At 38.2% G+C, this 72,089-nt stretch overlaps 2 protein-coding genes and 1 pseudogene across 5 annotated transcripts; 1 reads left to right on the top strand and 2 right to left on the bottom strand.

The window, feature by feature from the left end:
* The first annotated feature begins 1,016 nt into the window (after window positions 1-1,016).
* LOC149835799 (ornithine decarboxylase pseudogene) lies at window positions 1,017-2,513 on the top strand (annotated as a pseudogene). The gene has a single exon (XR_016432451.1). The product of XR_016432451.1 is annotated as an ornithine decarboxylase pseudogene (transcript).
* A 9,082-nt stretch (window positions 2,514-11,595) lies between these two features.
* LOC149835800 (putative RNA-binding protein C25G10.01) lies at window positions 11,596-34,070 on the bottom strand. Its single transcript, XM_090008755.1, has 6 exons — window positions 33,958-34,070; window positions 13,066-13,188; window positions 12,871-12,985; window positions 12,648-12,797; window positions 12,014-12,083; window positions 11,596-11,927 (listed from the first exon to the last, which is right to left on the bottom strand). The coding sequence occupies exons 1-6, from the start codon at window positions 33,993-33,995 to the stop codon at window positions 11,704-11,706; spliced, it is 720 nt and encodes a 239-aa protein (XP_089864881.1). The 5' UTR covers window positions 33,996-34,070; the 3' UTR covers window positions 11,596-11,703.
* A 10,183-nt stretch (window positions 34,071-44,253) lies between these two features.
* On the bottom strand, window positions 44,254-67,801 carry LOC149835801 (uncharacterized). Of its 3 annotated transcripts, none has more exons than XM_090008756.1 (6): window positions 67,654-67,801; window positions 67,357-67,489; window positions 47,498-47,749; window positions 47,230-47,373; window positions 46,469-47,158; window positions 44,254-46,225 (listed from the first exon to the last, which is right to left on the bottom strand). In XM_090008756.1, the coding sequence occupies exons 2-6, from the start codon at window positions 67,462-67,464 to the stop codon at window positions 46,016-46,018; spliced, it is 1,404 nt and encodes a 467-aa protein (XP_089864882.1). In that variant the 5' UTR covers window positions 67,465-67,489; window positions 67,654-67,801; the 3' UTR covers window positions 44,254-46,015. The 3 variants fall into 3 exon arrangements, with proteins under 3 accessions (XP_089864882.1, XP_089864883.1, XP_089864884.1); XM_090008757.1 differs by having other exon boundaries at window positions 67,693-67,798; XM_090008758.1 differs by lacking the exon at window positions 47,498-47,749 and having other exon boundaries at window positions 67,357-67,801.
* Window positions 67,802-72,089: the final 4,288 nt, after the last annotated feature.

Below are 72,089 nucleotides of genomic sequence, written 5' to 3' on the forward strand. Positions count from 1 at the left end.
ATGTCCCAACCTCTATTAACAGCCAATAGAGCTCCCATAGTCTGATCGAACCCTCTTACCACCTGAAAAAGTGACGGAAAAGCTTCTCTCAGGCATACATCCAAACACCATAAATCCCTAAAAAAACTGGTGTTGCCATCACGATCGCAAAACACTTGGGTCAGATGGGTTTTTGATAAATATTTGATTGAATTGGATCCAAATTTTGTTGTAGAAGATGCGGGCCCTCCGCTTGCAAGTTAAGTAACTTTCTTTCTTCGGTAAGAAGGGATCAACCTTTTCAGGAATGTTGGCCCCCCCTTTATGCAAGCTTTATCTTGCAAATTGATGCACCGTATGCAAATCTTAAAAGAAAAATGAGCTTGATGGTGTTGAGACACCACCAAAGCTTGAAAAGATCCGGAACAAAAGATATATGAACCGTCGCTGAATTAAATGAAATAAACAAATAAAAGCAAAACAAGTGTGAAAATAGAGTCTCACATCAAGCTTACCTAGTCTTTTCTGTAGTGACGATGATGGAGCTTTGGCTAAAATTGGGGCTCTAGAAACAGGTGAGGCTAGGAACAGATCGATGGCTTATGAGTGTAGACTCCAACAAGATATGAGTATTAATGCATTAAGCTAGGGGAAGTGCTTAGAGCATGAGGAATCTTGAGATATAGATCATAAATGGCCTGAAATGGGGGACAGGACTCCTACCTACTGGTGTAGGATTGGATCATGGATTTAGATCTAGAGGATTCAAAGTTGAAAGATGGATTTGCTCCCGAGAGCACTGGACCACACCTCAAACAAAGAAATCGTACGTTTTTTTTTTTTTTTTGTAAATGCGCCATCTCAAACTTGGCCCACATTATAAGGACGGTTATGAAAAAAACAAAAAACCATAAATTGGGTGGGGTCGTAGTGCTGTGGATCTCCAAGCTCGTTTTAACCCATTGGCGTGTGTCTCGAGCTTATTCCCCGTTTTAATCTCTCTTCCCCCCTCCTCCCTTGCTCTTTGGCGCCTTCCAATGGCCACCTTGATGAGGCAGCCGGTGATCAGTGTCAATGGGGCGAGCAGCAAGCTGAGCTTGCAGGCCATCCTGAGCTCACCAGCGGTGAAAGGAAGGAGGTGGACCAGCCTCATCCAAAGCCATGACAGCCGTGAATCCATGCTCGAGCTGATCCAATCCATTGCCAAGAAGCAGGAGCTCAGTGACTCGTTCTACGTACTCGACATGGGTGTGGTCTTGAACCTCTGGGAGAAGTGGCATGAGTGTCTCCCCATGGTTCCGCCCTACTATGCGGTCAAGTGCAACCCGGAACCTGCCTTTCTGAGCGCGCTTGCGGCCCTCGGTGCCAACTTCGACTGTGCGAGCCGAGCTGAGATCGAAGCCGTGTTCTCACTTGGTGTCTCGGCTGACCGGATCATCTATGCCAACCCCTGCAAGTCCGAGTCACAAATCCGGTACGCTGCCAGCGTGGGCGTCAACCTGACCACCTACGACTCCAAGGAGGAGGTGGAGAAGCTGAGGAAGTTGCACCCAAAGTGCTCCCTCTTGCTCCGAATCAAGGCCCACGACGATGGTACAGCGCACTGGCTTCTCGGATCGAAGTACGGTGCCCTTTCGGAGGAAGTGTTGCCACTCCTTCAGGCCGCGCATGCAACCGGACTCCCCGTCGTCGGCGTCTCCTTTCACGTCGGCAGTGGTGCCACAGAGTCTCAAGCCTACGCATCCGCAATCGCGCTTGCCAGGTCGGTCTTTGACTCAGCCACCCGGCTTGGCATGCCTAGAATGCGTATGCTCAACATAGGCGGTGGTTTCACCTCCGGCCTGCAGTTTGAGGATGCCTCCAGCGTCATCCGCGCTGCACTCAAGCTGCATTTCCCGAGCGACTCGGACGTCTCATTAATGGCCGAGCCGGGACGATACTTCGCCGAGACGGCGTTCACGCTCGTGGCTAACATCATAGGGAAGCGGGTGCGAGGCGAGCTGAGGGAATACTGGATCAACGAAGGGATCTACGGGTCCATGAACTTCCTGCTGCATGACTATGCCACCCTCACGGTAGAGCCGCTGGCCTGCTGGTCCAACCAAGCCGACCCGAGGTGTACCGGAATGAAGTAGCACCCCTCGACGGTGTTCGGCCAAACGTTCGACTCGATCGACACCGTCCAAGCCGGCATTCGCTTGCCCGAGCTCCACGTCAACAATTGGCTGGTCTTCCCTAACATGGGCGCCTACACCGCAGCGGTAGGGAGCCGCTTCAATGGGTTCGACACATCGGCTATCATCACCTACCTCGCCTACTCTCGAACCAGCTGACCAAGTTTAGTTCAATGCTTCAATCCTTCCCACTTTGGATGAGTCTCTCTCTCTCTCTCTCTCTCTCTCTCTCTCTCTCTCTCTCTGTGTGTGTGTGTGTGGGGAGGGGGGGGAGAGATGATTGTAATACTAAACCTACTTCTGGCTTTGTGTATCAGGGGTTAAATTTCACATAAAGCTAAAGCACTTGGCTTTGAATATGGAAATTAACCAACTCGTGCATCAGACATTCAGACATACAGACGATGATGAACAAGTTGATAACTACCCTGTCATGCTTCTTGGAGCTGTGAATGAGGCTGGAAAACGAGCCTAGAGAATAGAACAGGGTATGTTCTGGTTCAGCTTGTTTATGAGTGGTGAAAGAAGACTTGGATTGAGAGCATGAGAAATTAACTTTATTCAGACTTAATTAAAGTAGGAGATGATAAAGTTATCTTGACATAAAAAAGAAAAATGTTAGTTCTTAAACCGGTCCTCTTTCCTTGATATTATTAACCGTATGCCCTTGATCTCATTTCCTTGATAATAGTAACCATATACCCAGTTGATCTAATTCCTTGATTATTGTTGATCTACTTTCCGTGATAATAGTAATGGTATGCCCAACCTACCTTATTTCCTTGAATATCGATCTCATTTCCTTGATGATAGTAACCGAATACAACAAGATCAGTTTATCTTCTTTCTTTGATCATAGACCCTTTCCTTGATCATAGACCTTGATATTCATCCCTTGATTATAGTAGTCGAGTACAACAAAAATAGCAGGATAAGAGTACTATACACGGTAAGTATTCTTTTATCCATCAGAATGATTTTTAATTTTGTACACTCATTTGCAACCAACATGGTGTTTGTCCACAGATAGATCCATAATCGACCAAGTATGGTTCTCTTTCAACGCCCTAATTTCTAAAGTCGTAGCATCACACCAACATTGAGACTTCATGGCATGAGAAAAGGTTTTGGGTTCTGAGTGTTGAGAAATGACACTTAGAAAAAAATGTTCTTTTGAAAAGTGATCATAACCTATGACTTGGGATAACTCATGATCTGTGTTGTGAACATTCTCTCTCATGTTAGTTGATTGTAGTATGGAGGAAATCGTGTAACAGCTATAGTCTTTGAGATGGAGTGGTGGTTGACAGATTCTTTCGGATCTTCGGATATGGACCTGAGTGGGTTCAAGGGTTCCATGATTGAGAGGTTCAGGATTATGGATCTCATGGTCTCGAACAACAATGGGTTCTTGAATCTCATAAGGTTGGGGCTAGAATATGGATATGGGTAGGATGTGTCCTTCCTCTTTATCTGAAATGTTATGATCTTGAAATGAAAACACATTTTCATAAAACTTTACATCCCTAATAACAAAGATTTTTTTTTCAAGATCATACACACGCTAACAGACTTGACCATATGGATAACCTATGAAAACTCATTTGCATGCTCGATTATCAAATTTATGAGAATAATGTATGTTGTAAGCATAGCACAGACATCTAAAAACATGAAAGTTATCATAAACATGGTTCTTCCCATGAAGTAACTCAAAGGGTGTCTTGCCCATTAAAAGTTTGGAAAGAATGTGATTAATGATATATGCAACTGTTAGAACGCATTTTCCAAAAAACTTAATGGGTAAAGAGGCTTGAAATCTCAAGGCTCTCGCAACATTAAGTAAATCTCTATGCTTGCGTTCAACCACTCCGTTTTGTTGAGGGGTCGCAATGCAGTTATGTTGGTGTTCAATCTCATTTTCCTTAAAAAAATTTGCATGTCATTTAAAAAAAATCCAGTACCATTGTCAGATCTGAGACTTAAATTGTGCTATTGAATTGATTTTCAACTAGCAAGAAAAATTTTTTGATCTGGACTATGGTTTCTGATTTATGCCACATGAGATAAACCCTTGTAGTTCTAGAATAGTCGTCCACTATGGTCAAAAAGTATTGTGCCCCAAATAGCGAGGTGGTTTAATATCTGCCACATATATCACAATAGATTAATTGAAAAGGTTTTGATGAAGAAATCAGCCTCTAGAAAAAGGAAGGCGAGCTTGCTTGGCCATATAACAAATATCACAATGATTATGAGGGAAACAACCACATAATTTATTATAATTTATTATAATTTATGAGAGTTTGTAATCTAGAATCTGAAAGATGTTCAAGCCTCAAGTGCCATATATTAGAATCAAAGGATGAACTACTCAAATAAAAGTTGTCACCGATTTTAAAAACATAGAGTCCACCATGTCGCTTACTCACCCCAATCTTCTTCGAGAGAGATGGTCCTAAAAAACACAATGATCATTATAAAAAAAATGTCACATTTTAGATCTTGAATTAATTTACTCACAGAAATAAGACTGAATCTAAATTTTGGAACAAAAAGAACACTCGAAAGAAGAAAGTTGGCACCAATCGAACACTACCCATGTGAGTCACATGTGTAGAAGATCTGTTTGATAATCTAATAGGGAAAGAAATGGTGGGTGTTGGAAGCATCAGGTTTGACAAAGAATTTGTAATGTGGTCTATTGCACCCACGTCTATGATCCGAATTTCGAACGATATCAAACTGACAAAAGGAGTATCAAGATTGCCTGTTAGATTGACCGCAGGTGCTGGTTTGGAATTATCTAAATTTATCGCAACAACTATTTGGTCAAGTTGTTCCTAGGTAAGTTGTTGGGAGGTTTGGATGGGATAAGACTTGTTGTCTTTGTTAGACATAGAGTTGGCACTTGCTTGACTCCATTGACGGGCATTAGAGGGTGTACCAGATCGATTTGAAAACCTATGAAGATAAAAACATATGGCATTTACATGACCAAGTTTTTCGCAGTGATTGCATTTTGGATGAATGTGATTTTGTCGATTTCTGCTTGGATCCATGTTGATTTGAGTATTAGATCCATTTGTGATTGTTGCCACTGGTTCTTTATTAGTTGTGACCCAAAGATCACATTGTTGTTCTTCCTGCACTAGTAGTGCGAAAGCTTTGGATATATTCGGTAACGGTGTCATCAAGAATGTTGGCTCCTTATGGCACTATAGATTTCATTTAATTTCATTACGAATTGCATTAGTCTTTTCAGGTTCTGTTGCTCATAAATGGCCTTCCTTAATCTGCATGTACACGGCAGACTAGTCATGTATGTGGACAACTCATCCCATAGGCCCTTCATTTTTGTATAGTAAGCTGCCACAAAGGTCTGAATCTTTTTTAGATTTATGATCGTTTGTTGGATCTGATATATGTGTGGGGCATTCGATTAAGAGAATCAGTCATGGAGTTCGACCCATACTTCAACAACGATTCCAGCATAGATGACGCTTGAGGACAAATCTGGATGCAACGAGTTGAAGAGCCATGATAGGATCATGTTGTTGCATCATTCTCAAGCAGCAACAGATTTGACGAGGTCAGTTTTTTTATGGATCCATCTATGAATCCAAACTTGTTTTTTGCGGAGAGTGCCATAGTCATAGCACGACACCATTTGGTGTAGTTGTCGCCGACTAATGGTTGCGATACTAGCGACATGCGAAGGTTGTCTGAGTGATGGAGGAAGAACGAGCTATCTATTTCTTCAGGATTCTGGCTTGATGCACTTTCATTTTCACTATCCAGCATATCGGGACATCACCTAAGTGCTTTGATACCATGAAAGAAGGCTTTGATCGAGAATATGAGAAATTAACTTTATTCTGATTTAATTAAAGAAGTAGGAGACAATACATATATAATGTTACAAAAGTTATCCTGATGTAAAAAGAAAAATGTTAGTCCTTGAGTCGATCCTCTTTCCTTGATATAATTAATTGTATGCCCTTGATTTTATTTCCTTGATAATAGTAATTGTATGCCCAATCTATCTTATTCCTTGATTATCGTTGATCTCATTTTCATGATAATAGTAACTGTATGCCCAACCTACCTTATTTTCATGATTATCGATCTCATTTCCTTGATGATAGTAACCGAATACAACAAGATCAGCTTATCTCTTTTCCTTGATCTTAGTCCTTCATATCGGCTGATTTCATCCCTTGATTATAGTAGTTGAGTAGAACATGAATAGCAGAATAAGGATACTATACATGGTAAGTATTCTTTTAAGTGGATTGAGCTCATGACTTGGCACGTGTTCATTTTTAGCCGAGCCGAGCTTTCCTTGAATGAGACGTGTGAAACACTGACTCATATAAAAACATTCCATATTATTTGTTCATGGAATATATATATATATATATATTATGCATTATTGTTTTTATATATTACACAAAATTATATATTTTTTAACTATGCAAGCTCTATCGAGCCAAGCCGAGTTGAACACCGTATGTTCGAGCTCAACTCGTTTAAGCTAAACGAGCTGCTAGTGGCTCGGCTCACCAACTATATGAATCAATCATGAACGAGTTTGTGACGAGCCAAGTGGCAAGCTGCTCAATTCATTTACTAGCTCTAGGTGTGAGGTGGTGATGGAATACAACATCATACACAACATGACAGCAAGTTTTTGTTTTTTTAGATGATCAGAAACCCTGGCCAAGAACCGGCTTACTTAATGAGCTTGCCCTCCTGGGAGGTAAACCGCAAGTGGAGTCACCGATACCCGAGCTCTTATAGAGCCCACCAATTAAAGACACCCGCATACCCGATAATAGGAGTAATATGGCTAATAGTTAGTTACTGCTCATTGAATCTTTGATCTTGAAACTATTGTTTTTTCTGAGTCACTATAACACAACTGAATAACAATGGTGCGTAAAAAGTTCTACAACTGATGCAAGTACTGACAAAAGTTTACAGCGTCAAAAATGGTGTATAGAGGTCGCTTGCACATGGTGGATCGTGATATGCACCATTCGGGTAGTGTCAGTTAGGCATAGCTGCATAGCATGTGCAGTCGGTCAGCCAGCACACACGATGATAGTGAGGCCAGTTCAGCCAGCGCAGCATTCGATCTCAATAGCACCGTCAGCAGAGTGCGTGACAGGGTAGCCAGCAGTTTATATTCAGAGGGCGCAAGTCGGATGTCCAGATTCAGTGCATTGGCGCGTCTCCTTGGGGACAAGTTGCATAAGTGGGCTTGGCAGTTGGGAAACTGACTGGCTTCCAACCGAATTGGCAGGCTTCTATTTTGCTGGTTTGTAGTTTTGTAAAGCCTATAAATAGAAGGCTTCAGCTCATAGTTGTAATCTTTGAGAATTGAATAAGACTTTGGTCTTTGGGGAGAGGAATTTCCTCTTTGTGCCTACACGCATCTCCTTTGGAGATATTGGAGGTGTTTGCTTACGCAAATACCTTTGGGCCAATGCCAGCTAGCTTAAGGCTAACCGACTTGGATTTGAGCATAGATCAGGCGAATTGCCTAGATTGAGCTCCATCGCACGTCTGGCGATCAACCACGAATTCCTTGCATCTTCAATACACCTGCAAAGACGTCAAGAGCACAGTGCTAACCATGTAGAACTGGTGAGTACTTGAATTTTTTGCCGTTTGTCTAATTCCAACTGACGCACATCCTTACTAATACAATCTACCATGTGTCCGGTTGGATTGAGCATCGGCTCTCGCACTCCAGTAAGCGACACTGAATTAACAGTGAGACCTTTCTCAATTTCCACTAGGCAAAGGGAGGTTTTTCGCCCATCGAGGAGACTTGGCCGCTTAGTGAGGGAAGTCGGTGTGTCTTCTACATCTACAAGCACAGACTATGTGGAATAAGTTCCACAGGCCCAGGATTGAGCTAGATCTTAGCATAAGCCTTGCCACACTATGCTCGTGTGCAAGTCCTACCATGTCGCATCCCTGATGTCACGCATCTACCTTGCACAGTCCATCATAGCCTCAATGCTGCACCTCAACACTGTGTGCTACCGCGCACCACAGCTTTCATCGCAGCACGTGCAACACGCACGCAACCTCCCTATGCAAGACATGTATTTCTGCAAGCGCAATCTATCGTTCATGTAGCAGAACGATGTAGACATCTCAGCAGCGCAGTCATGTGCACCAGTGCATTTGTGCACTCCTGTGTGCCACAGCAACTATGCAGTCAGTGCGAGCCTTTCCTGCAGAGCACCTTCCTATGTGCTTGAGCATTATGCATCTCAGTGAGCCTCTTTTCAGTACAGTGTTGAGGCTATTGCAAGGTTAGAGGAGAGTGCCCTTAGGTAGTATTCATGCTATGAAGTCATGTATGAAAAACCGGATTGGAATACCTTCTAACAAGCTCTTATGGACAGATTTGGGCCAACTATGATGGTCAATCATAATGTCACTCTCTTAAGCAACTTAAGCAAAGAGGCAGTCTTGATGATTATCAAAGTGAATTTGAAGAGATATGCTCTATGCTCTTACCAATGAATTAAGACTCTTTTTGGCTCATATATGGGAGGTCTTAAAGATGAGTAATGAATTGCTTGATTCAAATGTGCATACAACTAAAGAAGCTTACAAAGTAGCTAAAATATTTGAAGAGAAACTAAGGCTAAGTAGCTCACTACAAAAATGAAAGGGAAAGGAGGTTCCCGAGCATGTCAAGCCTTCTCCAAGAGAGGAGAAGAAAGTAGGTTTTCAAAAGCCAAGAACCGAGTTTGTGACCCTAGCATAACTCAAACAAAAAAAAAGGTGAGTGTTTCCGATGTGGTGATCCTTGAAATCCAAGCCACAAGTATAAGAGTCTCAAAATTCTCAATATCCGTAAAGAAGAGGACGGTGAACTTGAAAATGAGGAGATACTAAAAGAATGTAATGAAGCTAATGAAGAATATCATGCTCTCTTCGGGATATTGAGTCCCCATTCCATGAAGCTTAAAGGCAAGTTAAGTAGACACCAAGTATGCATTCTTGTGGACACCAGAGCAACCCATAAATTCATAAAAAAAAAGGTGACCAAGTCACTTAACTTGAAGACCACCAAATTACGTAAATTTGAGGTAATTATTGAGAATGGTGCAAAGCTTGAGTGCAACCAAAAGAGCAAGGCCCAATGCCTAATCATATAAGAAAATGAATTTGTGATAGATCTTCACTTGTTAGCTATCAAGGGGGCCGGCTTAGTGTTGAGAATTGATTAGCTAAGGACTCTTGGCACGATGACTTGGGATTTTCAAAATATGTGCATGTATTTCAAAGGATGCCAACATCAAATTATTCTAAAGGGAGGAAAAGCACCATCCAAACAAGTAAAGAAAATGTGAGTTTAAGAGTCCTCACCACACTCACATGTATTGGGGTAGACAAATTTTGGAAGAGCATAAAGGAGACGAAGAAGTTCAAGGTATCTTGAAAGACATTCTCCATGATTCAACAACTCATCCCAATTATGAAGAAAAAAGAGGAATTCTATACTTCAATGGGCGTTTAGTTGTTCCAAATGGGAGCCACATCATTAAGGAGCTTCTTGAAGACAACCATGATTCTTTGGAAGGCAGACATATGAGTGTGCCAAAAACTTTCCAATGATTGAAAAAAAAAATTATTGGAAGAGAATGAAAAGATCGATTCAAGAATATGTAGGAGTGTGTCAAAAGTGTCAAGAAAATAAGTATGAGGGATTGAAGATCCCGGGACACCTAAACCCCTTACCCATTCCCGAAGGAGTTTGGCATGACATTAGTATGGATTTTATAAAGTTCATGCCTCCATCTCATGGAATGGAAGCCATCTTTGTTGTTGTGGACCGACTCTCCAAGTATGTCCATTTAATGCCCTTACCTAAAAACTATACCACAAAACATGTAGTCCAAACTTTTCAGGACAATGTAGGAAAACTACATGGTTTGCCTAAAACAATTGTATGTGTATGAGATTTCATTCTCCTAAGTGTCTTTTGAAAAGAATACTTTCAACTTAGTAGAACCAAAATTCAATATAGTTTTACTTACCATCCTCAAACCACCGATCAAACTGTAGTAAATTGATCTATCGAAACATATCTAAGATGTTTCACTAATTCCAAACCTAATAGTTTGATCACTTACCTATCTTGGGCCGAGTACTCTTATAACACAAACCATCACTCAACCATTGACATGACCACATTTGATACATTGTATAGATATCCCACCTCCCAAACCAATCACCTATGAACATGGTAGTTCACAAGTGGTAGAGATAGATCATGCCTTAAGGAGTCAAGATGAGATCTTGAGGATGCTAAAACACAACATTTTATGAGCTCAAGAAAGAACGAAGATTTAATTCAATAGAGGAAGAAAAGATCATGAGTTTGAAGTGAATGACTGGGTATGGTTAAACAAAAATTGGGCACATAAACAAAAGAGTATGCATTAACAAGCTCATGCCAATTTGGTACCTCGATACTATGGACCCTTTCAAGTGGAAGCATGAATTGAAAAAGCAACCAATCGCTTTAAGTTGCCTCAAGATTCCAAAATACATCTGATATTCTATGTTTCACAATTGAAACCTCATTATGGAGAACCTCCACAAGAGATCATACCCATAGAAGAATGGGTTCAACCAATGTGAATCATTTGAAGCATGTTAAGAAAGAAAGAAAACCAAAGAATAAGGAGATTAAAAGTTGGATAGAACAAAAATGATGAGAAAAGCATTTCATGGATTAAAGAGGAAGAATTCTTCAAACGGTGGGACAACCAGACAGGTGGCAGTAATCCTTCGCCAGCAACATCGGTGGGTGATGATCGACGTCCAACTCTGGTGATGGTTCATCTGATGTTCACTATTCAATGGGTTCAATGGGAGAGAGAGAGAGGGAATGGGGGCGAACCTTGAGAGGGAGAACTGAGGAGACAAGGTAGAGTTAGAGAGAATGAGAGTAGGCATAAAGGGATCGCCTGATTAAGACATAAATCAGAGGGTGGAAAAGATGCTGCCATGAACAAATTGAAGCCGGCATCCACAAGAAACTATTATAAAATAAAAGGACAGCCACACAACCTATGAATTAAGCCTAATGAAAGAGGCTTCATCGCCCCCCTAATTTACGGACTTGAAGCAAGACTTGAAGCAAGCCCGCATCTCTAAACCTCTTTGCATCTCCACTAAAACCAATCATGATCTCATCAAATGTTACAGAAACTGGGAGAAGCTTTCATCGTGATGACAGGTGAATGTAGTTACAAAATTAATGAAATACGGAAGTGGTTCTGAACCACAACTTTGAGCAATACCTTTAAGGAAACAAATATTTTGATTGGTATCATGACCATCATCCAGACGCAGTTAGCACTCTAGCATCAAATGATACCAACAGGAATATAGGAAATGCATATAGCAAATGACCAACCTTAGTTAAAATGTACGAGCAAACAAGCAAATGACAGCAGTACAAACAAAATCATCACAGCAGATCTCTATATTGTGTCTCAAGATAATGCTCTCACTTTACATAACGTCGTCCATAATTTCGGTCAGGACTTTCATAAGGAGAATAAGGAAGTGACCTTGAGCGTTCCCTTCTTGATCTACCGGCATAAGGTGAACGACGAGGAGAGTAATCACGTCCCCCTCGGGGAGGGGATCGCCTTGGTGAGCGCCTGTACCCACCTCTATAGTCATCACGGCCATAGCCTCCACGGGTCCTCCCGCGGTCATATCGATAACCTGCCCAGACAAAATACAGAAATCACTGAGCCAAGATGTTGATAGCAAAAGTATATCAGAATGATACAAACGCTTAATGAACTTACTAGATTCTCGTGTGCTTTTCACGCCAAGGTAATTCCCAGGTGTTGGTGTCCGTGGTCGCCGCCGCCTCGACTGAAAGGCAACAAAAGAAAATTGGAGTGTTACAGGCTTTCTCCTAAAACTCTCTCCTTCACATAAGGCATTGATACCAAGAAAGGATGTAGAGAAAGCACACATGATGTCTGCAAATGATGAGAATAACGGGCTGTAAGAGATTAATGGATCCGTTGAAAAAAAAAAAGAACATGCAAAGTAAACATAAAGACTACAAGTATCCTCGCACAACTAGTAGCACCATCAGATGAATGCCAATTCCGGGAGTGAGATACCATAGATGCCTGATTAGTGAGTTGTAGAGAATGTCCGTTGATTAGTTGAGAGAGTTGATGGTGAATGCTGAGGTTGTTTAGTTGGACAATAATTGCTATGTTTAGTTGATGAGATGCATGGAAAAAAACCATTAGGCTGGCCATTCATCAAGCTGTTTGAGACTAAGTTGAGATGGATGACTGAACACATCATCTTGATTGCTGCCAACATAGCTGACGCAATATCTTCTGAATATAACCACAAAACCTCAACGTCAAAAGACGGATAATTAAATGAAAACCCTGTTTCCACTGAAGCAGAGGTTACCTTTTCTACAGTAATGTAACGACCTTCCAAAATTGACTGGTTCAGATGCTTGACACATCTCTCAGCATCATCAACGTGATCCATAGTCACAAAGGCAAACCCTCGAGAAATGCGGGTACGAGGCTCAACAACCAGACGACAGCTTATTACCTACCAAAAAACACATCAATTACCACCAAGCATGATCAAGCAACAATGCCAAGGACATGAGGGCACTGCCAACCTTTCCCTCTTTAGAGAAGTGAGCTTCAAGATCCCTTTCTGTAACTCTAGTAGACAAACCAGTCACATAAAGGGTATTCCCAGGATTTTCTGCATCACTCCTGCTACTCTTTCCCCTACAGTAAATAGCCACGAGAAAAAAGAGATAAACAAAAAAACTCCAATTTATTTAAATTGGGACTATTTGGTTCCCTACCTTTCAAAACTTTCTGATCTGGATCTAGATCTTGACCTTGATCTTGACCTGGATCTCAACCTTGACCTGGACCTCGATCTTGACCTAGCCCTAGCATTCCCAGGTGAAGGAGATGGCGAGTATCTGCACATCAAGTTAAAGCAAACATAAACAAAAAGAATGTTAAGATTAAAAAGAAACGGAACCAATATGCAAAAGCACCAATATTATAAACAGAAAAAAAGGTAGCAGATAACCAAAAAATAGACACCAAAAAAAATTGTGCACAACCAGATATGGTACCAAATTAACTGACCTTCTCATGAGTTCAAACTAGAAGGCATAGAGTAAAATGACCAATAATAGATCGGTCAAGCAGAAATTGCCAACTAAAATACAAGAAAGCATACACTGTTGGTCAATATAAAACTAACCTACTTAAATCCCATATACACTACTGCCAACTAGTTCTGGCAGCTTAAGCAAACCATATCCAGATCTTGACTTGCCCAAAATAAAGTACCTAAAAGCAAGGATAAACTTTTTCAACACGAATTCCATAACAGCAGATCACAATCTCCAACAGTTATGGTTTATAACAAAACTTAAATATCATCTCAGAACTTCGATAATCCTTCTCAGGAAAAGCACAAAAAATGTAATGGGACATTTTTTCACAGGAAAGCTCAGACTCTCTCAGCAAAGAGAAAGAGTAAACGAGAAAGGGAAGCGAGGCTGTTTTCAATGGACCAAACCGCAGTCCTCTACGGGGAAGAGTTTCAGAAGTACCTCTCTCTCTCTCTCTCTCTCTCTCTCTCTCTCTCTCTCTCTCTCTCTCTCTCTCTCTCTCTCTCTCTCTCTCTCTATTGAGAATTTGAGAAATGACAATTGGAGGGGCCCCACTCCACTGATTCCCTCCCTCTCAAGTCTGTAAATAAATATCTGACGTCTCAGAAGCTGTAGCATAGATATTAGAAACTGGAGAGAAGGAAGGATGGATGCCGCCCATCATCAAGATGAAGGGAAACCCAAAAGCCTGTAAAAAAGAGGATAGTCCCCATCAAGATGGTCAGGCCAGGCCCATAAAAATTTTGCATGACATTCACCATTAATGAAATGGTTGAAAAAATAGGTCGCTGAAATTTGTCCAACACAATAAAAGCTTTGGGTATTCATTTCTTATGATGGACGGCATCCAAGGTACCTGGAACAGTTCTGTCCAAGGTACTTTGAACCTGATCAGATCTCAGGTCATACATCCAATCCCCCCAAGCGCTCTTTGATAGTTGAGAGTTGGGGGAACAGGTGATGAGGCACTTCAGATCCTGGCGCATGCCCAGTCCACTTGTTCCAACTTCATCCAGATTGAGAGACTTGCCCAACCCAAGGAAACAGCAACAAAAGCGCCCCTGACTTGGTTATCAGCTTATGCCTTTAAACGTAAAGGATACCAAGAAAAAAAGGAAGATCACCAATGGTTGTGCCGAGTTCTATTGCATTTGTTTTTCATTTTTTGTTCTTTAGAGTCATTTTTTATTACCCAACCAAAATGTAACATGACACTCTAATGGTATAGATCACTTGGATTCAACTCCGATACCTAACATGAAAATAAAAAAGACTTCTGACTGAAAAAAGATCATTCAGGGTACAGTTATTCATGTATGAGAAAGTGTAATACTTTAATAGTCCACGTTAAAACAGAGTGATCATATAAATTTAATAAGTAAATAAGTAAATACAAAGGTTTCCAAACAGTGAAACATAACCAGAATCCAGTTTTTTACCATATTCACAAAGAGACAGTTTCAAAATCTCCTCAATTTTAATGCACCAGATGTCTTGTATGAATCCAAAAACTAAAATAGTACATAAAAACAAGGAGAATCCCATCAGTTATTATTCCTTGTATACTCTTGCTTACTCCTGCCTACTTTCTCTTCTTCCTTGAAATTTATGAAATAGTCATGATATCTGAACAAGTTGGATTTGAGGTTGGGCTCTTCAAACCATGGACCATCCTATCAGTTACTATACACAATTTCACCAATTTTGTTTATCTGAAATTATGGTTCCATTATCTCCATTCTGAAAACAAATGCTAGAAATGGCGTTGTTGTCTGCACAAAACCACCAAAAGTCACATACAAGATCAAGTCCATGATAAACTAGAAACTGACTTGTGCAATCAAATTATAATCAAGGCCTGAGAACCAGATTAGACAGACGGAACTGAAGCTATTCTCATACGCAAGAACATTAGTCCATGTACAGCTAGTGCTCATAAGCATCCCTCGCATTGACTCCTTACATGAAAATTCCTACACCAATCATTCACCAACTTGAAAACCGCTTTTAAAATTTTTTTTCTCCAATGGTGCATACATTAAGGGTATGTTTGGCTGCTCCTTTCAAAAATGAAAACATGAGAATTGAAATCTCATGAGACTCAAAATCACATGATTCCAATTTCCATGTGATTCCATTTTTCATATTTTTTTATGTGAGGAAAGAAATCCCATTTGCATTGGTTTTCAGAAAACAAAATGGTGGGCTCGTATTTGGCCCAGCAAGGAGCGGGGAGTAGCTCACCGTTTTCCGGTGAGCTTCACCTCGCCTCATTTCAGCCTAAAACCAGGCCAGACCACGTGCTCTACCCCACTGAAAAAAAAACAAAAAAGAGAGAAAGGGGCCCCTTTTTGCCGTAACAGGGAGAGGAGAGTAGCTCGCCAGTTTCCAACGAGCTTTACCTCGCCTCATTCCAGCCTAAAAGTTGAGGCCGTGAGAGGAGTGGAGCTCGCCAGACGGCATGCTCTACCTCACAGACAAAAAAATGAAACCAAAAAGAAGGGCCCCCTTTTTTTTGCCCCAGCAAGGAGGGGGCTGGTGGAGCTTGCCAGTGGTGTTTTTCGGCGAGCTCCACCTTCCCTCATTTCAGCACAACAAATAGGGCTGTCAGAGGAGTAGATCTGGCCAGTCAAGCTCCTCTTGGACTCAAAGAAAAATCACTGCATACCTGGGTGACTATTCCAGCCATGTGGAACTTCTGGCAGGGCGGGTTCAGCATCCAACTGTGAGTTGCTCAGGTATGCTGTAGTTGAACCCCAAAACCCCTTCTCATGGTGGTAGTAGATATTGGGGCACAACCCCAACGTCTCTATTTTACAGGAGGGAGGAGGAGCATTATGTGATTTCGAATCAAATCACATTAAAAATCTCACTGGTTGGAGATCTCACATCATCCACCTTTTTTTGTTTGGTTAACGGTCAAATGAGATTTGGAATCTCATTTAAATGAGAATACAAATCTCATGAGGCCCAACCAAACATACCCTACATGTATATACTTGGTTAAATGAGACTCAATTTCTAGACCTACATTTGAAGGTGGTGTTGAGTTGAGAAAGCTTGAAGATATCAATATGTCTTGCCTTGTAAACTAGGATGCAATTTAATGCACTCGAAGTGAGCCAGAAAGAAAGAGCTTAGATTGCTTGATGAGTGGTTCATGGGGTTGGAAAGGAGTTATATTTGGCTGGAACTATGTTAAAGACTGTGTATCATGAAGAATACACAATAGACATTAGGAAAGATTCTGGATGAATTTATGGAATGGCCCCCTTTTGTTTCACTCCCAAATGATGTAGGGAAACATGACTAGAAACCAGTTAGAATGGAAAGTTAAAAAATAGTTCATTCTTTATATGGGATTATTGCCCATTCTCCTTGCTTCATGAGGCATGAGTCGAAGCAATCTCTGATACATTCAGAGATCAAGACCAAATTAAATGGAAGGATGATAAGAGACTTTAACCAAACCGAAAAACAATTAGGATTGGGACTAGATGACACTTCAGTCGTTGACAACCAACATAAGAAAAAAAAAATATCCACCGACCTCCAAGCTTCATAAATTCTATACTTATAGCAACTCAGTTGTGAAAAGCATGCCTCAAGGCGCAAAAAGCGCACCTCCCTGCAAGGTGAGAGCCCTTGAGCCTTGAGGCACGCTGAAAAAGAGAAAATACCATAAGGTGTGCTCCTCATAGGCTATGAGGCATACACCTTAGGCCGAGGCGTGCACCTCAGAGTGTTTGCTTAAGGGAGGCCCCAAGGCTTTGGGGCACTCCCCTCGTCCCTCACTTTGTCCCTCTCTTTGTCTCTCTTGTCTTTCCCTCTCGCTGTGTCTCTCGCTTTCCCTCTCTCTGCCGAAAGGAAGAAAAAGAAGAGACAGGTACTCTCTCGTACACACATGGCTTCAACTCAGTTTATATTACTTGCTAGTTCTACAGTTGAGAGTTTGTTTGTTATGTAATAAGTCGCATTTTGTTCATAGTTATGAATGGCCTTGCTGATTTTTGTGATAAAGGTATCTTCATGAAGTTTGTCAACCACCTTTGGTGCATCGGAATTTCAAATATGGAAATGTTCTTTGATGATTTTTCTACACATCTTGCTGATTGTGGGTTGACTTCCCTATTTTCTTCTTTTTATTTATCTGGTGAACTTTTTTTAGGGTTTCTTGAGAAAGAACCAATTTATAAAAATTTCCTAATATATTCATTTTCTTAAATATTATGGATAATTGTGTTTGTGACGTAGAGTAGGATGGCATTTGCAGCATACCATGACAAGCACATTATGTCTCGAGTTAGCTTGGGCTCTGTAAATGTATTAGAAATTGGAATTTGATTTGTGAATGTTAAAAAAGTGTGAAACAACATAAGCTTTCTTTTCTTGTAAAGGAATTTTCAAATGCCTGTAAATACTTCAAATGGAGCATGTGATCTAATGAAGGTAGTTAGTTTTGTACGGACGTGATCTAATCACTTGCCTGTGTAATATATGTTGGCTCTTATTGAGTATGAATCTGAATTCAATGGATTATATAAAGAATTAACTCAAGTTTTTTTCATGTCATTTATTAAGAATGGCTGCTTGAGGATTTAGTAATACATTGATTTGTTTATCTAGGTCCTTATTTGTACTTTATATGTAATTGTAATTGATTGATTGCTTTTATAACTCTTTATTTATGCTTTTTATGTAAATTGTAATTGATTCTTTGTTTCTAGAACTCTGAGTTTTTATTGTCTTTTTATGAGTTATGATAACTATATATAATTTTCATTTGCATTGTTGCAGTTGAACAATGTGAAGAGATGTTGGATGGGATTAATAAACTAAAGTTTTAAACCCCACTAAGGATAAGAACCTCATAGAGCATGTAATATACAACTACTGTCAGAGAGAGAGAGAGAGAGAGAGAGAGACTGCATGTGACATTTCAAGATTGAAACATCATTTAGCTGGCACGAGACAGTCTAATTCCATGAGATGGTTCCAGGTGATGTGCAAAGGCTTTTTCAACATTATCTAAGGAACCATAAGGAAAGAAAATAAGACGAGCAAAGTTAGAAATTAGTAGGAGTGTTTATTTTGGTTCAACATCATCAGCAGCTGATACTGAATGCTAGTGGATCAAGTAGTATGGCAAAAACAAGCACTGCTGGTCCCATGAACCAATTTGTGCACAAAAAAGTATGACAAACCACAATTAATAGTACATTCAAAAGGATGAGAAAAAGATGTGTCTTGCAATTAAGAGGGTTTTTTATGTCAATGCCCTATCATTTAAACTTTGTAATAATTTATATTTTAGTCTAATGCCAGAAGCTATTGTGAATTATGGGCGAGAATTCAAAACATTGTCATACCACGAGATCATGTCATGGATTTTGAAGGATGAGGTAGAGTCTATTCAAGAAATGTTAAAAGAGTAAAGAATGGCCCAAAGTTGGATGCAGCATTATGGCGAATGGTTGAACAAATGACAAAGGAAGAAATTTAATTAATTTTTATTCAGGGACAGTATTTTTGAAGTCTATTGACATAAGTGACATAAAAAAAACTGTGTGCAAGTAAAGAAGTCTATTGAAAATTTGTACAAGTAAAGAAGTTCGTGAAGATAACGTAGTGCAATTCATTATAAATAATGCACCAAATTATGTGGTTGTTGTGCATTACTTGATTTGATGTTAGAAGATATTGGAAAGATACCAATTTTTAAACATAAATAGAAAAATCAAAGAAGATCACACGATACATATATAGTCATGCACGGATATCAAATTTGATGAGAAAGTTTACAAAGAAGAGTGAACTTATATATCCAACCATCACTCGTTTTGTCACATCATATCTCTAGCACTTCATAGTATTATATGATAAAAGAAAAAGTTGAAGTCGATGTTTTTGTCTTCAAATTTTAAATCATCAAATTACTATAAAAAGCCTGATGCTAAGAATATTGTGTATACTAATAATAATTATCATAATTTTTTAGTTGCCAGATACGATGTCTCTCGTGAAACTGCTGCAATTAGTGGATGCTGCTATGAGATTTTTGTACAAAACAATAGATAGAGCAAAGGAAGAAATTGCTTTGACTCTTGGTAATGTTGAAAGAAAATTATAAACCTAATTGGGACATCAATAACAAATGATGAGACTTGCAACTCAATAAGCCTTTGTATTCAACTATCTATTATTTAAATCCCTAATTTAGTTATATTGAAAACTCCATCCCATATAGAGAAGTTATGAGTGGTTTTTATGATTTTGTTGAAAAATTGGTTTCTGATGCAAATGCTTGATTGAAAGTTACAACACAAAGATGCATTTAAAAAGACAAAGGGGTTGTTTGGTAGAGACACAGTCATTACAACAAGAAAACTAAAAAATCCTAATAATTTTGCAGATGTTATTTGTTAATAAATATAAGTATTTTTTTTAATTGTGAGATTCTTATTGTTTTATCATTTTTTCATTGTTTTATTTGAACGTAGTTCATTCATGGAATTCATTTGAACATGAAAATCCTAAACAGGTGAATTTGCAATTCGAATTCTAAGTTTGACTTGTAGTGCATCGGGTTGTAAGCAAAATTGGAGGCCCTTGTCATTTGTATGTGACACTATCTTTTGTTTTTAAATACACTTATATAAGTTTAATTATTTTATAATTGGTTATCAATGATTCGAAATTATCTGTGCATTCAAAACGAAGGAATAGACTTGAATAAGAAAAGATGAATGCATTGGTTTTTGTCGTGTACAATATTAAGTTGAGAGAAATATGAGGATAAAGGTGTTAAGATATTGTATTGATTTATATTTATATTTATTTTTGTGTATATAAACTGAAATACCCATCACGAGTATTTCAATCATTTCACATTATAATAGGGGTCATCCCATTAGGGGCTGAATATAGTTTTTTTATTCTTTGTTTTTATTTTATTTTATTTGAAATATGGTTGTTGGGACAGCCCAACTAAACGTTAACCTCTAGTTGGGCTGCCCCCTTTGCTCTCCTTTGTTGCTTGTAAATAGGGTTCTTCCTCACTTTGTAAAAGAGTTTTTCTAAGCATTTTGTTAATGTGAAACATATTAGATTTTTTACTTGTGACTATTTTGTGAGTTGGTAGTGTGTTTCTCCCGTGTGAGAGTGTGTTGGTCCATAAGTAACCACTTTGCTTTTGTGATCCATTGTACCCTTTCTTTCCTTTTTCGACAGAGAAAGCTAGGGTTAGGCAAACCCCAACCAATTATACAACTATACCATTGGGATTCGAACTTGCAACGTCCCAACACAAGGTGACATGCACTAACTGCTCCTGCCAGACAAGCGGAGCCCCCGTTGGTTGATCCATTGTAGCCTTAATAGCACTCTATTGTGATTTTGTTGGTTTCATTACATGGTATCAAAGCCATCAATATTGAAATCTTCGTGAAACTAGTTTGAGTGGACGTGAGATTGTGGGCAAGCGGTGTTCCAAAAGAACTTTGCTTTCATTCTTTCTGTCTCTCTCTATCTCCTATCTTCTTTTGTATCTATGGACGACAAACGAGAAATCATCGTTTTCATTCTCAAGAAACTCAACGACAACAACTATGTGATGTGTGCATCCATAGTAAAGCACAAAACTTGGGAAAAGGGTCTATGGGGTTTGATGGATGGCATCGAGAAAGAACCAAAGCTTGAATTTACCAAGAATGAAAATGACAATAAAGTAGCGCTTCAAGGAGATGATATGAACAAATCTAGTGACGACTACAAAAGGAGATGGAAATAGTAGAAGATAGGTCACTCCAAAATCATGGGGTGGTTAATCGATAGTGTGGATATAAAAAAAGTATTCTAGTTTGGCAAAACTTGAATTTGCTAGTGATGCTTGCAAGTATTCTAAGCAGTGTTGTTAAAAGTGTGCCTCACCATAAGGCAAGGGCCCTTTGGCCTTGAGGCGCACATAAAAAATGCAAACAATACGAGGCACACGCCTTATGGTGAGGCGTGCCTCAACTTTAGGTGTGCGCCTCATTTTGTTTGGCTAAAATGGGGTTAAAGGCCCCATTTGATCCAAAAAATGGGGGAGTCCCAACCGATTAGGGTCTCCCATTTCTCGACTCTCACTCACATCTCTCGCCCTCTCCCTCTCTCAATAAATCTCTCTCTCTCTCGCCCTCCTTCTTGGTGTCTCCCACTCTCTATTTCTCGCTCTCCCTCTCTCCCATTGTCCCCCTCTCTCTTTGTTTCTCCCTCCCACTCTCTATGTCTCCCTCTCTTTGTCTCTTTGTGTCTCGCACCCTCTCGTTGTCTCCCTCTCTCTCTCTTTGTCTCTCCCTCTCTAGCTGCACACAAGTGCAACACAAACACATGCTTTGTCCTTCTTGTTAGTCGACCATCCTTATTATTGTTTAAGTTGAAAATTAACATTGTTTTGACAGCTAACCTTTCAAAAAGTTAGCATTGCTCTATCACTAACTTTTTTCCCACTCAAAGGAAGAACCATGTAACCAGCTAACCTTTCTAAAGGTCAGAACTTTTCTCTTTCTGGTGCGAGTGTTTCTACTTGCATGGATCTCGATAAGACTTCTTGGATTCTTGATTTCAGTGTTTTTTTCATATGACTCCTAATGAGTTTGTACTATTTGAATGTCATGAACCCAAATGATTTGAATGTTTCAACTACAGATGGAACATCTTTAAAAGTCCAAAGTTTTGGCACTTTGAATTTTTCTAAAAAAAAAAAAGCCCAAATTTTCACATTCTAAACAACATAGTAGTACATAAACTAAATTTAAATCTCTTATCCGTTTATCAAATTGAAGACCATGGGTGTAGGGTCACCTTTTAATCTAGTGGTTGCTTGGTGCAAGATCTACGATTCGAGAAGCCAATTGGGCAAGGTCATAGAAGAGGGGATTTCTACTACATGAACTTAGAACCAATCAAGTTTTTTGTAATTTTGTTGGAAATGACATTGAAAATTGGCATAGGATATTGGGACATCCAAGCATGTCAAAAATGTATTTGTTCTCCTTTCTTGAAAATTATAATGAAAAAGAATTAGTTTGTGAGGATAGTATTATTGGAAAGATGAAATCTTTAACTTGGACCTAGTCACTTTGTTTCTAAAGAACCATTATGAGTATATTATGTTATTTTTGTGGATGACTAAAGTTGTTCCCTTGCGACTTACAGTGTACAGTTGCGCTAGAGTCTGTTTTGCTTTTGTTGAGTCTGATGTAAGCTGCCCGGTTCAGGTGAATTAATACCCCGAAGGGGCAGCCCGTATACTTGAACTGTAATAGCCTGCGGGCAAAATTGTGAATGAATTAAATGCGTTGAGCTTTCTTTTGTTCACCCTCGTTGTGATTGCTTCTTGTGATTGCAATTTCTCTCCCTCTATTCTCTCTTGCTCTCTTGCACTCTGATCATAAGCTTCCGCGACCGGCAAGCGAGCTGACGAGTAGGCTTGCGGCGGTAAGGAAGGACCGTCGCGCCGCGCTGGCCCATTGAAGAAAATAGGCCCGTGACAAGTGGTACCAGAGCCCGTTCTCGTGCTGGGGAAGGGACTCCGGAGTCGGTGTCGACAGACACGCCGACAGGCTGCGATTTGTGAGCAAGACATCGTGGCGCCTTATCAACACTTGCGCAACACCAGAGGCAAGGCAGTTGCCGAAGCTGAGGAGATGGGTTCACCTCGGGGCCAAGAAGAGTTGGCTGCAACTGTTAACAAGTTGGTGGAAGATGTGACTTCGCATGATGAAGCGATTTCACGCGCATGTGAATCATTCAATGGATTGAATGATGTGGTGGCGAGCCTGCAAGAGCAGGTGAACTTACTAATGGGGCAGGTCACTTCGTTGACGACTACAGTGACCGATCTTGAGTTGAGGAACCGTACGTTGCAGCGGACGGTGACCCTGAATGGTGGAAATGGTGAGAGACCATCAAGGATTGATGTACCTAGACCCGCAAAATTCAATGGTTCTCGCGACAGCAAGGCCATTGAGAACTTCTTGTTCCAAGTAGAAGACTACTTGGATATCCAAAATGTGACCCTTGAAGATCTGAGGATCAAGGCTGCAGCGGCCTTACTTGATGGTGATGCTATCGCTTAGTGGAGGCGGAAGCGCAATGACATGGAGAGGGGTCAATGTGTGATAGACACCTTCGACGACTTCAAAGTAGAGTTGCGCAACTACTTCATGCCAAGAAATGCGCAGAGACAGGCTTACCGAATGGTTCGTGAACTCAAACATACTGGTTCGTTGCAGGACTATGTCCGAACGTTCCAGAAGCTTATGTTGAAGATACCTAACATGCCAGAAGACGACATGCTCAACTGGTTCATTGTGGGACTTCAACCATGGGCACAGTCCGAAGTGGAAAGGAGCAACCCCCGTATTTTGGAAGATGCATACGTGGCGGCTGAGCGCTTAGTTGATACTCAGCGCAAACCTTTCACCCCATCAACCAAAGTTGGGAAGAAGCCTGACCACGGAGGCAAGAAGGATGAGCAGCGCAACGATAAAGGTGAGGCGTCGACACGCCATCAATCCGAAAAGAAACAGAACTACACAAAGCATAACAACAGCAACAAGGGTGCGGTTGTGACATATTGATTCTGTGGTGATAGACATATCGCCCGGCAATGCCCAAAGCGCCTTGTAAAGGACGACGGGCAAGCCAATGCTGCACAGGAAGAATGCAGCGATACTGAAGGCAGTGACACTGAGACCATGCAACCGATGATGGGCGTCATGCGATCGATTAACGCAGCTAGAAATTGCGCAGCTAAGAACATGCAGGTCAGTAAGGAACTTATGTACGTAGAAGTCATTATGAATGGAAAGTCTACTTCGGCAATGGTAGACTCCAGGGCCACACACAACTTTGTCTCGCGGGAAGAGGCAGAGCGGTTGGGCTTGAAAACAGGGCCAAAGCAGAGGACTATCAAAACAGTAAACTCTGAGGCCAAGCCCATTCTTGTTGAAGCAAGAGATGTGGCTACTCAAGTGGGGAGTTGGGTCGGCAAAGTCAACTTCTCTGTGGTGCCCCTGGACGATTTCAAGGTGATTCTGGGTATGGAGTTTCTGCGAAGCCAGAATGTGATGATGCTGCCAAAGTTTAACACGTTGACGATCATAGGATCAAACCTGTCCCACACAGTGCAGTGCCTTACGCAGAAAGACAAGTCTTCAGTGTTATCAGCAATGCAACTGAAGAAGGGTGTCAAGCATGGGGAGCAGACATTCTTAGTTGCAGTGCGTGCAGATGAAGGGAAGGTAGAAGCAGCAGTGCCGCCGACCCTAGCCCCTCTATTGGAGGAGTTTCGGGGGGTGATGCCTCCGGAATTGCCAAAGCGTCTTCCGCCAAGACGCGAGGTCGACCACAAGATTGAGTTGACCCCGGGAGCAAAGCCTCACGCAATGGTTCCATACCGTATGGGGCCAGCAGAGTTGAATGAGCTGCGCAGGCAGCTAGACGAGATGTTGGACGCAGGCATTGTTCGTCCATCAAAAGCCCCATTTGGTGCCCCGGTCCTTTTTCAGATGAAACATGATGGCTCTAAACGGTTATGTGTGGATTACCGGGCCTTGAACAAGGTCACGGTGAAGAACAAGTACCCATTGCCATTGATAGCAGACTTGTTCGATCAGCTAGGCAGTGCCCGTATCTTTTCTAAGCTAGATCTGCGATCGGGTTACTGGCAGGTGAGGATTGTCGAAGGTGATGAGCCGAAAACAACTTGTGTCACCCGCTATGGTGCTTACGAATTTCTAGTAATGCCATTCGGGTTGACAAATGCTCCAGCCACGTTCACGACTTTAATGAACCAGATTTTCTACCCTTACTTAGACAAGTTTGTGGTAGTCTATCTGGATGATATCATGATCTACAGCAGTAACATGGAGGAACATGTCGGGCACTTGCGAACAGTGTTTCAAGTGCTGAAGGAGAATGACCTCTGTGTTAAACGAGAGAAGTGTCTCTTCGGGCAGGAGGAGATCAGCTTTCTTGGCCACGTTGTGGGGCGTGGTGTGCTGCGTATGGATGGGCAGAAGATAAGGGCCATCCAGGAATGGGTTCCGCCAAGCAAAGTGCCAGAATTGCGGTCATTCCTCGGCTTGGCAAATTATTATCGGCGTTTCATCGAAGGTTATTCCCTCATTGCTGCGCCCCTCACAGATTTGTTGAAGAAGAATCGGGTATGGCTCTGGACAGGAGCGTGCCAAGATGCCTTCGAGGGCTTGAAGAAAGCCTTAGTGAGAGAGCCAGTGCTGCGACTGCCTGATCATTCGAGACCCTTCGAAGTCCACACTGATGCCTCAGACTTTGCCATTGGCGGGGTTATTATGCAAGACGGGCATCCGATCGCATATGAGAGTCGTAAGCTAAAGGATGCAGAGAGGCGGTACACAGTGCACGAACGTGAGATGACCGCCATTGTGTATTGCCTCAGGACCTGGCGGCACTACCTTTTGGGTGCCGAGTTCGTCGTCAAGACGGACAATGTGGCCACGAGCTATTTTCAGACGCAAAAGAAGTTGACGCCCAAGCAAGCTCGATGGCAGATGTTTTTGGCTGAGTTCGACTTTGCCTTAGAGTACAAGGTTGGAAAAACCAATGTTGTGGCGGATGCTTTGAGCCGTAGGGCTGAATTAGCTGATGCGCGCGCAGAGCCTTCTGAAGTGCATTTGGAGGGTGCATTGCTGATTCGCATCCGCGAGGGTACACAGCAGGACCCGACCGCACAACACCTTGGCGCAGGCAGGGAAGACTCGACGATTTTGGCTACAGGATGGCCTCCTAGTAACAAAAGGGGGACGCATCTTTGTACCACGGTGGGGAAGCCTTCGCCGAGAGCTACTCAAGGAGTGCCATGATACACTATGGGCCGGCCATCCTGGTCAGGAGCGGACCTTAGCACTCCTTGAGCGCGGCTACTATTGGCCGCAGATGAGAGACGATGTTGAGGGGTATGTGCGGACATGCCTCATCTGCCAGCAAGATAAGGGGACAAACCAGAAGGCTGCCGGTCTCCTTGAGCCTCTACCAATTCCAGAACGTCCTTGGGAAAGCATCTCTATGGACTTCATCGTTAGTCTGCCAAAGGTAGAGGGCCTCAGTTCTATTTTAGTCGTGGTGGATCGTTTCTCAAAATATGCCACATTCATCTCAGCTTCCAAGGAGTGCCCTGCAGAGAAGACTGCAGAGTTGTTCGTAAAGCATGTGGTGAAGCACTGGGCATACCAAAGAGCATTGTGAGCGATCGCGATGCTCGCTTCACGGGCAAGTTCTGGCGTGAAGTATTTCGGTTACTTGGCTCTGATTTGCTGTTTTCAACAAGCTTCCATCCGCAGACAGATGGGCAGACAGAGCGCATCAACGGGATACTGGAGCAGTACCTTAGGCACTTTGTTAGTGCCAATCAGAAAAATTGGGTGAAGCTCCTTGATGTGGCACAGTTTTGTTATAATCTGCAGAAAAGCGAATCTTCAGGCCACAGCCCGTTTGAGATAGCCACGGGGCAGCAGCCACTGACCCCGCACACTCTTGCCGCACAAGAAAAAGGAAGGCCATCCTTCGCCTATCAGTTTGTTCGCGACTGGCACGAGCAGAATGAGTTGGCGAAGGCATTCTTACACAAAGCGGCGAAGAGAATGAAGAAGTGGGCGGACAAACACCGTCGGCCCGCAGGGTTCCAAGTTGGGGACCAAGTGTTGGTGAAGTTATATCCTGGTCGCACAGGCATCTTCCGCGGGCGGCACCGCGAACTACTCAGAAAGTATGAGGGACCCTTCACCATCACAAAGAAGGTGGGCAAGCTGGCATATAAGCTGGAGTTGCCCCCAGACTTCAAGGTGCGCCCGGTGTTCCACGTGTGCAACCTCAAGCAGTTCCATCCAGATGATGGAGACCCGGAACGCAATGTGCCGCAACGCGCTCCCATCATGCAGAGGGCCCCGGCAGCACAACGGGCCGAGAAGCACCTCAGTCAGATCCTTCGCCACAAGGTCAACTACTTGGGACAAGCGAAGAAATAATTGGTGCAGTGGGAGGAAACAGCGGAACCAACGTGGGAGCCTGCATTTCGAATGAACAGCCGCTACCCGGCTGAAGTCAGGGCTTACCACGAAACAGATGGCGCCGAGGACGGCGCATGATTTGAAGGGAGGAGCATGTTCCCTTGCGACTTACAGTGTACAGTTGCGCTAGAGTCTGTTTTGCTTTTGTTGAGTCTGATGTAAGCTGCCCGGTTCAGGTGAATTAATACCCCGAAGGGGCAGCCCGTATACTTGAACTGTAATAGCCTGCGGGCAAAATTGTGAATGAATTAAATGCGTTGAGCTTTCTTTTGTTCACCCTCGTTGTGATTGCTTCTTGTGATTGCAATTTCTCTCCCTCTATTCTCTCTTGCTCTCTTGCACTCTGATCATAAGCTTCCGTGACCGGCAAGAGAGCTGACGAGTAGGCTTGCGGCGGTAAGGAAGGACCGTCGCGCCGCGCTGGCCCATTGAAGGAAATAGGCCCGTGACAAAAGTAGACACATGGATTTATTTTCTTAAACTCAAATCCGAAAATGACTTCAACTATAATATCTTAAACTCAAATTCGCTTTTACGATGGTCTATTTAATTAATAGAATGCCTTCAACTATTCTGAGAAATATTTCTCCTATTGAAAAATTGTTTAAAATGCATCTCGATTATAAAAGATTAAAAGTTTTTTGTTGTAAATGTTTTGTTCTTTCTTCTAAAAATGATAAGCTTTTTGCAAAGGTCATCTCTTGTGTTTTCTTAGTCTATGTCGAAAACCAAAAAGGGTATAGGCGTTATGATATTGAAAATGACAAACCTTATGTTTCAAGAAATGTGACTTCTTGAAAGGAAAACGGATTTGAAAAAATTGAGTCTAAGAAACCATGTGAGAAAGTTTTTTTTATTTAATGCATTGAGAAAATATTGAGGAGCACGATAATGGTATTATTGATGTGAATGATGAAAATGTCATTCAAGATGTGCATGAGAGTGAGAATGATGGCACTCGTGATGTGTGTACCAATGAGCTACTATTGATATAGTTGACAATGATGTCACTTCCAATGAAATACAAGTCTATTCTCATCAACTCAAGAATATCCTCCATGTACATTAGTCCATGTACATTAGAAAGGTAATACCAAAACCAAGACATAGATCAACCTAGTGTTAAGAAATCCATCATAATGTCTAAGGCACCTACAAGGGTAGTATCCTACAAATCCTTTGAACCCCATTATAGAGTTTGCCTTGTGGCCATTAGCTCTTATGTAGAACCATCTTCATATAATGAAACTAAAAATGATCATGAATGGATTAGTGCCATGAACAATGAATTAGAAGCTTTAGAAAAGACAAAAACTTGAAAAATTCAAATTTTACCCAAAGAAAATACACAATAGGATGTATGTGGGTCTACAAAGTTAAAACTAAATGTGATGAAACATTAGAGATATATAAATCTAGAAATCTAGACATGTAACTAAAGTGTATAGTCAAGAGTACGGCATTGATTATGAAGAGACTTTTGTTCATGTTGCTTGTATGACAAATGTTAGAACCCTAATTTTTATAACTTCAATTAAAAGCTGGCCTATTTTTCAAATGGATGTTAAAAATGTCTTTTTAAATGACAATATTAATGAAAAAGTTTATATGGAACCAACTCCAAGTTTAGAATTAGCACACGGAAGAGTTATTCATTTGTGAAAAGCTTTGTATGGCCTAAAACAAGCCCCTAATGCTTGGAATAATCAATTTAGTACTATGATTACTCAATTAGGATTTAAACTTTATTATATCCACATTGCCTATAAGAATAATTATCTTGTTGCTCTAGTAGATGACATGCTTATCAGAGGAGGTGATAAGCAAGGAGTTAGTCACATCAAAAATGTTATCAAGTGCAACTTTGAAGACAGATCTTAGCTTTTTATATTACTTTTTTAGTATTGCAGTAGCATATTCACATCATGGATATTTTTTGACTCAGACTAAGTATGTTGCCAAGATAATAGCGATTCGGGCTGTCTGATGAGAAAAGAGTTGGTACTCCAGAGGCCATCAATGCGAAGATAAAGAAAGATGATAGAGAACCTTTGAATGACCCAACTTCATATCGACAAATGATGGGAGACCTATTTATGTTTCTATTACTCATCCAGATATTGTTCATGTTATTCATTTTGTTAGTCAATTTCAGCATACTCCTACTACAATACATATAAGTGTTGTAACGAGAATTATTAGGCATATTAAAACCACTATAAACTATGGTTTATTTCTTTCATCTTTGTCTTCATTAAAAGTTATTACATATTATGTTTCAGATTGGGGGTAGATGTGAATGATAGATGCTAAAGCACGGGTTTTTGTGTATTTGCAAGTGATTCTCTGATTTCATGGAGATGCAAGAAAACAACAAAAGATGTCTCTCTTTTACAAAAACTGAGTATCGTGTCATGGCGACAACTACTTCTGAATTAGTATGGTTGATACAGTTGTTAGAAGACTTGGGAGTTCACATAACAGAATCCTCAAGACTGTGTTGTGATAGCAAGAGCGCAATTTATATAGCAGGCAATTATACACTTCATGAAAGAACCAAGCATATTGAAATGGATTGTCACTACGTTCATGAAGAAATTTTTAAGAAGACCATCGTGTTTCTATATGTGTCATCTAAATATCAATTGATGGTTGTCTTCACCAAAGCACTTTCGACGCCCAGATTTCAATTCTTGGCGAACTCTCGATTGTTGCAATGTAAGTTTGAGGGAGGTGTTTAAGATATTACATATATTGTTGTATATGTAAACTGAAATATCAATCAGGGGTATTTCAAGCATTTCACATTGTGATAGGTCAGCTCATTAGGGGCTGAATATTTTTTTATTCTTTGTTTTTTATTTTATTTGAAATATGGTTGTCGGGACAGCCCAACTAGATGTTGGGCTGCCTGCTTTGCTCTCCTTTGTTGCTTATAAACAGGGTTCTTCTCTATTTTGTAAAGGGTAGATCAATACGTAGAGTATTACCCGAACCCACTCACTGAACTATTCACCAGTAGGTATGGGTGTTATTCTGAAGCTCCCAACACACTCCTCAATCGAGGGTGATTTTAACCAAAAAGCTAGGGAGCTTTTAGTATCTTTGAATAGTTACCTGCAACACAAAAAAGGTATGATCAAAGCATATAGCAAAGCGAGATGTTGTGGCAAGACATGGAAACCAGTCCCTCATCTTTCTGATAGCCCTAAATAGACAACTACATAGATGGTTGCCTCCATCTATTCTTTTCTTTCGTCCCCCCTGATGGACTTGTGAAGTGGCCCAATAAGAGAATTCATTCCATTATCGAGGACGTCTAACAAAGTGGTTCCATAAGGTCACATTTTCAATCATGAGATGGGAGAGCATCGAAGGGTTGGCTTGGTCAGCCCAGACTAACATCTAACCTTAACTATAGCTTTGTTCCTCGAGAAATTTCGCTTTGCGCGTTCCTAGCTACAGGCTTTACGAGGCCACTACATGACACTTTGCTAGTGCTTTCACCTTTTTTATAAATACTCCACGAGGAAGAAAGAGATCTTTGTCGGTGTTGACATGGATCTCGGGTCACGGAATAAGGCATCCACGCGCTCCGCATGGCTACGAATCAAGTTTAGAGCAGCAGTACTTGGTTAATCACAAAGCAAGCCTTACCTAATCATCGAATCCTACTCATCAGAATATGGAGGTACTTATGGCAGAACGGGTTAATCTAGTCTTTCCCAAGAAAGTGATAGATTGAACTGCCATGAAACGGCTTATTAGCAGATTAAGAGATTATTTCATGGTTGGACCCAAACTTCAACATAAATGCCACTGAACATGTGCCTATTGAAGAAGCCACTGAACATCATGGTTTAAAAAGTGATTCTAGTGAAGACAATATTCATTTCACCTTGTTATGACTATAAATGTATTTTTTAATTATATGCAATAAGTATTTAATACATGATTTTTTATTAAAGAAAACAAAGAGAAGTGATTGAGGATGTGAAAGAAGAAAGTGCAGATAATGAGGAGACATACAATGAGGATGAAGAACATGTTTATATGGATTCCTTATATGATGACATTGAAGGCTTCGATATTGACGATGGCAACACAAAAGAAGAGCCTAAGCCCTAACTCATATCATAGGACTATGGGCATTTATATATTTTTGGGGTCTTTCACGTGCACTTGTGAATGTTTTAACACTCATTTTGGAGAGTTTTGGACAAACACATCAACATTTTGTTGTTAATGCTAATATGTATTACATGATGATGACATGATGTTGAGAAATTTGATTGTTAGTGACTTGTTACTTGATATTTTATTGAATGCTCATATTTTATTTGTTAGATACTTATATAGATCAAGTTGCGGTATTAATGTTACTTTTACATGTTAATCACATATTCTTAAATTTTTATTTGAGATTTTCTATTTTTTATTGGTTGTTGCTTCATCAATAAAGCATTTCTTTTATTTATTTGTATTTTTAGATATTTTTCTAAAAAAAATCAAGTTTTTAAAAATATATTTTTGAGGCTTACACTTTACGCTTCAAGTCTTACACCTCACTTCATTTTTGGTGGAGCACTCCACTACACCTCAACGCTTTTCATAACATTGTAGCAACTTATGGAAGAATAGTTGCTATCTCTATAAGAATAGCTAGGAACCAATAAATCACTTTCTAATTGCCCCTGTTCTTAAATCCTCATAGAAGGATTTAGGAAAAAACATATCGCCCAACACCAAGCTGCAGGGATCCTACACTTAGCAACGTGTGGCAGATCTCCCAAGTTTGGCTTCAAATATTTAGCGTTCAACTCCCCAATACTGCCTCCTCTATAAAAATACTAAGAAACAATGAATCATTTCAATAACATCTAATACATTTGTTCTAAAATCCTCATAGACGAATTTAGGCCCAAATCCCCAAAGTGGAGCTGAAGGTCCCCCACTTTTGCTGAATAATGGATCTCAAAATCCCTCCTCATGAATCCAACAGGCTGAAGAAATGCTGTCTAATATTTGTTCACACCATAAGGTAGAAGATTTGCATGATACAGATTGCACTATTAAATAACTTCTTGTCCTTGAAAAGCAAAGAGAGAATCGGCAGTAGCCTACAATGAACTTTCCAAATCATGGAAAACAGAAGAAACAGTTTGAATCCAACTTAAAAACTAGAACTGTAACTCCCTTTTGCATCAAGGCCCAGCAAAAGGACTTAATCAAGAATCTTTGGAACTTGAAAGTGTGATGGATCTTTCCTTGGACAGGATTACTAAGTTGACTGTTTGTTCAAACAATCTGTGGTGGTTGGCAATTTTGAAGAATAACATGGAACGACACATCTCAAATCATAAAGAACATTCTTAATCTCAATGTTTGCTTCAAGACTTCTCTATGGTTTGTGAAATCGACTAATTTTTCTTTTTCACCAGGGAAAAAATAATCCCAATGTAAAACGGAAAGATAAACCCTCAAAGTGGGCGGTTTGACTTAGGACTGTACAGACATTTAACATAATGAAAGAGTGGGTGAACCTTAACCCCTAGCAAGATTATCGCCCAAAAAAATTAAAAGAAGACAGGAATGAGAAGAGTCCATAAGCACGCAAGTGATGATTAACACAAAACAGCGTGCACCCACATGCACACAAACACATGCATAAACAAGACCATGTTACTTTAAGCCTTTTGATCACTGTTCTCATTTCTTGCAACTGCAGTCTACAGTTATAAACCAAAACAATTTTACAAAATTCAATGACTAAACAAAAACACTTTCTTCAGGCTTTGAAGCAATTTCCAAAACATATACTGAGAGCCAAAACTGAAAAGACAAGATTAAGGTAAGATTATAAAAAAAAAAATCAGACATCAACTCGCAACCCTAACAACATGAAATCAGAAAACCCCATTCAGATTTGCTTCGGTTGCCACAGGGCCGACGCAATTCAACACATAAAGCAGAAAATCCAATTTGAACAAAAGAAAAAAGCAACACACACGAAACCATGGGAATGAGCGAGCAAGGTCGCTTCGGTCGATTTTCATGACATATTTGCAAGAAATACAATAGACAGACATCGTCACTCGTTAAACACAAAAGAGAAGCAGGAAATCATCGCAACAAATGCGAAGATGATGATAATCGAGACACAGGAGACATCCTTTCTCAGACAAGAAGAAGAATAAGCCATCTGTTTTGCCGCAGCCAGGACCCAACCAAAAGGGCCACCCACAGATGCTACAAACACATGATGAAGGGATCAAAACACAACAGGAACGAGAAGAGACTCGCTTCTCTAGAAGAATCGACGGATTAAGAACCGAAAAGAATGATGCATGTCAACAACCTTCCGTCATCAAATCAAACGGCGAAAGAAAGAAAAAAGGATGACCATATCTAGATCACCGTTTCATTGAAGACCGGTGCCTTCGTCATCAGAGAGAGAGAGAGAGAGAGAGACCTTCTGGCAGATTCGTCTGCGGGAGCTCCTCCTCCCATTCCGGCGAAGGCTTCTGCGACGATGAAGGGAGAGAAGGTGTTGACGCAGGGAGCACCAAAACCCTAATTTCCAAATGAGGGATCCTCTTTATATCTGACTCTGACCGCACCCACCGACCCAAGGATGGAAACTGTTCGGATATGGATCGACCCAAACCTGACCCGACATTGGATCCGAATTTCAAATAGTGAAACTGAATTCGGATATGGATTCCGCTTGAGTATAATAATAGAACCCTGGATCTAAATATGATTTGACATCCTGGGCTACTGGATCCCGTAAAAGCGGACCCAATATATTGATTTTCATGTGGAATAGCTTGGGTTAAACTCAGTACTAAACCAATTGACCTTTAACCAACAGGGATTACACCCAGCTCCAACATGTTTATGTAAGTTTTAATTTCCCATCAACTTGGTGACATTCAATCATTCATGATTCGCCTCCTACTAAATGAGCAGGAGCCCCCCCAGTGGGGTCAAGGGTTCGACAGCCAATTGGGTCCTCCACTTTGGCTTGGACCCTTCTTGAGAAGGAAACATGACTGCTTTTATACAAATTACACCGGATCCTATCATATCTTGCATCACTATTATCGTTGAGTCTTCTTCAAGGGAACGGGACATTGCTTGTAGATATAGGGGCGTCGACGAGTTGGGTTTCTTTCTGACCCTGGTGGAACCAGACTTCGATCAGATTTTCGGGTATGGTATTAGATCCAGATTCGGGTCTATTATAAGAGAAATCATAACCGGATTTGATAAGAACTACATAAACCAGATCCTGACCATCTTCGGCAAAATAATATTTTTCATCATTTTTATATTAAAAATTTGTGGTTCTATATCGAAACTCGGGTTGGGTCCAGGTCTGATATAAAATTTCACAACCTATACCCGCGTTCATGTATTAATCGGACCTTTGGGTCCAAACCCGGGTCTTAATCAGGTCTTCTTATTTGTCACCGTATCTGCACAGGTCGGGTCTGGGTAAACCCGACCAGTTGACACCCTTACTTTTAGATAGGTATGTAATACAACACAATGGGGCTCGGCTTGTCTGGTACAAGCTCACGTCACCTTGTGTTGCAATGGCATTGTTGTGTATCTGGGAGCGGTCTTCCTAACCCCAGCTTGCCTTTCAAAAAAAAAAAAGATGTGTAATACAACACATTAAATCCAAACCGATCACCTGTTTAGTTAGAATCATTTGATTGGTTCCAAGCCAAAATTTGTTGCAAGACTAGTTCTCTACATCACCTAAGAATGACTTATTTTTCTTAAAAAACTCACAATTTACTAAAATCTGCATGATAATCAAAACAGCAAATAGTCAACTTTGTTAGGACCCTTTTACCCTTTACCTGGGCGAAACTCACAAAGTTAATGTGATATATCCTCAGGTATTTGAAACTCCCACTTAAAAAGAGTTTTACACATTTTTTTCTTAACCTCAGGAAGTTTGTATAATAATACTTGCAAATATCCTTTTAACCCCAAATCTCAAAATTTTACAAATACCTAACTAAGTTTGCATGTTATTTATGGAGTCTTCTCTAGTAATCGTAAAATCACAAATACCTTAGTAAAATTATATATTTTATAATAAAGACATGGAAAATTGTGTGAACTTTGTTTATCCTTTCTTTTACCATCACCTAAATGTATGTTGGCACAATTTTTTTTTGGTCTTCACGAAACCCACAAAAACAAGTTTTGTAAACCTTCTTATGATAGTAATGTCGCAAATACCTTAGCAAAGTCCATATTATTTGGTGCTTATAAAATGTGATTTTCATGAAGAGAATTGTTTATTTTGTATTGTCAACATAAAGAGTTTCGAGATGTGACATATTTGCATCTCTCTACACAATTAAATATGTGATCTTATTATAAAATATGTGAATTTTCATGCAAGCATAGTATAAAAACAAAGCTAGGGTTTTAATGGTCTCCAACCCATGAGAAATTATGCCCGTATTTTAGGGCCAAGCATCAATGATTATTATTTTCGGTAAGCGCATCTTATGGTACAGATGTTCGTGAGTGATGTAGTTGATTATCTCAAAACTCATTCTCATCATAGAGAACATGAACAATGATGATGATGGTATAATGTATTTTCTCACTATCAGCATTGAGACGATGTATTTCATAGTCAACTTTCAATCACATGGTATTTGTTGAATATTAAAAATCAAGAGAAAAACACAACATATAGAATCAATGATGGTATAATGTGTCTTCTCCCCATCAAAAATGTGCAATTTGGCATTCTTTAGGCCGAAGAGATTGAGGTACCTTTGCATATATTTTGTTTTCTCCCCCATCAAAGAGGTAATGAGAAGCAACATTCTTATGAAAAAATGAAATGAATGCAATGTATGAGCGACTTCATTTTATGAAAAATAGAATAATTGCAATGTATGAAAAACTTCATTTTTTAATAATAGAATGAATGTAATGTATCAACTTTATTTTGTAAACGAATGCAATGTATGAACCCCTTTATTTTGTAAAAGAATAGAATGAATGCAAACAATTATGCATATATTTTATGCGATGATAAGAAAGTTCACATATGTTTTATCAATAAAATATCATGAAGTTCGCATAAAAAATTTGTATGAATCTACCTTTTAGTCTGTGGATGTGATACAACTTTATTCAATTCATTCAAACTAAACATAGCCATACATATATTCATTATATTCATTTCATTCATTAAAAAATAAACTTGTTCATACATATATATATATATCAGTAAAAATGGACAGTATATAGTTCAACAATAGAGGGTTCGACAGACTACATTGCATAGGATTATTAATTGATGAAATAGAAAAGGGCTCAACATCAGGGGGTTCATTCTTTTGCTTCTTAATGTTAGTCGGGTTAATGTTTTTGTCTACAAAACGTCTTTTCTCAAGAGGAAATGGTTAAGGCGAAATTGTCTCCTCAGCAATCAGACTCTTGAGCCTATGAATTCTGCAATTCGACCTGGAGCATGCATTTGCCCATCTCTTTTGCACACTCTCCACAACACGGGCTTGATCCTTTTGTTGAGGACTATCAACATCATTCAGAGCATCTATACCTCCTATCTTCTTCAAAATCTTGTCCATCTTAGCCATGGCATCCTTGTTGTTCCAAAATCTTCTCTACTATCGCTTCTTAAAGGCACAAACAAACCATAAATCATTGCTTTTTTACTATCAAAACATCGTAAAAATTGAAGCATCACAACATAATTATTGATCATTATTCGCATATATTTTATGTGGACTTCCTCATCATCGCCAATATTTGTCGTTATTCACGTATATTTTATGTGAACTTCTTCATCCACATAAATATTTATCATTGTTCGCGTATGTTTTATGTGGTCTTACTCATCATCGCAAATATTTATCATTATTAGTCTATATTTTATGTGAGTTTCTTCATCCTCATAAATATTTATTATTTTTGTGCATGTTTTATGAAAACTTATTCATCCTCATAAATATTTATCATTGTTCTTATATATTTTATGTGAACTTACTCATCTTTGCAAATATTCATCATTGTGCAGACTTTCTCCTCCTCGTAAATACTTGTCATTATGCAAACTTTCTCATCCTCACAAATATTTGTTATTGTTCATATATATTTTATGTAGACTTTTTCATCCTTGCAAATATTTATCATGTAAATTTTTTTATCCTCACAAATATTTGTCATTGTTCGCCTATATTTTTGTGTAGACTTTCTTGTTATTGCAAATATTTATTATTATTCACCTATATTTTGTGTGAACTTCCTTATCCTCGCAAATATTTGTCATTGTTTCTCTATATTTTATGCAGATTTTCTCATCCTCATAAATATTTGTCATTATAGAGACTTATTGTTCGCCTATATTTTATGGATACTTTCTCATCATTGCAAATATTTGTCATTATTCACCTATATTTCATGTGAACTTCCTTATCCTTGCAAATATTTATCATTATGTGATATTCTTCATCCTCGCAATATTTGTCAAAGTTTGTCTATATTTTATGCAGACTTCTTCTTCATTGCAATTATTTGCCATTATGCAGACTTTCCCATCCTCACAAATATTTGTCATTGTTTACATATCTTCATTCCATTCATTCAAAAAAATGAGCATATTCATTCATTGCATTCGTTCCAAACGAACTCTAACATATTGTTATTCATGTTTTCACATGTTGTGGTCAACATTACCACATACACTGCACTTGTATGACCCAACATTCTTGTGTTATGTTATTCATCTCTTCATTTTAGGTCGATATGCTTTACAAACTACTTTTGGTGGATAAAGGCATAGGAGTTGATGGAACGATATGTAGAACATTATCCGCCATCGGAATAAATGAATATACATTATATGCATCCCGATATGATTCAACTGTGAAGTTCTTGCAGTAATCCTATGAAAGTTTGCCCTCAAACAAAATGTATGTAATTGCATGTTCACATAAAATCTTGCTAACCTGCCACTTTTCACAAGAGTATTTTTGCTTGTCAAGATCAACACTATAACCATGCGATCGATCACAGACTTTGTACCAATATCAGTGGCAATGCACCACAATGCCTGATATATATTGATCGGTATTCTTTATTTTCTTAATAAGTTTTATCAGCATGAGACAAAGCATTTTAATAAGTGAAATTAGGGGCTTGTCATGTATGACAAGAATCCACAAATTGAAGGTCTTTACTGTATTAGAAGTTTAGAACCGATATCTTTTCATTGGAAAGTGATTGTTAGCCCAATGATATGGTTTCACGTCAGTGACAACAGAATTATATGTGACTTCATTTACCCTCAATTTTTTTAAAGAAAATAAATGTATTGTTGTCTTGTGGCAGATCGAGTTTCACTCCACCAAAGTACATTGAGTGGTGAACCAAATTTCTTAAAAAGGTTTTTCATCAAATACTTTATGTAATATTCAATACGACATGTAGGTCATGTCTGAGGGACAACATATTTTAGAACTTCATGTCTATATGAGGTAATTATAAGTTGTATTTTCTTATTATATTCATCGAAACATATAAGTTCTTCATTTAGATGCTTCAAAATCATGTTCATGAATCCTTTGATTTCTCATCAACAACAACAAATGTTATCATAAATATCTCACTATAAAAATCAATACTATATGTTGAAAACAATATACTCGTGTATCTTTCTTTTAAGAATATGCAACCTACCATAAGAATTGGAGGGCATCCTTTCAAAAAACTCGTCGATGCTTGGACAAAAAAATAAGAACAGGTAGTGAAATCAAACTTTTTGATAAATCTCAATGTGCCCTAGCGATCCTCAGTTAGCATTTATCAAATGGTCCAAATAAGCAATGAGTGTCTTTAAGGACTCTTCATGCACCGTATAACACCTTATTAGTTTATTTTCATATATGCCATGCTTGTTTGTAAGTAACCTCTACACCTTCCTCGTGATTGATGTCATTCATTATTTTGGTTGGAGTTATCTTCAGGTTGTCATGTATGTGTTTGTAAATAATACTTAAAATCTACTTGGAAGACATTTTTTCTACTATAAGGTTGTCCAGCACATGTATGCTCACTTTGATACTTCTTTACTTGAAAGAATTTTGCTTTGTGCACCTTTATGCAATGAACCTTTCAAAGGCAATCAACTATCATCTGCAAGTTCTTTTTCATGTATACGCCAATGACTTTGTTGTTGCAACTCTTTAAGATTTTTGCTTTATAGTCATTCTTGATGACATGATCTTTCAAAAACCTGTGACAGTGTTGGAGATCATTAAACCTTTTGTCGAAAGCAATTTCTTGATTGTTTGAGCTTGTTGTTAGCTACTGAAATTATTCACAATCATTAAGTTGTTTGTTACGCAAGTCGTTATATAAACGAGATGCCTACATTTCAATGATTTTCAAATAATCTTCATTGTAGGTAAATCCATCGAACGAGAATATATTCAAACCACGTCTCATTAGTGTAATAACATACAACAATTACGTTACCCAACAAATGTTCATATAGGTTACACAATATACCAAGAGTTCAACTTCTCAAATACAATGTGTGCCATGTCATCATTGTTTTCCTCATCTCTCATCGACATGGTATAGTCATCATCATCGATATCATTTGATTCTCCACCATGCCATCACTATGATTATTCGTTTTCAAAAACTAAATAAAAATTTATCATATCTATCGTTTTTGTTGCTTTTATGTATTCAAGATTAACCATAAAAGCTTCACATCTATCCTAAATTGCAAGCATAAATTATAAAGTTCAACAACTTGTACTTAGCTTTTTCATCTACCCAAAATAGCTGAATGTTATTCAAATTATTGTGATGAAGATAATTGTCATTCAAATTATTGCGATAAAGATCATTGTCATTCAAACTAGTATAATGAAGATCACTGGCACTAGTTTGCTCATATGGTTCCATATACTCTACAATGATACTTTGATCATGTACAATATTAATTGTTATTTCTTCATTGCATGCGCATCATACATCCATATCCTTAATCGGTTTGTGCAACTGCATGCCCGCGTGCCTGAGTTGAATGTTTGGGACGTCAACACCATTAACTATTTGGGACAGTTAGATGATCACCAAAGGACTGGGCATGATAGATTATGCCTCAAACAGATTCACATTCTTTACTTATTCTTTAACTTTGCAAGCAACTAAGTAAACATTACCATGAAATAACATCGATTTTACATTATCATCGTCCAATGCATTCATCCATATATGTTGACTATCTAGGTTTGAATAAAAACTGTACTGGAGGATCATTGACTCTTCTCCATATCCAGTTTTATGATACATTAAAGTTATATTGTATTTAGAGACGATTATAGATCTCCAAATAGGGTGATCAGTATTGTGGTAGTACACTCTAACCATTTCAGAGCCCACCATTAACTGCCTACACTAGGATTGGTCATCTACCCAACCCGCTAATGAATCAAACCGGCTCATTGGAAAAACCCTGGCCCACTGTCTCCTGTTAGGCCCATGGGCCTAATCGAGATAGGTTGGGCCTATCATATAATATACAATATATTATATATAATATATTATATCAAAATATAATGTATATTATGTTATATATATTATATATTATGTTACATATAATATATATAATAATGGGCCGAACTAAGCTAGCTCTCAGGTTGCCCAACCCAGTGCCCACCTCTAGCCTACACTAACCACCCAACATATCATTTGATGCCTGACCCAGTGCCCACCTCTACCCTACACTAACCACCCAACATATCATTCATCGAATGAAAAGTTCATATACACTTCATACATTCAATTAACATAATTACCTACAATAACTACTCTGAAAACTAACTACCCACAATAACACCTTAACCCCCTATTCAACGATTGTGCATAGTAAACCAACACAAAAACATCGAATATTAACTAAAATACAAGCAAACCCTAAACATAGTAAACCCCAAACAATAAATTCTACAACAAATACTAAATAAAATATAAAAAACATATAAAAATTATCCCCATCAACAACCAAGCACGACTCATGGGGCTATTAAATTCTCATATCTACAAAAAAAGGGAAAAGTTTGGAATAAAATATAACAATGTGTGTATATATATATATATATATATATATATATATATATATATATATATATATATATATATTATTCATATGAAACCCAACTTTAGACCTAATCAATAAAGTCGATAAGAAGGATGATACGCCAACCTCGATGGAATGCAGCAAAATAGTTTTACAGGACTCGCTTGGACGAAGAGAAAGAAAATGCTTAGGGTTCTAGAGGGAAAAGAATTATGGTTCTTTCTAGAAACAAATGAAAAAGAGAAATAAAATAAAACAAATAACTTTATATATGATTCAACAAACATGCAAACTTAGTTACGTATTTGCGAAGTTCTCATATTTGAGAGAAAATTCTCATATTTGAGAAAAAATTCACATAATTTTAAGGAACTTCACATATTTGAGAACTAAGTTAGGTATTTGTGAAGTTTCTAGGTTTAGGTTTAAAAGGATACTCGCAAATATTATTATACAAACTTCATGAGGTTCAAAAAAAAAATGTGCAAAACTCCTTTTAATTAGGAGTTTGAGATACCCGACGAACGGAGTAATATATTGTGCAAACTTCCTGAGTTTCGTATATGTGAAGGGTAAAAAGGTCCTAACAAAGTTGGCTATTTGTGGTTTTTGTCATCGGGTGGAGTTTAGCAAATTGTGGGTTTTTTTTAGAAACACAACAATTTTTACCATATAGTATGGTCATTTTTCATATATATATATATATATATATATATATATATATATATATATATATATATATATATATATATATATATATATATATATATAGATATAGATAGATATATATGAGTCATTAGAATATGATAAATGAAAATATGAAAACTACCGTGTGAATAATGATTTTCATAGAATTTTTATTATTTTCTCTTAAATCTAACTATGCGGATGTGGGATGTGATCTACATGCATGGTTTTATAAGGGTCAGCTCTTGAATCATCCGATTACAGTGCATAAACAAGATTTTTTAAGGTTTTAAGATTAATGACTCATAATCTTTATAAATATTCAAGCATCCAAAAAATTCTATTTGTTCCGCAAAAATACTTGATCCAACAGCTGGTTCCTAGCAAATTCACCATACCGAACATATCTGCATTGTTGGATTTGCAAAAAAAAGTGTTGAAATGCTCAGTTCATACAATAATTTCCATATTTCTAGCCATTTTTATTCACTATATATATAGTAATGGCTCGTTCTGCCTTGTTAGGCCCATTCAAAAATCATAGTTTTTGGTATTTTTTCTCACATTTAACACCATGGATTGATCTATAGGTTTTATTTAGTGGGAACATGCTTTTGGATCACCGGAATCCTGCAGGTTTTTTCTGTGATCTAAAATCAATGGCTATGAAGGCACCAAATTTTTTTGGCTGATAAAAATACATTTTTTCATCGAAAAACATGATCCAAGAGTCGATTCCCACTAAATTGAGCATGCAAAAACACATCTAATGGTTAAGATCTATCATAACACACTTCAAACTATAGGACCTAATGGGGCAAAACGAAAAAAGAGGGCCTAATATGTTCAGTTCTCTCTCTCTCTCTCTCTCTCTCTCTCTCTCTATATATATATATATATATATATATATATATATATATATATATATATATGCCTTCCCCTGATGGCAAGGGACCTGTCCAGGGTGTGGCTTCCCTGCTTGGATGGTAAACCTTGGGTGAGGACCTTGGCGCCCAAACGTTATATTCCATCACCACCGCACATATGGCTTAATGAAGGTGTGTGTGGGCCCCACTTTTTTCATGTTCTAAGGTTTGCCAAGTGGGATGTGTGGTGCGGTTGACATGGGGAGTTGAACACAAGAAAGCTCAAATAATCGCTTATATACAGTTACAGTTAGACATACATTGCTAATTATATATTAAAGTTAATTATTAATGCAAATGGATGCTATTTTTATGGTATGATGAATTTGTTGATCAAATTCCAACAAATCTAGAACAAACTGTTGTACTTTTTTTCAGAACTTGAGATGTAAGATCACAAATGATGCAAGTAAAAGCCCTAAAATCTGAGCAGGCTAGATCAGAACTTGAGCCTGCATTGGCCTGGGCCTGACACAATATAGAAAAACATAACTGGAAACCAGAGGAGATTGGTTATGCATAGAATAAACTTTTTTTATATATAGTTGTTCTCTGTGGTACAAATTACTTTGCTTAACTATTTTGTCTCCACACCAAGTGTACTGATAGCACCGCCATCAATAGAGTTTGCTAATGAAAGGAGGGAACTTAAGCCTACTTGTTGATGATCATGGCGTTCAGTAGGGAACTATGAAGTGAAGTAGCAGTGAAAGATAAAATCCATGTGGCAAAAGATATCAAGGCTCTGTATGGTTACCTTGAATCAGAGATGCAGTTTTCCCAATACCTGGAGATAGTACATTGCAGTTTTAGTAGCACCCTATGTCGTTTGGGAGCAATGATCCCGAAAAAAATATTGCATTAGGTTGGAATTGGCAATCCCAACACCATTAACAAAAGAATACTTTTGACAGTTTCAAACACCATATTTTGAGAACACGCGGAAACAATGTCTCTATTGAAATGCAAGACTCAAAAAGACTCTAAAAGAGGATAGGTTCACAATCTTTTATTGTAGACAACACTTCCAAAAGTGCAAGATTTTGTCAAAAAATTACACCATATTCATGGTCATAACATAGAGCACAAATCTTCCGCTCATTCCTCCATGTTCAAGGCCAGCACATATCCGGATTCCCTCATATTTTGCACCAACCATCTCAACATGATGTAGACGTGAATGGATAGAGGATGAGTCTTGCCGCCAGAGCCAAAAGCATGGGCCCTGCGCTCAACCTCAATCATGCTACGCCCTAATGGTTTCTTTACTCTGCCTTCCCTCATCACCCTCCTCACTTTTGCAAGATCCTCCCATCTTTCACCAGCAGCATAGATATTTGCTAAAAAGAACCGGCATCTTTGACATCGAGGACAAACAGGTGCTTTGCTGCTGCTAGATCTACGCTATTATGTATTCTACGTGCACCAAGCAAGGCTCCCCACAGTTCACGCTCTGGCTCAAATGGCATGCTTCTGATAAAGCTCATGGCCTCTTCAAGTTTCCCAGCTCAGCCGAGTATATCTACCATACACGTGTAATGCTCCTCGGTAGGTAGAATCCCGAAGTTGTGATGCATGCTATGGAATTACTGCTATTCTTTCTCCAAGTACCCTGCAAGACTACATGCAGATAGCACATACACAAATGTGATCCTGTCTGGACCCACACCCGTTTCAAGCATCCGAGAACATCTCCAGAGCATCCACCACGCACCCGTGCAAGCCATAACTGCCAATGATTGAGTTCCATAACACAACATTCCTCTCCAGTATCATATCAAACACTCGCCGAGCAACTTGAAGGCGGCCACACTTGGAATACATCCTGACCAATGCACTACCCAAGACTATGTCCACCTCCATGGCTCCATTTGACTCTCAATCACGTGAGTGAATCCACAACCCCTGCTGCAGTGCTGCCAATTGACCACAAGCAAGAAGGATGGACACCAAGGTAACTGAGTCAGGTTTTTGGTCCAACTCCAGCATTCTGTGAAACATTATCAAAGACTTCCCCACAATCATTTTGAGTGTAGCCCACAGTTATGGAGTTCCAACTGATTATCTCTCACAAGAATCTTATCAAACACTTTCTGAGCCGCTTTGATCTCACCGCACCTAGCATTTGCTGCAATAAGGCTGTTGCTGATAAAAACATTATCCTCCATCCCAGCTTTCAAAATATTACCATGGATCTCTTTGGCTCTTCTGCTATCATCCATTGCAGCACGTACAAAAGGAAAATGTATATACATTTGGCTTAAAACATCTCGGAATCTGCTCAAACACTCTGACAGCTTCCTCATAAGGACCCATCATAGCATAACCCTGGATCATAACATTCCACAGAAGAACATCCCTCTCTTTCACACATTTGAAGATCAGTCGACTATCATCCATACTAGATCCACTTTGCGGCACGCGGTGGTTCTGCTTCAGTGCATGAACTGCCTTCAACTGCTGAATATCCCTACAACTTTGTAACTGACGCATGCACTCAAAGGAGGTCATACAATGGGATACACTCCTGTCATAAAAAACCCTACCCAAAAATCTCAGATAAGCACATCTAACTTCAACAATAGGCTGAAATGAATTCCCAGAAAGCAACATACTTTAAAGAAAGAAAATCTACTGCAGCCAGCCTTCACCAGAAACAGATTCATTTGAATTTATTGTGCAAAAAAAAACTTATGTACAATTTTGTTTATTTGTTTCTGTACGTTTAATAATGGCTGGACTTCTATATGCTTAAATTAGCTAACTATGCAGTCACCCAGGCCATTCTGAACATCATCAGATGAACCATCTCCATTTGTGAAATTCATTCCATACTCCACAATTTCCAGATTATCCTCATCTTCACCACCATTGTGCTGCCTCTCCGCATTTGCACTTGATAAGATTTGCATTATCAAATTGGAGGAAAAGAAACGGGACCGACAAATCCTCCGGTCAGACTTCACCTGAACAGAAGGCAAGAACCATGTATCAGTCATCAACACCACAATAAAAATCTGATAACAAGCTTAACCACTAATGTTTTAAGAAATGAAAATACAAAAAGTATTGACATATAGGTCATCAACATTTTCACACCATAAGAACATTGGATTTCTCAAGCCCACGAACATCTAGGCATAAAGCAATAACAGAAACAAGGGAAGCAACATCACACAATTTTATAAACAGCCTGACAGATAACAGACCTCATCAATATTTGTAGGCAGCGGGACAGGCTCAGTTGCTTTTGGGGTCCACATTTTGATATTATTTTCGATTCCACTAGTAGCAAGCACAGTAGCATGAGGGTGAGGTTCAACACAGTTCACAACATGCTTATCTCCATCCATAACACGTAGAAGCTGACCATCTTTTTTCCTCCAGATGAAAATCCGTCCACAATCAGATCCACTAACAACATACTCACAGTTGGGACCAAAAAAGTTCACACCCTTCACAGTATCAGCATTCCGATGACCCTTGTAAACATGTGGTCCTTCTGATCCCTCACACACATCCTTAGATGAAGCAGAATGCGGATCGGAGCCCAATCCTGCTCCTTTGGGGAAGAGGTAGATCAGCTCATCATTATAGGAGATTAGCAGCTCGCTATGATCTGAGAAGGCCAGGCCTGTTATATCAATATCATCATTCCCTATCAGATGTCTAGGGCAAAAACAATCACTGGGTTGGATCTCATCAGTTGATCCCTCCCACTTGTACTTCCGGACATCATACAGCCGAGCATATACATCTAACCCACCAATTGCAAAAAGATTAGGATTTCTTGGATCTATGGCAATTGCATTCAGTTGAACAATTGGCTTATATGTTGACCTTCCATTAAAGCTTTTGCAGATGAAGAGCTTTGTGGCAGTGTGTGTTCTTAAATCAAACTGCAATAACGATCCTGTTAGAAGGATGAGAGCTATTACTAGCAGAACAAAAAAATCAGGAACCTACTCACATGTTGAACAAGTCCATCTTCACCACAGGTGTAGAAGATGTGAGGACTGCCAGGTTCAATAGCCAGCTTATGAGCACGACCCCGATGCCTGCTCAGCTTTACAGTATCAACCTGGCCGCCTTCTCTTATCTGAGCATGCCTCACCTAGTTGAAAATAATGACATGTTTTTACGTTTCTATTGATTCGAATGGAAGAGATAGCCACAAAGAGGGCCGTATTTGGACAGCTTTTAGTGCTAGCAATAATAACAACAGTAAAGATGGGAACCTGTCCATCTGCAGCACAGGTTACAATACTAAGATCATCCGTAAATGGCATTATCTTAGCTTGGAAAACATTGTTAGAGTGACCAGAATGGAAAGACAAATTGACATTCTGTGCATCCCAATCCCAGAGTACAACCAATCTGTCATCTGATCCCGAAACAAGGATGTCTCCAGCTGCATTGAAGCTGACTGTGTTTACACAACCTCTGTGCTTATCAAGGTTGGCATGAACATCAAGCCGCCGAACAAGATCCTAAACAAAGATACCAATGCCGAAAATCTGAGAGCATTTAAAAATCCAAGACAAATAAGACAAGATATCAATTACCAGATTTCAATTTCTAGCCAGAACTTTTGAGAAACTTTCATGAGCCATAACTCACAAAAAGCTTAGTTCAAACCACTTTTTTTTCTACCATGTAAACAAGATTTAACATGCGAAGAGAAAGACCATAACTAAATCTACAATTGGACATGAAAAAAGACCGACAAAATATCAGCAGGGAATTCTTGCTTTGGCCTCACTGTAACAGCAAACATGGACCCACTTGAGTAAGATTTTGTTCAAAGGAGGACCCATTTCCCCTTTTCAACACTAGACCAAGCTAGCCACTACCATGGATCCAGACCACATGAATCATGTGAGATCTCATGGACTCAATCAAATCCATCAGGCAAAAAGAGAACACCAAGCTTGTACCCCCAACCTGAAACTCGATAGCCAGATTGAGCAGTCTTCAGGTATTCCCTGGAAGGGACCAGTCAAAAGAGCTAATCGCGCCTAGGCGCTAGCCCCCCAAAAGGCCTAGGGGGGACTAGTGTGCCAAGTCGAGACCAAAAAAGGAAAAAATTAGTAAAATTGAAAAATTACAAAATTCTTAAAAATAATAAAAAATACATATTTAACACAAGTTGTGAAGTTAAATAACTGGAACTTGAAAATAATTCATGAACGAAACTAAACAATTAGAACAAAATTACATTTCTAACATTCAAATCCATGGAAACAAATTTTGTTTAGCTTTTCGGTATAGAGACCTACAAAAGAATAAGACTATTTAAAATAAAATATAAAAAACCATAAAAAAAGGAAAAATACTGAAAACCTTAAATATTTCAAAATACACAATCAAAACATAATTATAATGTATTAAATGTAATAAAAAACAAGTGTAAAATACTAACCTTCGTATCCCTGCCTAAGTACTTGCCTAGGCACCTAGGTGATAGGCTTGTGCCTAGGTAGCCTAGGCGGGATTTTGACTACATAAGTCAGCGAGAACATTATCTATAGGTAGGAATGTGGACTATAAAAAACAGAAATGATTGATGGATCCAGTATTCTTCCCAAGAACAAATCAACTTGATAGGGAGAAGCAGCGTGATGAATAAAGAATGAACAAGTAGAAGTTGGTGATTAGAAATTTAGACCTGATAAACATGTACAATATACCTGTTTAGATGACACATTTGAAAAAATGATTTAGCACTAAATATTTTTGGAACCAATTTATTGAAAAAAAATAAAACTCATTTTAGGTATCTGAATCAGGAACTTGTGTTTGGATGACAATTTGCTTATTTTATGCATTTTAGTAGTAAATAATCTCTCTCTCTCTCTCTCTCTCTCTCTCTCTCTCTCTCTCTCTCTCTCTCTCTCTCTCTCTCTCTCTCTCTCTCTCTCTCTCTCTCTCTCTCTCAAAACATCGACAACCATCCACCATTAACAGAAACTCCGTAAATTTTAAGGGGGTTTCCAAAAAAAAGAGATTTGGATCCAGGTTGGATCCGATCGGATCCAACCCGGATCTAGGTGGAATGTCGACATACCAGTCGACATTCCACCCACCCCGCCCCGCCAAATCCCTTATGTCTCTCTCTCCTCGACTCGCTTCCCCCCCCCCGATTCACCCCCGCCTCTCTCTTTCCCCCCGGACTCCCACGTCGGAAAACTGACCTGACGCCCCAACACAACTCCCTCACTGGAATCTTCACGTTGACTCTCTCTTATCCGATCGTCGAGACCACCAAGCTGGAATCTCCCTCTGTCGTTAAGTTCTCTCTCTCTCCCTCTCCCCTTGTGAACGATGAGAGGGAGTTACCGTCCTTTCTTCCCCCTCTCTCTGTCCTCCACCCTAGCGACACCCATCTTGGCTCCATCTTCCTCTCTGTTGGGAATTGGTCGGAGGCCACCCGTAGAGGAGCCACCACAGTGACCCCTATCCACCGACGAGCAGAGGCCGCTAACAACCTCAGTCGGGTGCCTCCACCACCGTGACAGCCCAATTGGGTGTCCTACCATCACCGTGAAACCCCCGTCGGGACTCCCTTCCAATAGTCAGCGCAGACAGACGGCAGGAGAGGGTTGCGCCCCTCCTCCCGTTTCCCCTATCCCCTTCATTTTTATGGTCAGATGAGAGAGGAGGACAAGATGCCCCTCTAATTCTTTTTCTGCCTTGCTTTCGGCCAAACGGGAGAGGCAGGCAGGAAGCCCCTTCAATTTCTCCTTCTTCGATTTTCCCGGCAAATTAGAGGGCACCCGACCCTCTGCTCCTTCTCACTTTGTTTTCAGCAGGACTGAGGCACCCACCGGTGCCGCCTTCCCTTCCATTTTGGTCGAAGGCAGGCTCCCCCTGCGCCCACCCCTTGGTATGTTTGTGGTCGTCGGAGCAGCCACCTCTACCTGACCCTAGATTGGTCGCGGCGGGCACTGCCTTTGAAAGTGGCCAGGCCAGTCTCCCCCTTTCCCATGCTCTGCCAGAACGCCCTCTCACCCTTTTTTTCATGTTGAAGAACTGAGCCAGACTCAGTCTTATCCTGGGTCGAGTGCGGCTCGACCTGACCACTGAGCCCTCACCCCCCCCCCCCCCCTCTTACTTGTACCCAAGTAGAGGCAACAACTATTGATATTGTTGCCTTGAGTCGAGCCAAACCAAGCTGAGCTCGGCTCCTGATTCGGTCCAGCTCCCCCAAGCCGGATCGGGTGTGTCAAGTTTGACTCGGTTCCACCAAGCCAGCTTAGTCTGGTCCTGTCCCGCTCCTTCAGTTCTCCTTGGCTCAACTCGGCTAGCCGTCGAGACTGGCTCAACCTCTACCAAGCCCGGTTCAATTCGATCAGTTCAAACTGGGTTCAAGTTTGATCTCTACGAAGCAATCGTTGCTTTGTTTGATAAAGGTTTTAACATAATTCTTTATGCAGAATGATAAAATCCTTTTCTTTAGCACTCCACATCAGCACAACAGACAAGACACGCTTACCGAGGCACAAGCCTTTAAGAACCTATACTCGAAATCGCTAGAGATCTAGACCATCTTCGATGTAGGAGAAAGTTGCATACGAGAATAATGTCAGGATACCTCTCTCTCTCTCTCTCTCTCTCTCTCTCTCTATATATATATATATATATATATATATATATATATATATATATATATATATATATGTTTTTATTTTTAATTCAAGGACGTAGTTTTTGTAATCAACCGGAAGTGCACAATTACAATGCCAATGAGAGGCTACACAAGTGCACAAAAAAGAGTCTCTAATGGACCAACAACAATCTCACAAAAGAGACAACAAAATATGAATTCACAATAGAGTAAAAGACACAAAGCCCACAAGAATAAAAGTGATGGTATTTACTCACAATATGCTTTAGAAAAAGCATGATTTTACATATGGGGTGAGGCTCTATTTATAGAGCCTCACAAAGCATCAAGGGAGGCGGTCCAACAGTCGTTGGATTGCCTCCAACGGTCATATTTATGACCGTTGGAGTGCAGTCCAACGATTAGTTGGATTGATACTCCAACAGTAAAAAAAGACTTACATTTAAAAGCATAAAAATAAAAAAATAAAAACAAAAAAAAGGTATTTCAGTCCTTAATGGACTGCACTAAAAATACATAAAAAGAAATGTCTAAAATACCCCTGATCTATACTTTTAACACTCCCCCTCATGCTTACGGTGAAATCATCAAAAGTTTGCTAAGAAGATACAAAAAATCTTGGAAGAGAAAGAGCTTTGGTGAAAAAGTCTGCAATCTGAAACTTGGATTGAACATAGGGCAAAGTAATCGTGCCCTTCAAATATTTTTCGCGAACATAGTAACAATCCATCTCAATAGGTTTTGTTCGCTCATGAAATGTGTGATTGCTAGCTATATATGTCACTTTTGTTATCGCATCATAATTTTGAAGGATCTGAAACATCAACACCCATGTCTGAAAATAGTGCTCTCATCCACACGACCTCGGTGGTTGTTGTAGCCATCGCTCAGTACTCAACTTCTGTACAAGATAAGGATACTTTCTATTGTTTTTTATATCGCCAAGAGATGAGAGAATCACCTACAAACACACAAAAACTAGTGGTTTAGTGACGGTTATTGGGATCTCCTCCCCAGTTAGAATCAGTATAAGCAATAAGATTTAAAGATGATGAAGAGAATAAGAATAACCCTTTAGATATAATTTTCTTAATGTATCAAACTATTCTCAATATTGCACTTATGTGAACCGACATGAGCGCATGTTGAAATTGACTTGCATTGCGTACTGCATGCACAATGTCTAGTCTGGTAATAAATAGATACAATAATGATCTGGTAAGTTGTCTATAAGGAGTTGGATCATCCGATAGCACTCCGTCTTCAACTCTCATTTTTGCATTTATCACTTCAGAAGTATCAGAATACTTTATGTCAGTGATTCCCGAACGCACAACAATATCAGTTGCAAACTTGATTTGAGACAAAATGTACCCTCTTGGTAAGTAGGCTACTTCAAAATCAAGGTCAGTTATATAAAAAAAATTAAGCATAATTTTATTTCTTCAATTCCCTTCTGATCATTCCTATTGATGATCATATTAGCAACATACAAAAGGAGAATAATAAATGAGGTACATATAGATCTTACAAAAAGGGCAGTGTCAGTGTAACAAGATTTAGAACCAAAGTTCAAAATAGTACCACTAAACCGATCATACCATGCTTTAGGAATTTGTTTAAGCTCATATAAAGACTTTTGAAGACGAAGAACCATATCATTTTCAATAGTCAAACCAAGGGTAGGATCCATGTACACTTCTTCATTTAAATTTTCATTTAAGAATACATTCTTAGCGTCTAACTGATATATAGGTCATTTTCTAATGGATGCTATTTCAACTAGAACCCTAACTGTGGTCATACGGGCTACTAGGGCAAATGTTTTCTCATAATTTATTCCATATTCTTGAGAGTATCTTTTTACAACTAATCTTGCTTTATATCTTACTAGGGACCCATCACTTTTTGTTTTGATTTTAAAGACTCATCTACACCCTATAGTCTTCTTTTCCTTGGGAAGATGTGCCTAGTGTAATGCATTTAATTCTATTTTCATAGCTTCAACCCACTCTTTTATGTTTTGAGCTTCATTGTATTTAGATGGTTCATGATATGAATGAATAGCTAGAAAACAAGTCCTATAGTTTGGAGAAAAGGATTTATAAGAGACAAAGGAGGCCTATGTATTCATTAAGATCTTCTAACTCTAGTTTCTTCAATATTTGTTGATTGATTATATCTTTCAAAAGCACATGGATGCTCTTCATTATCTCGTCTAAAGTATTATAAGAGATTATGAGATGGTTACCAATGTCATTATCATCAATAATTTAATTATTTGAATCACGTAACAAATCAAATAAAAAGGCATACTCGGATTCTTCCTTAGGTTTTTCAAAATCAAATCTATTTTCATTTTCAAGAAAAGTAACATTTCTAGAAACATAAAATTTATCATTATTTTGATCATAACATCGATAGCGTTTTTTTTTTTTGCATATCCAAGAAAAACACATTTTATAGATCTAGGAGAGAGTTTGTTATATTTTTCAAGAAGCAGAAAACATTTACATCCAAATACCCTTAGCCTTTTCATGTTGGAGAATTTTTAAAAAGTTTTTTAATAGGAGATTTGTTTTCCAATATTTGAGAAGGCATTTTATTTATTAGATATACTGCGGTGAGGGCGGCTTCGACCCAAAAAAAAAATTGGAACTTCTTTTGAAACACGTAGTCATAGTAGTTTCAATAATGTGACGATGCTTTCTTTCAAAAATATCATTTTGTCGAGGGGTCCTAAGACAAGATCGTTGGTGTACAATACAATGAGTTTTTAAATATGATTGAAATTCATTTGAAAGAAACTCTCCCCCTGAGTGAGAGCGAAAGACTTTAATATTTGTTTCAAATTGATTTTTAACAAGATTATGAAAATTTTTAAAACACGAAAAGACTTCGGATTTGAGTTTGAGGAAGTAAATCCAAGTATGTCTACTAAAATCATTTATGAATGCAAGATAATATGAATATCTAACTTTTGACATAATGGGAGCAGGACCTTATACATCTGAATGCATTAATTCAAAATTTTCATTAGACAAGAAAGTTCTAGATCCAAAAGGGGTCATTTGCATTTTTTCCAGTATACAATCTTCATATACAAAATCTTTATTCTTACAAAAAAAAATTCAAAAATGAAAAATGAGATAATTTGGATATACTTGAGTGTCCTAATCTTTTATGCCAAAGATCCAAATTAATGTCTTTGACATGATTACAAAAGAAGTTTCTGGGTGAACATAAGGAATCCATATAGTAGCCCAATTAGCTTCCCTGACTGGAGACCCTGCACCCAACAAACCTTAGATGAGAACATGACTTTACACCCACAATCAAAAATTTGAAAAAATGAAAACAAAATTTTTAAGTCTAATTTTGGAATAACCCTCACATTTGGAACAAAAAAGTTTCTTGAAATATTGTTGAGGTTTCCTATACTTTTGACTTTTAAAGAAGTACCATCAACGGTTGATACACATGAAAAGTATGAATTAGTGCAATTGGATAATAAATACTCATTATAAGTCATGTGAAAAGAACTCCCAAATCCAAAATCGAAGAAGACTTACCCAGAGAAGAAGATGAGGAAATGGCGGCACCGTGTAACGCCCCAAAATTTTAACCCAAATTTAAGAGGAATTTTTTTTTTTAACAGCGAAAACAAGTAATATTATGGGGTTAAACATTCTGGAACATTACAGTGGAGAGAAAACCAAAACGTTTATTTCATTTCGCTATCAATGAATAATGATATCAGAGTTTTAAAAACATAAAAGGAACTCAAACTATCCCTGGAACAATAAATCCAAAAATCTCGATCTGATGCCTCATCCCGCAGCCGCTCATAAACCCTATTCTTTACCTATAAAATAGTAAATTGATTGGAATTAGACTACAACTGTCTAAGTAGGACTTACTGTAATTTTTTCTTGCAGGTATATCATGTATCAAGTATGTGATATAGGTGTCGTGTGTGATTTTCAGCCTATACAGAAGCACATAATAAAGACTATGCAACAACAATGACAGACATATATCTAAGCAGGTAAGTAGATTATGCAACAGTTATAATTAAGCAAGTAAAGCATTTTATGCGACCACAACAATTAAGTAAGGTATTAAGCAATTAAAGCATATTCTGCAACAACAATAACAATAACATGCATAACATCCATGTAACATCCACAACATGAATTCAATTATCTCATATCTACATATTTCAGGATTTCGTTTTATCACAAGCTCAAAATATAAAACATGCTGAAAGAGTACGAAAATGTCTCTCTAATATCTTCAGTCACTGTGATACCTAACTCTTCTAAATAGTGTTTATATTATCTTATCCCGCGGGTACACACGAGTCAAGGCAACCATCACAGAAAAGAACATTCGGGGGTATATTATTCAAGGGTATTTTATTAACCCGAACATTCTAACTGAGACTGAAATCCCAAGAGAGCGGCCAGTGATCGAGAGAACCTCCCAAAGGCCAAAGCCAAAACAGGATGCATCCCTAACTTCTGCAGAAGAACAAAGATCTACCACCTAGGACATATTGGTAGTCTGGGGACCAACGAGTCACTTTAGCTCGAAACAGTTAAACACATGTTCTCGGAGTTTTGTACCACCTACCCTCTCCAAAATAAGCCCGAATCTGAGTAGGTTAATCTTTTCATTTATTTAAATTACCAAAAGTACAGGGGCATTTCCCCAAACTATTTTCTACTATCATAGTAGTAGGTCCTCAACCTTAGTCATTTTACCAAGGTACACATCACATATTTTTTGTCTTTATTGCACAAACTCACTTAGAGTGCTCCAGTGCCTTTAAACCAGTCAAGCACACCAGCCCCGGTACCTTTAAACCAGTCAGGCCACAAAATTTAAATTTAAGTTTTTCATCAGTATTATGGTTATTAACGAGAGTGCTTCGGTACCTTTTAAACTGTCAAGCATCGATGCCTCGGTACCTTTAAACCAGTCGGGCAACAATATACGTGTGTGTTATAACCCATGTGTACACACTTTATAATTTGCATCTTTAAATTTTATATGGTAAAATGCCACATCATAGCATTAGTCTTTAAGCTTTCAACATCCCAACACAGGGTGACGTGTACTGGAAGTTCTTATCAAGCAACCAAAACCCATTTGTTTCCATGAGAGACTATGCAGTGCAATTTAGGAGGTTTTGTGGCCTAGTTGTATATACCTTCCTCCGTACCCACACGCATTTAGACTTTCCAGAAATTTTACAACTTATCTGATATTTGAGCATGTCAGAAAATATGTAGTCTACTAGGCTATTGAACCTCATAATATGCACAAATTATCATGTATTGGGACATTTGAGATCTTTCAAGTTAATAGGCATTTGAATATAAGGAAACTGTACAGCTTTGCTAGGCATGTGAGCATTTCAGCCATTTTCATTTAAATATCATTTTTTTTTGTTTATTCAATCGATAAACACCTGAACATCTTGTAAAGTAAATGTTTTAATATAATAAATTTTGCAGCTTAATTGGTAGAAATATCGCAGGCAGAATCAAATGTAGCTCTAGCTCAAGTCAGTATGAAAATGCAGAAACTGTAAGCATGCTGACATGTGCGACTATATGTTTAGAACCCATTAACAACTAGAGTTATTAAGATTTAATTAACCCAGTATATATATATATATATATATTGATTTTACATGAATTAAACTTTATGAAAGCAAATCATAGTGTCAGCAGCTTGCATTCTCATTTGCAGAAAAATAAAAGATGTGGTTTACGCGCTTAATCTAAATATCAATACACCCACCCACAACATCACTTATGTTAAATGACAATACTGCTGAAATAAATATTTCTCGGAAATTCACAGCATAAATAATCGCTATTTATAAAGTCTATCATAGAAAGTGAAAGTTGTAATTGACAGCACGTATGTTTGTTTGTTTGTTTTTTTCTTAAGCATCTTTCCCAACTACCTGTGATGCATACACGCATTGAACCAAATGGGACTGCACGTCCTATTTACCAACCAATGATATTGCATACAAAAGTTTCCTCGTTAAGCAATTGAATCCCAATATGTTCGTAATATTAACAGCAGGAACTCATAAAGAAAACAATCAATAGACACCAACTCATCCAGTCGCATGTTCAACATGTTCAACAAAATAACTTAATGTACACAACAGTTATCTAACTTTATTAACAGAGTAAAGAAAGGTGAGTGATAGAACAAATTTTAAATGGTACATCTAATAGTAACTTTTCATTCAAAAATATAAGTTTAGACAAGGAGAAATAGACATGCTTCGGTTCACAAACCTCACACCCAAATACACGGCAGGCTAAGCTCTCTTAACAGAAATCAAACTCCCTTGGCAAAGATCGAAAATAAACCCTTAACTGAAAATAAACCCTCTTTTTTTCAAAGCAGTAGGAACCCCCAAATCAGTCGATTTGGGTTTTCCGACAACCCACATATCCTTCTCTCATCCCCTTCATAAAAAAAATCTGAAACCCCCAAATCAAGGATTTGGGGTTTTCGGCGTTGGATTTACTGTGATCCCCAACTGTCACAAAACTCCCCCCTCCTGATTTGGGGATTTTTGATCTCTCCCACACACACCCCGAGCACGCGAGCTACCTACGGAGAAGAATAACAGTAACCTACTTTTCTTTTTCTTCGACGGTTGGTGGTTGTTGCTGCGAGTGGAATGGTCTGTCGGCCTCGACTTCACTGCAACCTGGAGAGAGGGCAGGGTCGGCTATCATGCAAGGTCGCCGGCAACATCGACCGGCGTCGGGCGATGGTCGAGGTTGTCGCACGCAGGGAGGCAGAGAGAAGAGAAAGAAATAGGGAGGCAGAGAGTGCAGGAGGAGAAGGAAGAGATGAGTGGGTGGGAGAGCGAGAGAAGAGGGAATTTGTAAGAGGGTGGCCTGCGAAATGGAAGGGTCGTTACCCCCACCCCGGTGGTTGCGCTACCCCTTTCCCCCAGCTCCTTTCGCTTGCTACGTTAGGGTTCAGAAATGAGCCCTAACGCAGTTTTATCGAGTATGGGTTTTGTTTTGTCTTTTTCTATTACTTAACACACAGGGTGTGCAAGGCGTGGATTGACCGGGTCCGTGACCCGTGATCCAGCCGCAGTTTGGATCTGTGACTCAACAATTGTTTGGGTCCGCAGGTTGGATCCATATGGGTCCAACTGTGGATCCAAATATATTTTATTGTTCTATTATTTATTATTTTATTTTACTTTCTAATACATGTGTATGATATTATATATATATGGACCCCCAATTGATATGGATCCTGGATCCAAAAAAATTCTCTTTATTACACGATAGAAACTATGGATCCAAATGATGTAATTTGGATCCAAACCTTCAGTAGATGAATATGGCTACAAAATAAACTATTATTGATTCTAATTAAGGTTTTTCTTAAGACTCGTTTTATAATTCATGGGTCCCAACAATTCTTCTAGGATCCAATATCAATTTTAACCTGGATATTGAGGATCCGCTATAGAAAATTCTTCACAAAAAGTCTAATTTAAACTTCGTTGATCCGCTTCATTCATCTTGGATCCAATATCAAATTTGATCCTTATAACGAGGATCCAATACCAGAGATACAAATCCATTTGACCTAACAATTATTAAATATTCATTTTGATGTTCGCGAATCGATATCTAAGATCCAAGTACGAATAAATAATTAAAATAATAAAATATTCTTGTATCACCTTAATGACTGAAAATCTAAGTTTATTTATCTGATAAAAATCACGGGTATTACACACCAGATGTAGAAGGAGTGGCTTTAAGAATATGTGAAACGGCCTCCGCTATTTGAGCAATTGTCAAATCATTCAAGTTGCCCCCTTTCTTGGATTCTTGAGGTTTTTCACTTACAGTGGCCACTTTTTTAAATTTGGAATAATCTTGTCTTATACGCCTCGGTTCCTTACAATGATGACAAATGATTTTGTCTTTGTATCCTCCTCTGTTATGTCCTTCCCCGTAGAATTTCCTCTTAAAGTGGAGTGGTTTATATGTTTTTACAAAAAAATTGGGTCTTGCCATGGCAAGGACCTTATCATTAGACTTGTGCACTTCAAGTCTTGTTTCCTCTTGGTAAATTTGAGCAAGAACCTCACATATAAAAGGAGTTGAGGTCCTATGAAGCAAAGAGGACCTAACTTGCTCAAATTTGGCCGGAGGCCATAAAAGAAAGAAAAAAGATTTTTTCTTTTTATTTGAAATCTTCTCGTTTTAATAGTCGAACCTTCCTATTTTGGTTCTAACATGACTAGTTCATCCCAAATAGGAGATAAAATACCGTAAAAGTCTCTTACACTTTTATCTTTTTGTTTTGCATTATGTACCTTATCTTGAAGATAATATAGCCTAGCCATGTCTTTTTAGATGAAGGTACTCTTTAAAAAGGTTCATGCATCACATGCCTTCTTAAACTTGATGATGTTGGTGGCGATGTTGAGCTCCATGGTATTCATAAACCATGAGAGAATTTGAAGATTTGTTAACGGTGGTTCTATAGTGGATCTGGTACTAAGAGGCTAAGACATGCTCGTGCTTGCGCTCAGGCAGGTCGTCTAGTACTTGGTACGGTTGGAACGTGTTCGTTGGTGAGACCGTTCTATTATTACATATTAGAAAAGAAAAGAAAAATCAATAACGTGTTACCTTTAAAAAAAATGGTATTTTTGTTTGGAAATCTGTCAGGCCATTACAACAAGAACATAATCCAAACTAAGAGAACTACCACCACCATTGATTGTAATAAAACGTGTGTGATATCAAACTTGTCTCCATTTCTGACCATAATTTTTTCAGATCCATGGTATTTATATAGTGTTTCAAGTTTACCTAGGTTGAATGTAATGTGGGATAATGCACCAATATCTAGGAACCATGACCGATCATGTCCATCTTAATTTTCCATCGCTACTAAAGCTTGAGGGACATCATCCAACTAGAAAGCTTGATTAAATCTATACCAACAATTAATTCTACTTTGATTAGGTTTGTTCCATATATGGCAAATTACCCCTTTTTTCTTTGTTCTAGCTAGATTGATTTTGACCAAGGTTTCCAGACTAAGAAGTGGAAGCGGGAAATGATACGGGAAGAAGCAAGAAGCGATGCATTTTAAAATGTATAGGAAGCAGGAAGCGAGGAATAAAAAAATTTTATAATAATTGAATGTAAATCAAAATGAAACACAAATAAAAACTAAAATAAAAGTGAATAATATTAAATTTCATGATTTTTTAGTGTAAGAATTAAATTTTTAACAAAATCTAAAAATGATTACCAATTTAGAGAAATCACATGGAAGTGAGTGAAAAGAGTGAGAGAAACTCATAAAAAACATGAAAAGTTGAGTAAGAGAACATATAAGAAGAATAAATGAAGTGTGTTGAAAGCATAGAAGTGTGAGGTAATCGAGGTTCTCATCAAGTTTCAAAAGTAAGGAGTTTCGCGCTTCCGAAGCGAGCTTCCCACCTATCTAAGAAGTGGTAACTATGATTTTGACTCAAGCCTTGATTCTCAGTTTGGTACAAATTAGAGTCACCGAATTTAGATCCATTTATATTTTGCTCGTGATTATTCCTACTAACCGATCGACTAGCTTCAGTGACCTCACGGCCCATAGAATTGAATTATTGTTTTTTTACGTATATTTTATGGTTTTTATTTTAAGAGACTAACATCCTACCCATTACAATGACTTTCTGGTTTTATTTTGCAAACACATTGTATCAACAACAACAACTACGCCTTCATCCCAAAACAATTGGGGTCAGCGATATGAACCAAAAAAGAAATTCATTTTGGGTCTTCCACATGAATCCTTTTCCTCCAATCATTTCTATCCAATGCCATGTCCTCGGTGAGGTTCAAAGCATTCATATCCTTTCCTATCATCTCCATCCAAGTCTTCCTAGGCCTACCCCGACCTCTTTTAACTAATATATTTTCCCATTTCTCCAACCTTCTAACTGGAGCATCATTAGGCCTTCGCCGAATATGTCCAAACCACCGTAAACGATTCTCTCGCATCTTATTTTCAATGGGTGCAACACCTACCTTCTTACGTATCTCCTCGTTCCGAATCTTATCTTTTATTGTATTTCCACACATCCATCTAAGCATCCGCATCTCAGCTACACTCATTTTTTGAATATGATGTCTCTTGGCAGCCCAACATTCTGTACCATATAGTAAAGCGGGTCTAATAGTCGTCCTATAAAACTTTCCCTTCAACCGCAATGGCATTCTACGATCGCACAGCACTCCAGTTGCACTTTTCCATTTCATCCACCCAACCCTTATCCTATGATTTACATCTCCATCAATTTCCATTTCATCCACGCAAACACATTGTATATATACTTTTATGTGAGCATCACATGATCATGGTGATGATGGTCCCCATGCGTGTAGAACCTAGTTTGGATGTGAGGGTGCACATGAGCCGAGTTTGAGCTGAGCCTAGGCTGTTCAAACTTGGCTCACTTCAAAATGCTCATGTTCACCGAGCTCGAGTCGAGCCAAGCTTGACCGTTCTGAAAAGGTTTTTACTGGTAAAGGGTTTTGAAAAGGTAGGATTAGAAGTTTAGAACTCTAACCTATCCAAACAGTGCACAAATGACCCACCATTATGTCAGGCTGTGTATTTAGTTTATTATGACCCAGAAAAAAATACACATATTAAAAAACCCTAAATTATCACAAAGCAAAAAAGGTTTATAAGGCGTGAAATTTGAGCTCAGCGCCTTTTGAGGAAGAGAGTAACGCCCTACCCATTAAGGTAACAATGACTTTCTGGTTTTATTTTGCAAACATATTGTATATATACTTTTATTTTCTTACCTCAAAGGTAGCAGCAACATGAAAGTTGAGCACAATCTGGTGACTTTGTAAAACACCACCGCTTCATTGTATGAAGGGGTCGGTGGCTTTAACAATTATCACAAAGGCTTCATACCCAGACCCAATATTGTTTAACAACAAGAAAACTTTTTCTATGATTTTCGATTGGTTTGCCAATGGCAGCCAGCTTATCACGGATATTTTTGAAGTTTTTAACATATTCAATGACAGACAAATCCTTTTTGTGATAAAGTTGCAATTTATGAATCAGTAGAAATTCTTGTTTATGAGATTCATGCGTAAAAGAGGTAAGGAGAACATTCCATATCTCTTTTGTAGTCCAACCACTCGTGCAACAACCTATCAGACTTTCATCGAGACCATTCCTCTACCATATTAAGTTTGAATCATTGGTTCATTTGTTCTGACATAGGAAATTCACCATCAATAAACTCAATCATATTCTTGGCTTTATATGAGACCTAATAGTTGTGTTTTTCATAGAAGATTTAAATGATTAAATTTGATGGCAACAAAATTGACTACGTTAAGAGTAAATGGGTATGGGTACTTGGATGGAGTTTGAGTAGGGTTGTTGAAAGCACTAGAGATGGACACCATGGACAAATCAGAATACCAGGAGTAGCTTTGATATCATTAAAACAAATAGCAACTACAACAAAAAAGAGAAAATGCCAAAGATTTAATGAGGCACAATGCATCACACCTACGTTCATGATGAGACTCCACACCAGCAAATGGTGAGAGCAAGGAGAAAATTGCATTTCATGAGTGCTAAGAAGCAACCTACCAAAGCTTGTTCAACTTTAGAAGTCGAATATTGTGTATGGCCTTTGTTGCTGCTAAGCTCACTTGATTAACCTTCATCTTTCAATATATTAGGTTGTACTTGTCTCAACCACCTATACTATTTTGTGATAATATCTTGGCCCTTTTATGTTTCCATTAAACTAGTTTATTACTAAAGGATGAAACATGTCCAGATAGACCATCACTTTGTCATGGAAAAAGTTGCTCTTGGGAACCTTGTTAGAAATGTTTCATAATGGTGGCAGATATCCTCACAAAAGGACAAAGGCATTATAAATATGAATTTGAAAACTTGATAGTCAAAATTGGACTTTGGATTCACTCCAAGACCAATTTGAGGGAGCATGATAAAAATACAAAATGTAATTGAACTCAAAGATCCAGATCCAAGTTTTGTTCAACAATCATCAAATGGTATTGGTTCCAAATGGAGCATCCAGATACATTTAAAAGACTTCGATAAGATGTCAAGAGTTAGATATTGTAACGAGAGTAGCTTACCATATGTGTTTTTTTTAGGAAATTTCTGAGTGATTGGCTGATAAGAGATCTACTCTTTGTAAATTTCTCTCTTTATAAATATGTCTAACTCTCCCCATTTGTTGGTGGAGTCTATTCATCGTAGACGTAGGTGAGATGCACCAAATCAAATTAAACCTTTCACATTCTCTCTTTCTGTTGTGGGTGTTGTTTGTTTTTAGGAACCATGTCAATGATGTCAAAATGACTCCTAGCTCATGCCTCTTGATGAAAAATTTATAACATGATCCCCACACTTTACCATCCTCCATTGATACCACTATTTCAGCTTTTCTCTCTCTACACCAACCAATAATACACAAATCCACTCTAGAACTCGGAACTTCCTGTCTCCACTCCCTCATTTAACTGTTCTACAGGCTACCATTTGACACATTATGTCATTGGAAAAGTTCAAGGCATTTCCTATTCATAAGTTCTAAAAACCCAACTTGGCATATACAGTAAAATCTGCAAGCATTTAAGAAGAGGCTCCTTGGAGCTCCATATACTAGAACTGAGAGGCCCTTTAATAATGGTACTACATACCTCCATCCAACATGGATCTTTAAATATTTACAAGATCAATGTATAGTCTCTAGGGAATTGTCAACCAATCTACACTAGCAAGATATTCTCACAAGAGCATTCACATAATTCCTACAAGAATTTAAGGACTACTTTGCTTGCACTTTTACTAACACACAAAGCTCATGCTAAATTCACACTCAACTAAATGCTAAGGCTATAAAGCATTTGTTGTAATAAAGTGACATGACACTGCTCTCAGGCTAATTCAGGATGCCAAGGTTAAATAAGAAAGGGAAGCATTAAGCATAAAATATAAGTAATGAACCACATACAGTGGAGAAAACAAACAATAAATTCACCTCTATATGAACTTTTGTGGCCTCAATCAAACTATAGAAAGCAATGTTGTAGAATGTGTACTGTAACTCATATACAATGCTTAAAAATAATATCTTATTGTAATGTATCATAAAAAATCATATCTTTCTAATTAAAATTCAAAAGATAAAAATAAAAATCAAATAATTTTATAGTTCCAGAAATAAGGCTATTAACGAAAAAACAAAGCCACAATATCACGACAAAGAATAATCAACCACATAAAAAATTAAGTACTCGAAAATTAATGAAAAATGTAAATTATCCAACAATACCAATACTCTAAGTATCAAATCAAATAAAGCAAACTCATAAACCATGACATACAATTTTTCTTTTTTCTTGCTCAACTCCTCAATCATTTGGTGGCATTGTCATTTCACAGTCTCATGTAGGTATCTTGAATTGTAAGGAGCAACATTTTGGTGTATCTTGACTAAATGATGTTTTAGTCAATACACCCTCGTGGCAATAGTCTTCTTGTAAAAATTGCATTCAATTTTCAATCAATCCCCTTGCTTGGTTTGGGTTCCCCATTGTAGCCGTAGTTACACCATCTTGTAGATATAAGGAAAAGAGGACCTTTTTTTTACCTCAAAGCCTCAAAGAATGGATGAAAAATGGTATAAAATCATAAATCACTTTCCTTCACCTTAATGACCAGAAATCTACCCCTTATTAGCACCAAATCAGACCCTAAAGTGAATAACTCCGAATGCTCCAAAAATCCCAACCCCTAGAAACTCTAGATCTCACACCCAATGATGGAAAATTTGCTTCAGATTGCTTCAGGTGTGTTTGGGGGTCAAAACAAACCGTATAAGTGAAAAAGAAAAGGTTCGGCCAAGACTAACCAAACCTTTTAGAAAATCAAAAAAATGTTGTAAAAAATATTAAGCTCTGGCAGTATCAATATTGTGTGATACACTCCTAAAACTAGTTCCAAGCTATGTCACCTGGGTACGGGTGCGGGTACGGAGGGTACAACACGACAATTCTAAAACATGTGGGTATATATATATATATCACATAAATACAAAATAAATTCAAAGAATCAAATTCATTAATTAATTTAACATATTTATCACATAAATATTTTATAGAACTGAGATGGTGTGTCCAGGTAACCACCCGGTGAAATGGTGTGTCCCAGTATCATAGGTTCCAAGGCTGTCACATGTCATATTTGGCATGAAAAAAGTGTTGCATCATAAAGTATCTTTCACAACACTGATCAAAAGATAACTCCCTTAGCATGCAAATACATTCTGAAAGCAAATTTGGAATATGTTGCATTTATTGAATTCTTTATGCTCATTTTAGAATTTTGATACCACCACCATCGATGCTTAGACATAGATCATTTATATACTAAGATTTTCCAAGAAAACCCAAATTTTTTAAATTATCACGAGGTTTTGTCATCGAGATTTTCCTGAGAACAACTCTGTGACTATCCTAGTCGTGCCATCAAAACTGAACAATGATGAAGCAACTTTTTTGAAAGTAATGGCTAGAGTGTCACAATATACATAATGCAATATATATAGCATGACACTATTCAAGCGTATGACTAGGAAGATTCCAGTTATAACCAAGGCAAACTAATCATTAGCTTCATCAAGACAACTGCACTTGGACAACCACAAAAATGTTTAAGCACATGATTAATTTTAATCCAACCAATATTCAACTGTTGGTAGCATATCCCTGAACAAAACCTTGAAACTGTGATGCCTCCAAGTCCATTTGATCAATTAATATTGATAGTCATACTGAGCTGACCATTCTGTGGAATCCACTAAGTCACCTGCAAGTATAACGCCTTCCAGTGGCAATGAAGACTGCAGGAAAAATGTGAACCCATGTATCGTTGTATTGATCAACAGGCTTGTACAGCCAGAAATGTGATGCTACACAACATTCAAATTGTGGCTACCATTGTGCAAGATTAGTTGAAGAAGATATTGTCAAGAGCAAGTAGTATTAATTCCCCCTTCTTGCGGAAAGCACAAAATGGAAATTTTATATAAAAACAAGGGATACAAGAGCAAGCAAGACATTACCTCAATTGTGCACACGACACAAAAATTGAAAATTCTATTGCAGAAAGAACATGTCACACACATAGAAGCAAAGTGTGTTCACGTATTTCGGCCTTAATTTTATTGATCGAAAGCCAGCATAAAGACAAGAGAGCCAATTTTCATATAGAATGCCCAACGCCAAAGAAAACCCAACTGCCTATGAGAATCTATGGATCACATAGTTAGAAAGGTCAAGCAAGTGGAATGTGCATTCACATATTTTGACCTTAATTTCATCAATCTAAATGCAGTATAAACACAATAAAGGCAATTTTCGTATAGAATTCCAAAGGCAAAAGAAACCCAACTAAATCTACTGGTCACATAGCTAGAAAGGCCAGGAAAGTAGAATGTCACAGTCTCCAAAAGCCTGGATGAAGCAAGCATTCTAACAATATCAAGAACATTCATGTAACAACAGAGATCAGAGATTTAATGCTGATTGAGAACCAAGTCAGGGGAAAACTCTTAAGAAACCATAATTCTTCCTTTACATCACCTCAGTTACAATGTTTGATCAGATTGACCTCTGAAGCTCAAACTCATTCAGTATGCTTGTCAAAACCCTTGCTAAAGAAGCAAGAAGATTAAATTGGCTAACATCCTCAATTAGTGCTCCTTGGTAATTCAATGAGGGGACCAACTCTCTTGCAAGGAGAGGCAGGAAGTTTATGTTGCTGAATCATGAAGTTATAGCATTGAGGATTATCAAGAAGTTGACTAGTAATTTTCTTGTAGTCAAAGCCGAAGCTCGCAGAAAGCATCAACAAGAATATTTTTCTCACTATTTTGATAAGGACCCGCATGAAGAAAGGCGCAATGTTTCATCAAGGCAAACGAACTGACTTCTTATCAATAACAGAAGAAACCCAAATGAGCACAGCCAAGGCAAGCTAATAATTTTAATCTCCAATCCAACATCAGAGAAAATCAATCAACAGAATCACAGCCGCTTCGCTACTATCGAATCCCGATGAAAACTCAAACAAGTCGACACGGAACCGCGATGACCACGGTCATTTATCCGAAAGATTGCAAGGGGGACACTCAAAGGTCGAATACAATCACAGCCATGAAAAGGGACGACGCCTATGATTGACAAAACCCAAGATGGGCATAATGGTGGTGATAAAAAACATGATGGTATCAACAATGAAGTTAGCAGAAAGGAAGGAAACAAAAAAACAGAAGGGGACTACCATAAAAAGGGGGGAGAATACCTCTGAGCCAGCAATCCGATGAGCAAAGGCTCTAGGATAAACTTCACCCACCTGACGCTGCCATATCTCATCAATATCCCTCTTGGCTTTCTTCGAAATCGGCCTCATCGATTCCTTCTACACCCTTTTCCCTCTTCCCCAGCAAACAAATCACAAAAACGAATAGGAAATCGAATTAGTGTGCACTTTCCCCTTTTGCAGTTAACAACCAATAAACAAAAAGAATGAAACAACAAAGGAAAAAGCTTTATTCTCCTCTTTTTCTAAGAGAAAAGGGAAGAACCCACAATCCCAAACCTCAAAAACACTTAGAATCTTATGAGTTGTGAGAGAGACCAGATAGCCCCAATCGTTGAAGAAGTCTCTAATGCATGGGGACGATGCTTAAGGCAGCAAGACAGCACATGGCCCCCCTTCGTGGCCGTAGCCCGCATTCTAGAGATTGCTGAATGTGAGCGTGGATGACTAAAGCCTACAAATTTATTATTCTTTTATCAACTCTTGACATATAAAGTGACCGCATGATAGGTCCTTTTAGAAGTGTTTTTATTTGATGAATTATTTAATTTGTATCCTATTTAGAAGTTTTATATTAGATTTAAAAGGTTTACTAAAATTAGGAAATTTATCATAATTACGATTTCTCAACTGTAAAATATGAGGTGGATGAGAAACTTGGTGTTTACGAGAGACATTTTATGGGATGATTTTTTATTTTTTATTATTTTTCAATGTTCTTAAATCCAAAAACATTTCCGATTATAATCGACCTGATCTGACAAATATTTGAATCCATTTACATGTAAAAAAAAAGTGGATTTAGTAGTAGCTTTTTCACTATCCGAATTTGAATCCAAATTTGAATACGTTTAGCGAACATTCAATTAGCGAACATTCTAGTATTAGCCAACATTCTAGTATTAGCCACGTTGGATTTGATTATGAACTGTTTGCATTCCTAAAGGCAATATAATTTATTGTAAATCTCCTTGTAATGTTCAAAAAAAAATATTATGAAAATAAGAGAATAATTACGTAAGTTTACTTAATTTGGGATCCGAAAGTTATCCAAACCCTTGAGATATAGTCTAGACTGGAGATGGAGTGGTACTGACTACATAGAATCGATTTGAACTAGATTCAAACCAAAATCTCAGAAAACTCGTTTAATCGTAAGCGGGTTGGATATGTTTATAGGTTTGGATTTAAATTCAAAAGACCCAAAGCCTAAAAGGGCATTATGAAATAAAAAATTTGTAGGGGTAGATTAGGAAAGAAAAAAGAAAGAGAGAGGAATTAAGATGAAGAGAAGGGGCAAAGGGGACTTTGGAACCTCGAGGACAGCAAAAATATGTTCTATCTCGTGAATCCATGTCTCGGCTTGTAACGACCCTGATTTATAACTCGATTTTTTTGAGAATTTTTTTTAACTCAACAAAAATATACAAATCAAGATTGGCATAGTTGTTGTATCAAACCATACACTAACTAAAATGCATAAATCAGAGTATATCAATATAAATTGAATTGACTAAAGTTCAAATGATTCATAATCATCCAAATAAGTAACCATTCACAAACATAATGTTAAAGCCAAAACCAAACCCTCTAAACATGAAAAACCAAAACCACCACCTCAACAGGTAGCATGCAAAGTCCAAGAACAATTGAACAAGGTAGGATCACTCAGCCTCCTCAGAACCTAAAAATTGTTCAAGTAAAGGGATCAGACAATACATATCTTATCAGACAATAAACATAAAATCATGTTAAATAACAAAATAGCAAGTCAATTTAATGCATATTCATTTATGTTAATATTTGCAACAATATAATACATTATGCACATGCATGAATATTTACAAAATGCATGGACATATACAGGATGCAAGAACTTACCATTTCAGTGGTGTGAGTCCTTCAAGCATGAATAAATTTTTATCTTCAATTATCATCTTTTTTGCTTATATGATGCATGCAATGTTTTATTTACATGCATTTCACATTCTTGTTTCACTTGCCAATATTACTTGTCTGTGAGTACAACACAAACACTCCTAGTATGAAGGTACGACTCAGGTTTGTATATATTCAAGCAATTGTATCTTATTAACTTGCGTGACACCCCAAATGTGACTACTCTTGAGAGAAAAATATAATTTTTAGAGAGAGTTTTCAACCTCTTGCAACCTGATATATCAGTTTTTTCTCGTAAGTTTTACCTACCACACCGTGGATAAATAATGTTAGTTTCCCTTGTTACCGACTTTGTGAATAGGAGACCAAAGCATCCTTTCGTGCTAAAACAATATCGCCACAGAGCCATAAGTATCATGCTTACTCTCTCAATAAGCTATAAGGTAATTAATTTCATTGTGATTTCTTAATTAACTTTCATGTTAATCGTGCCAATATAAACATGTAACTATATTCAGGGTTCATATGCAATATTATTCATGACACTCTATGCATGCTTTTAATTAGTCACTACCATAAAACTTTACAATAATGCAATCACTATGTATTTACATAGTCAGGGTAGATTAATTTGTTTGAATATGGGTTTAAAGGCAGTTATTCAGATCTTTCCATGTTCACTTTTCACAAAAACAAATAATGTCTAATTTTACTCTTCCATGTAGAACATGAAGCAACCAAAATCTTATCAACAACTTCATGGAAGAACTAAAAGGGGATTTTTCTATAAAAGATTTGGGAAAACTTTAATTTTTCCTTTGAAAAGAAATTTATACCAAAAGTGAGCTTCTCTTGTATCAGATTAAATATGCTCAAGATACTTTGGAAAGAGCAAAAATGCTAGATTGTAAACCTACGAGTACTCCCATGGTCACCAAAATTGAAAGGTCTAAGGTAGAGTATACAAATTTTGATAAGCCTACTTTATATTGAAGCTTGTGGAAGCATTACAACATTTAACCATCACTCAATTAGAACTCACTTTTTGTGTTAATTACGTCAGTCAACTTATTCACAAGCCATCAGAATATCACTTTCAAATCGTAATGCATATTCTTAGATACACCAAAGGCACCATTGATTTTGAGTTGCACATATGATCTCAAAGTATGTTGGATTTGTATGGTTTTTCTGATGCATATTGGGCTGGATGTCAAATCACCAAGAGGTCCACCACATGATTTTATACTTTTCTCAGAGCAAACTATATTTACTAAAGTGCCAAGAAGCAAAGCACAATGACAAAGTTTAGTGTAGAAGCAAAATATTGCTCCATGGCATCAACATCAGTTGAACTCACTTGGATTCTATGCATTGTGTGACATGGAATCAAAGTTGAAGCTACTCATGTTCTTCATTGTGGTTACCTAAATGCTCTCCATATGAATGTAAATCCATTTTTTCACAACCGCTCTAAACACATACAAATTGATTTTCATTATGTTAGAGTGATGGTCGCTTATGGAAGTATCATCACTAAGTTTGTTTCCTCTGATAGGCAACTGAGAGATATTTTTACCAAACCACTTGGAAAAGCATAGTTCTTAGCTTTATGAAACAAACTAAGCCTTTGTAGTCAACTCAGTTTAATGGAGAGTGATAACAACCATCGTCCAAGTTTGATGACTCAACATGTGGATAAAGATACAAATAAAGAAGATCAATTAGCTGGTGAAGAAGACCAACTAAACTCATTTGAGAAAGAGAATCATGGTATAGGAAGTAAAGTAAGTAAGAATTGTTAGAATCTAAATCTTGCTTCTTCCACTCCTAAAATTGTGGCTAAACAAGTGGCTTTTAATAGAAACCTCTAGTTGTGTTCGACATATTTGGGCTCTTTGTTGTATATATTCTCCCTTTTCATATGAATAATATAGTTTGTGTGTGTGGTTGAGCCGTGGACGTAGGCTCGAAGGAACCGAACCATGTAATTTGCTTTGTTTTTGTGTGTTGGTATCACCTTGGTTTGGCTTTAGTATTTGGATATATTTGGTCCTTTCATGTCCATGAGTGATGATGAGATTAGGTTACACCTGCCAAATGCTTGAGTAAATGATTAAGAGAGTTATTGTAGTTGATTTTCAAAATCAAAGTTTCATAAATATCTGTTGTTGTATTTATTAAATGCACGTTAAATGTTTTTTTTCATATATAATTTAGATTATTAGGGTTTTGCATTTTAATTGCCTATTTTGTAATTTATTTATTTAATGCATGCTAAATATTTTTTTCTTATATATGATTTAGATTTTAGTGGTTTTATATTTTAATTACCTATTCTATGATTTGTGCTTTGAATGCATGCTAAATGTATTTTTTTCTTCTATATGATTTAAAATTTAAGAGTTTTAGATTTTAATTACCTATTATGACTTAGTTGAAAAATATACATTTAGTGGTTAGAGTAGATTTTTCCTTAAAGGAATATGAATAACTTACAATATTTTCCCTTAAAGGGTTTTTAATATAAGGCAAACACAGTGGTTAGAGTACATTTAGTTGAAAAATGTACATGGGAGCCTGAGGCTAGTATGAGAAAGAAATACCCCAGTTTGTTCGAGTAGTCCTTGTATCGAATTTTGAGGCTAAAATTCTTTTAAAGGAAAAAATATAACACCTATGATTTTTTGATAATTTTTTATAAATAAAGATGAAATTTATGTTTCAAAAAACTATATTTGAATTTGAGTTTGAATCACAAGTTAATTTAAATTTCAATTAGGATTTAGGTTTTAATTTTAATTTGAATTTCAAAT

The sequence above is a fragment of the Nuphar pumila genome, chromosome 6 (genome assembly GCF_984573655.1).
Source record: "Nuphar pumila chromosome 6, dmNupPumi1.hap1.1, whole genome shotgun sequence".
Classification (NCBI taxonomy): domain Eukaryota; kingdom Viridiplantae; phylum Streptophyta; class Magnoliopsida; order Nymphaeales; family Nymphaeaceae; genus Nuphar; species Nuphar pumila.

Coding starts and splice junctions, on each gene's coding strand:
- LOC149835800 (XM_090008755.1), bottom strand. CDS start 33,995: ATGGGAGGAGGAGCTCCCGCAGACGAATCTGCCAGAAG. Junction 13,189..33,957: donor GCAGACGAATCTGCCAGAAG/GTCTCTCTCTCT, acceptor CTTGATGTGCAG/ATACTCGCCATCTCCTTCAC. Junction 12,986..13,065: donor AGATCAGAAAGTTTTGAAAG/GTAGGGAACCAA, acceptor TATTTACTGTAG/GGGAAAGAGTAGCAGGAGTG.
- LOC149835801 (XM_090008756.1), bottom strand. CDS start 67,464: ATGAGGCCGATTTCGAAGAAAGCCAAGAGGGATATTGATGAGATATGG. Junction 47,750..67,356: donor ATCGGATTGCTGGCTCAGAG/GTATTCTCCCCC, acceptor ATCTTTGTTTAG/GATCTTGTTCGGCGGCTTGA. Junction 47,159..47,229: donor AAGATGGACTTGTTCAACAT/GTGAGTAGGTTC, acceptor TCGTTATTGCAG/TTTGATTTAAGAACACACAC.